The sequence below is a fragment of the Aulonocara stuartgranti genome (assembly GCF_965226115.1).
Source record: "Aulonocara stuartgranti genome assembly, chromosome: 3".
In the NCBI taxonomy this organism is placed as follows: domain Eukaryota; kingdom Metazoa; phylum Chordata; class Actinopteri; order Cichliformes; family Cichlidae; genus Aulonocara; species Aulonocara stuartgranti.
The window spans coordinates 55,037,507-55,109,595 of record NC_138941.1 but is presented as its reverse complement, the minus strand read 5'-3'; the positions used below and the strand labels follow the sequence as shown (position 1 = coordinate 55,109,595).

The following is a 72,089-nucleotide window of genomic DNA, read 5'->3' as shown; positions in this document are numbered from 1 at the left end:
CTCCTCTGATAATTTCAATGACAGATGACGAATTAAATGAGACATCAAACATCAATGTCCTTTAATAATTACCACTGTGATCCAACTTTCCTGTCACTGGTTTAAAGGATTTCTCAAACCAGTTAATGAAGGTTTATATACACAACAGGTTACAATTGCACAAGTGCTGCTGATTGGCTGAGGAAGAATAAAGTAGTCATGGTAAACTACTGACCAAGTTACTGTAAGATGACATAGCAACAAGATGCTACCCAAGACAACCCTGAGTGTCCAGACGATCTGATATCCTTGTGTTGGTGTTGTTCCCTCGTCATCATAAATAATGTTGTTCCAGGTTCAACATTGCAAGTGAACAATCACCTTCTCCTGACATCATCCGCGACCTCGAAAAAAACAAACGCCTTCAAAAAATCTACTTCACTTGCGAGAAGAGAAACCACCTCTGTAAGGACAATATGTATAATGCTTACCGTTTATTAAGAAAAAGTATCCTGAAATTCAAAGAATTCAAGTTCCTGGATCGGCGGACAGAAGAGGTTTCTCCATTTCTGTGTTAAAAGTGTGGACTTCAAACTACCAGTTTTTAAATTGTGTTGATAGGCCACATAAAACCAGAGTTATGATTAAAAATATGCACAATGTTTTTTTTCCTGAATACTAACGTTGTGTTTACAGCGGGAAGGGAAGCACTTGAAAGTATTCTCTGTTTGTGACAAAAAAAACCCAGAAAGAAAAAACCTTGGCTTTCTATTAGTGGAAAAAAATTATACTTTTTTATACTCGAGTTTTATGTTTTTTGTCTGATTTGAGATCAATTGTTTTAATATAGTATTTCAAAATGAAAAAATAGCTGTAAATTTTGACATGTTAAGGTGTGCTGAAAAGAATGATACCAAACAAGACAAGATAAACGGTTTTTAAAGGTGAAATGTAGAAGTAAAATCCAAAGCAGACAAAAATACCTATTATACCTAGCATTTAGTCACTTTTATAAAGGTTTTTATGAACCCATAAATTGAGGGAAAAAATACTGGGCCAAGAATGGACCCCTGAGTCATTCCACATAAGAGCAGGGTTTTTATGAGGAAATTTGTACCCCAGCCTAACTGTAAAGTTAACTACTGTGCCATTTCAGTTCTGTGCTGTGCTTTATAACTTTAAATAATTTGTGATATTTTTTCTAATACAAGTTTCAACAGGACTTAAGTAAAAGGGAGTTTAGAAATCTGTCTACAGTTGGATAAAACTTTAGGAACAATATTTATGGTTAGCAGGAACAGTGTGAAGCCTTCTATAAATAACAGTGCGTGAAATATCTTTCAATTTGCGAGAAGGAACAATGTCCTCGATTGATTGTGCATCGATCCATTGGTAATTCCTCAGGGCTCCACTAGAGGGATTCGCGCCTCTTGTCCTTCACTCTGTACAGACGAGTGAAAGCCAGCGCTTTGTGTCAGTATCATCATTCATCTCTCCTCGTTTCCCCTGTTTAAGGTAACTGCACGCACAGAACTCTGTGTATTACAGTTGACTATTAGCCCACCATCATTGTTTATTGTAAGGAAAGAGGTGACTTGTGGACAGTTTTTGCTGAGAAGTTTCAGGTGAACTCCGTTGCTGTTTAAGCTAGCTTTCACTGGTGTCCCGCCTTATTGAATGACAGTTTTTCTGCCACTATCTGTATTTAAGTTAACTACTGAAAGACATATACAGCGCATAAAGTATTATTTCATTACTGTTGAAAGTCAGCGAATGTGTCAGCTAACATATGTGAGTTAAAAAGATGTATTTACCTTATGTTACAGTTCAAGTTGTGCAGCGTCTAAATACTCTCATAAGTTAAAACAGGGCAACTTAGTTTGGAAACTGTGGTCCTGAGACTGAGTGTATCCATGCAGAGAGAATATGGTTTGGGTTGTGTTGTTTTTGTAACACTCAATACAGACGAGTGAAAACGAGATCTGCGTGTCACTATCATTCATTCAGCTCTCATCATTATTTCCACTTTTTAAGGGCACAAAAATACCAGCAATCTTTACATAATGTTTTGTAAATTCGCACAAATGGGAATAATGGCGTTAAATGTTTTTCAGTAACTAGTAATCTAACTAATTAGTATTTCTGTTGTTACAATGGTGTTGCTATTACTAACAAGAAAATGCAGTGCGGTCAACACACAGAGGGTTGAAGCTGTCTTTAGTTCACAAATATTTAAGAGAAACCGGCCAAATTATAAGCCTGAAGACAAGACGTTAATGAAGAACACAGATGTAAGAGCGGTCAGACTCAGGACAGATAACTGGCAAATTTTTATTATAACTCTGTATCTTGGAAGGACTGAAATAATGTTTCAGTATCTAACATTTGATCTGTGAGTTTATTCTCCCAAAACAATACTTTTATTGTTTTGACATTTACAAACTGAGGTTATTTTTTATTATGAATATGACCTTCTGAATTTACTGAACCTTCCTGCCTTCTTGGGGCCATTTGTTGCCACTTACATGTGTTAAATGGCTGCCATTTCCACTGTGTTCAGTGGAATATAACCAAACTTGTTAAAGGATAGTTTTTTTTCTGTCCGATTTAATATTTCAGTGTTAATTTCTTAAATCAGCCTAAAATGGCTGAGCAGCAAAAATCCCCACACCCATACCCCTAGTGGTCATTTTGTGCCCGTTGACTTCCATTATAAACGCTATTTTTCACGGCTAAAAAATTACGGTCAAAGGGATCGTCATGAATCCAGCTTAGGTTTCGTTTTGTACTAGAGGCCTTAGAGTTGTAATTTTTTTATTTGTCCACCAGGTGGCGCCCTTGTTTCACATTTGACGCCTGCTCGGAAATACCCCTTTCCAGCGGCCTGCTCGAGACACACTCGCGGGAAAAGGCACACTCATTCCCCGCATGCAGCGGGAGCTCGGCCCGCTGACCGGGCTGGACCATTTCCTTCCCTTAGGATCGTTTGATGGCGCTTTTTTTAAAAAAAATCAACAGGAAATGACGTATTTGTTTTCACGTGGTAGCGGAAGTGTGTGCTGCAGACACGGAAACCGAACCATATGCCCCGGCGCTGCGCGAGACACACCCGCGGCAGAGGCACTCCTCCCCGGGGAGCTGGAGCAGCAGCGCCGCCTGGAGACCATTTTTGGCTTCTGCAAAAAAAATTAAAAATGGATCGAAATGAATGTTGGTGTCAATCTTTTGTCCATCTAAAGGCCTAATTATAATAACAATAAAATTTTACTTCAAATGTTTTTTTTTTTTAAATGTTTAGTTTTTCTGTTTTTTGGGGCTGAAAAACAGGGCGCTCATGTAATACAACTGGGATTTAAAGGGTTAAAACAACGAAAATATAATTAAAACTTTATATGAATATTTCAGGGAGAAGTAGTTTTAAAAGACTGACCAATTTAAAGTGAAAAAAAAAATTATATTTAATATTTTTATTGCACTTTTTGGGGAATTGTCCTTAGGCATGCATTTTTTAATGTGCTCCTGCAAAAAAAAATAATGGCAGGTCAAAATGAATGTTGGTGCCAATCTTTGGTCCATCTGAAGGCCTAATTATAATAACAATCAAATATTACTTCAAATGGTTTTTTTGAAAATATTTAGTTTTTTTGTTTTTTGGGGCTAAAAAAACAGGGCGCTCATGTAATTAAACTACGATTAAAAATAAATAAATAATTAAAATATATTTAAAACTTTATATAAATATTTCAGGGGGAAGTAGTTTTAAAAGATTGGCTAATTTAAAGTGGAAAAAAATATGAATATATAATGTTTTTATAGCAGTTTTTGGGGCGTGGCACAAAATGGTCATTAGGGATAAGGGTGTGCGCTTTATTAAAAGAAAACAGGAAATAACTTTTTGGTGCCACTTTGACTTCTTTTTGATATATTTAACATTTAATTAGTACAAGAACAACATTTAAATGGCATATAAACGTAATGTTAGGAAAATATAGAAAACGGATAACAAAAGGTCAAAGGAACATCTATTCAGTGTGACTGACAGGTGATCTCCGTGCAAAGTAAAAACAGCACAACTGTGAGCTCTCAGCAACTCCCATCTCAACAATGATGTAGACAAAAAAAAGTGGAAAATAAAACACACATTTTAACCAATTGTCCATCAGTGGCTTCTGTCTATTTCAGTGTAATGAACTCTGCAGTATCTTCATGATCCAAAAAATCAAGTCCAGCATAGAGCGGCTGAGTGAATGTGGTCTGGACTCTGTGGAGGAGAGTCATGGTTTCAGAGACGCTGTAGAAAGACAGAATACCTGCTCTGTGATCCAGGTACACTCCTACTCTGGAGGACCGAGGGCCTGAGAGGACAGTTTGGATTTTGTTGTGCCAAAATTCATATTTGTTGATATAACACTTCAGTGACCACGATTTTTGATTGAATCCAAAAAAACACGTCTGATTTTCCTACTCTTCGGATATTCTTGTATGTGACTGCTACTTCAACTCCTTTTCCTCTCCACTCCACCTCCCAGTAATAACGTCTAGTCAGACTCTCTTTACTCAGGATCTGAAGCCATCCAGTAAATCTGTCTGGATGATCAGAATAGGATTGTTCTTCTTTGGTATACATAGCTTTTCTGTTCCCCTCAGATAATAACAGATGTGTGTTTGCTGTGTTTGGATCCAGTGTGATTTCACTTGAATATTTTAAGAATCCAGCTCTGGTCTTTGGCTCTGGTGGTGACAGTAAAACATCCTCTTCAGTGACTTTTATTTTTGCAAGTCAAATTCGGTACAAATATGACTTTTATTTTGTAGTACTTCACAATAAAGCCTATCAGATAAATGATTTAGCACCAACCTAAAAATAAACAAACCATATAGACTTTAACAAAATTAAGATTAAGAAACTGCCATGAAATCTTCTGTAAAGATGATCTAAATATTGCATAATCCATGAGCCCAAGTTCATCGAGCAAGAACAAGGATTTATATCTTCATACCCTGAAACACGTCTGCTAGAAGTAACCTGTGAAGCTCTTGTCTGACCTGAAACTGTTTCAATCCCCCTTAAACAACAAAATGACTGGATGTGCATCAGTGAGGGTGGTGTCTGCCCATCATTATGGGCAGCATTATTATTGAGATCTGATAATGCTGTTGCACACCATTATCAGATCTCAATGTTTCCTTCTTTGGAGTCAGAGTGGTATGATTTGGACCGATAATTGAACTGGGACGAGAAATGAAGGGTTTTGCTTCAGGAGCCAACGTGGTGTCTGCACCTCCATCAGGGGAATACAGGAAGGCGATGTTTATCTTTAATCTGTTAAAAACTAACAGAAACACTATAATGTGACATCCCTGCTCTACAGGATGTGAGGAGAGTGATGTGGAGTGCTTTTGTGTCTGACATAAACATGTGAAACCAGTTCAGACTAAAGAGTGAAACGCTCCTGCGAACGCCTTCAGACCGGTGAGCAAAGCACATGGAAGAGCTGCAGGTAGATGCAGGTGTGGCTGGTTGAGCGAAAGATGAATGAGTGAATCTTTTGTCCTGGGCAGGTATTTGTGTAGGAGGCTGTCATCAGGAGGAAGTGAGTTACCTGTAGATCAAGTTAGCAAGCGGGCGCTCATTCACATGTTTTCATACAGAGGAATGAGTAACTCCCTGGATTTGATCCAGAATGGCTGCTGAGTTGCTAGACTTGCTTCTAGAAGGACTTTCGAGTCCACAACAGGTGCTCGAGTTCATGGACAAATTTCACTTCAGCCTGGAAATGTGAACATCGGGGTGCGACGAGAGGAAACCGTCAGTCTGTGGGCTTAATTGTCTGGAAGTCAAACACATGTTTACCACATTTCAAGCTCTAATTTCAAAGAATCAGAGCTCAAATATGTTTGGGTTTAAATTTGAAGCTATCAAGTGTTTAATCAAGGTGACCTTGAGAATCGTCAGTAAAAGACATTATCATGAAATAATGGGACGCTCCTGCGTGCGAGCTGCACTCAGCTTCAGATTTGACCTGAATAAGATTTTAATATGTAGGCCAGCATGACCTAATAGGACAGTGAGAAGCTCAGAGTGGCTAAACGGACTAAACACAGGCGGAGCAGTCGTGTCAGTCGGGGTGTGTCGCTGGGAAGCTATTTGTGTACACACACAGACACACACAGACATACACCACCCGAGGCATCTCTGTTTGAATACTCACATTTGTGTTAAAGGTGTAGAGAAAGTGTCTGTTTCTGTTGGCGTGTCTGTTTCTGTTGGGAGGTCAAAGATGCTGTTAAACCAATGCAAATGTACCAAATCTTGGCAGCTGGAGAGACACGGGCAACTTTTAGAGGCAACGGCGATGAGTGATGTCACAGCATATAAACCAAACCTCACATTTAGTCAGTATTTTTTTTTTAAACCATCACATTGTTTCACATTTATTCTCAGCAGCTGAGCCAAATTCTTCATCTCTGTTGCCTCTAAACAGCGTGTTTTGATCCTGCGGCAGAGTTACATGCTTGGTGCTTGGGATTCGTTGGAAACGGTGAAATTCGGGAATTAAAGCTTCTTTTCCCATCATTAAAAAGAGGGAAGACTAAACCCTCGAAACATGTTGGCCACAGGCAGAGCCTCACATCTGCAATGGTTGTAACACTGGAAACTTTGTCAAGCTTTACAGAAACATTATTTTTAAAGAGAGAAAGGCGATTACTCTGGTTTACTGCACGCTAAATCACTCGCAGACGCACATGTCCAAATGATTTATGCCGCAGTTTTACTTGTAGTGCAACAACTTTCTGCCAAAAACCTAAACATTTTCAAAGGGGTGGCACCGGCTGCTGCTCAGCTCTGGCATTAGCCTGTTTCTGTTGAGACACTGAAGTATTAAAGTGGGGAAAGCACAGGAGTTAACAGTTCAAAAGGTGGCTGACTTCCATTTAGCGCCTTCAGTTTCAGGGTTGTGGTTATTTACTCGCCGTCAGGGCTGGAGGGGGTGGGGGCTGCACACACGAGCTTTTGTAAGTACGGAGTTATTGTTGCTGTTAAACTCATTCTGTGTGTGAGAGAGGCCTTTTTTCTGCTCAGTATTAATGAGAGAGTCTTGAATGTTTTAAAAGCTTAGGCTTCGGTCACGCAGGCTTAGAGAGCAGTTGTTGATACTATGGAAACCTCTGGTTGCTAGGGGAAATTGCATATTCCCCTGACTGGTTGCTAAGTGATTGCTGACTGCTGCTAGGTAGTATTTTATTATATGTATCATTTTTCTTCCTTCTGCACACCTGTCATTCATTCAGCTGTGCAGAGGTTATGAACCACTTACCTGTTGTGAAATTGATCACGAAGGCTGAGCTGCACCACCTTGTGACTGTGTTGCTAGCAAATTGTTGTGGTCACCCGTAGTTCGCTTGGAAGTTGCCAACTTGTCTGCAAACACTAGCCAACTGCTCCCCAACACAAAACAGAAAATTTGCTTCTTACTACGTACATTTCAAAAGGTTCAACTTTTATTTCGAAGGTGAACTATCTCTGTTTCCAGTTTGTGTTGTGCTTCTCAGTTTAACAGCTGCATAGTTGGTGATGTTTGCAGACAAGGCGACGCCTTCCTTGCAAACTACAGGCAGTTGCTAGAAACTACTCTCCAACGAGTCTGGGAATACACATTTTTCCATAGCGACCAGTAGTTGCCACGGAATCGCACACCACTCTCTAAGACCTGAATGACTGGGGCCTCTCCTGCCTTTACACATAGCTGCTAACATTAGCATTAACACAGTTTTTAAAATAAAGAAGAGAAAAGTGAAAACGACCCTTGAACACTTCACATGACCTCGGTGAACATTTTCTGCCTCCATGGATAAAATATTTTTATACCTAAGTAATTATGTGCTTTTACTTTAAGTCATATTACAGACATAAAATAAAACCTGTTTTGTTTCTCATTAGAGAACAAAGCAGGTTTTAAAGAGCCACATTTATGCTCTGAGTCTGCTCTCCACATTATGTTTTCCAGCCACCTTTTGATGTCTTTCTATGATTTATCAGATAATCAGCATTAAGTCTGATCAGTGGTTTGTGTATATTTTTTAGGACATTTTTCCACCCTGTATTTTGTATCATTTTTCCCTCTCACCTTCTTGTGCAGGACTAAGCTGATTGATGAGGAGATGTTTAGCAGCCTAGTGTTAGCTACAGTTTTTGTTGTTAAACTTTCCTCAGACTGTGTGTTTATGTAAAGTGCACAAAAACTCTTTGACGTGCATCGACTTTATTGTTATTAGTTTGTACTTTCGTCACGACTTCACATTAGAAACTTGCATTGCACTACATTATATGTTCCATTACTTTTTTAATTTGTGTTTTTCCCAACCCACTGCCGCAGCACATGGGGTCACTCCGCATGTTTTTCTAAGCTTGTGAAATATTTAGAAAAATAAGATAAATAATTAAAAACAATTCCTCTTTACCGATATTAATCCGATAAGCTGCTGTTGCCAGGCAACAACCCACGAGCAAGTTGCTCTATTGTTCATTTCCCCTGACAACAGGTGATACGTTTCAGGCAGGAGAGTTGACCTTTTTGCAGGTGTGAGGCTCTCTGACGATGTAATCATGTAAAATAATGTAAATACAAGAGGATGTACATATTCAGCTTTTTATAAGAACACAGCAGAGAAAATATTGTCGAGGATGGAGGGATGACTCTGAATCAATAAAGATGAGTTTTATAAAGTGCTGACTGCTTGTCTTTTGTGTTTTAAACATTGCTTTTGAAATGTGATGGGAGTTTTCTGCTGCTTTTCTTACAGCTCCTCTGACTTTTATTATGAAAAACTCAAACCAAAGTGACCCAGAAGAATTTGTAACTCAGTTTTATGGTAGTTGGATTTCACTCTTGATGCACACCTGTGTTGTATTAACACTGCAGGTTATGTGTCTGCAATTTACAGATGTCCTCTAAACGTTTCACCTGCAGCTGATCATAAAGAGGAGAGCACCAAATGTCCAAACATGAGTGAGCTGAAGGTGTCTGCCACTGAAACCAAATAATTAAAAACAAAACAAAAACAAAAACCACTTTAAATGAGGCTGTGGTCAGAGTTTTAGTTAAGCACTTAGTAGTACTTCCTAAATACACGGGGAAACCCACTGATGTTGATGAATGTCCTCACAAAGACGGCCAAATGCCGTGTACACAGAGCTGCTTTGAGGTAAACTCTGGTTTACCAAAGTAAAAGAATGGCTCATACGACCTCAATGAAGTCGTCACTTGAAATTTACAGGTGAGCTGAATGCTGACAAGCACACATCGTTCTCTTCCTTCCTTCCTTGGTCATTTTAATGTTTGTTTACTGCAAACGCTCATATTCAACAAGAGGAAAAGAAACAGGCTAGAAGGGGGACAAGGAGAGGAGGGAGAGAAGGAAAGGAGGAAGGAAAAGATGGGGGAGGAGGGATGGAGGAAGGTAGGAAGGGAAAAGATGGGAGAGGAGGAAGAAAGGAAGGAAAAGATGAAAGAAGAGAGTAAAAGGAAAAATATGAGAAAGGAAGGAGAAGAGACTGACAGATGGAAGTGAACGTAAAGCCACGTTGAACTTGGTAATGTAGCGAGCTCTAACGTCAGCTTGAGGTTTTTCGGACCAACTTCACTGGTACGAGACTGAATCTGATCTCCGTGGAGGAATGTAGAAACTGCGCTTCATTAAAGCAGCGGAAACCCAGACTTTAATGAGTCGAGTTTATTTTAGCAGCGTCTTGGAGTAGACTCTACTACACTCAGAATCCGTTTAAAGGAAGCTTATTTATTCTCAACCAGGATGAGACGAACTCTGACTTTGAATCTCTGTCTTCCCACACATCTCCTGTCTGAGCCTCGCACCGAGCTTTCTGCTTCAGTATGTGGGAGTTTGTAGGAGAGCAGATAATATTATGCAACCAGAACTGGCTGCAACACCCCGTACGAGGAAAACTGAAGCATGTAGGTGTTTTTTTCCTTTTCTCTGAGCTTCATTGATAAAATAATGAATTAAATCTAAGCTGTGCAGCAGGTCCGTGCTGCTGCTCATCAGTGCTCTGCACATGTGGATGGTTTTCTTCCTGCCTAATGCTCCGACATGAAAGAGTCAGATTTTATGGGCTTTCTATTTTTACAACCTGCTGGAAATGAAAGGTGCAGCGTGAAAGTGTGTGTAGAGTTTGATGTGTGTTTGTAGTAGCCTGATAACGTACCGCCAGCCGACACAACAACAGGCAGACGACTGCAAAATCCCAAACAAAGAGAGCAAAACCAGCTGAAGAGTGAAAAAAATGAACCAGAAAGACCAAAGATGGGAAAGAAGAAAAGACGAAGGAAATGAAGGGAAGAAAGTGGCAGAGGGGAAGAGGAAACAGAAGAGGCAGAAATGGAAGGAATGAAAACATTGATTAGGATACAAAAGAAAGATGAAGGAAAGAAAAACAATTCAAAGAGGAGAAACAAATGAAATATAGGGAAGGACAAGTGAGGAAGGAAATAAAGCAAAGAGAAAAACACATGAAGACAAGCTAAGTAAATGAAGGTGGAAGCAGGAATGATGGAAACACCGAAGACAAAGGAAAGTGGAATAAGATGAAGAAACAAAAGTACATTAATGTGAAGGATAAAAAGAAACAAAAGAGGAAAGAAGAAAAATAAAGTAAATAAGGACAAAGAGGTTATAAAACAGAATAGGATGCAAAGTAAGGAAAAGGTAAATAAAAGAAAGCAAATGAAAAGCCGTGGAGGCTTCAGCTGAGACTGAAGAAGTCATCTATCCATCTTCTGCTTATCCACTCTGGAGTCAAAACACCAGCCCAACATAGTGCTATAATTTGTATCCAGATAATTAAAGTAACTAATTAATCTCCTTAAGACTGAATTCTGTGATATTTACATGACAAATTAAAGTTGGAGATCTACTAAAAGACAGAGTTAAACTCAGACTCCATCCTATGATTTAATGATTTATATTACAGGGGCCTGTTTTTCTGTCCCCAAAGGGTGACGACATAGAAACGTCCCCACTAAAATAGTAATACGGCTAAATGCACACACATGTACCCCTAGGAAAAAGTTTGTGTGTGTGTACCATGTTTACATACCTGTGTGGGGACCAAGAATTGGAAGTTTACCATACTTGTGGGGACCAACAGCCCTTATGGGCACAGAAAATAGGTTAGACCAGTGTTTCCCAACCTTTTGGAGCCACGGCACATATTTCACATTAGAAAAATCAAACAGCGCACCACCAAACAAAAATGTCTCAAAAAGCATTTTGATCATTTATCTTAGTAAAATAGGCTCAGTTTGTCCCCAGTATACCTTTTTGCTTTCTTCTGACCATCACTCATGACGGCCTTCATGTGGGCTGGAATTTTCTCCAGGACCCAGACTGACTGCTTTTTCTCTTCAAATATTTATCTATTGCTATTATGTGCTGTGTTCTGACAGCATGACTATTATGTAATATCTTCTTCTGTTTGACAACCAACTTAATTAGAACAGGTGGTTGTACCGCCCTCTAGTGGAAGAGAATGTAATTGTTCTGCCTGTTACTCACTGCGGTCACTTGGAGTACTAATCAGGTGGAACCAGATAATCTTCTACGGCACACCTGTGTGCCACGGCACCGTTTTTGGGAAGCACTGGGTTAGTGTTAGGATAAGCATCTAGGGAAGGATATGAAAACATGACTGTGTGTGTGTGTGTGTGTGTGTGTGTGTGTGTGTGTGTGTGTGTGTGTGTGTGTGTGTGTGTGTCCCATATTTTATGTTTGTAGCTTGCACTGAGGGCTGATTGATTATGTATGTTCTGCCTGCAGCACTGCGGTGTGTTTGTTGACCTTCTTGTAAGCGACACACACAGGGAAGCACGAACTGTAGCACGTTATAGGTGAATAACACCAGCGCAGTCTCTAATGCAGCTCAGGCAGCTTTGCAACTCAGCGCCATCACTGTTGTGAGGTGTTCCTGTTATTTTGTCCACCCCATCCTCATATAAAAATAGAGAGAGAGAGGATGGCATTTGTGCTTTCAGTGAGATGAAACAATAATAGCTTACAGACATGAACACACACGTGCATCTATGCTTGTGGACCTTCTGTGACATGATGCGTAATCCACACAGCTGTGAAGGTAAGTCATACCTTAAGAAAACAGTGATTTGAGGTTAAGGGGATTCCTCTGAAGTGGTGCAAAAGTGTGAAACAAGTCAGAAAGAAGTTGTTTAATGTTTGTGTACATGGACATGTCTGGGGATAAATGTATGCTCACCACCTCAATGAACTCAAGCAACAAGGAGCAAAAGTCCTTACTGATGCGAGACCAGTGAAGTCATACAGGAAACAATTACTTCAACTTATTTGTGTGTTTGTTTGCTGTTGTGAAACTGTAAGTAAAGAGTGGAAGGTGGATCTAGCTGAGAATCTGCACGTTTTCTGAGCAATGTCTTGTGATTGACATGTCATTAGCTAAAAACTATGAACTAGTTACCACTCTTTCCTGATGCCTGAGTGTAATATACAAAGAGAACCTAATATTTTGTTCAATATGACAACAAACCATTGAGCGGTGAACACATCAGAAAAATGCTTGCTTGATCTTGTCACATGGTCATTGGTCATTTTACCATACACTCCTTTTTGACTTGACCAGTAGTCTTTTCACAATCACAAGGGTATTTAGCAATGACCCTGGTGAAGGCCACAGGGGGAAATGTGTTGGTCACGCATTAAAACTGGTTCCTAATACTTTAAGTTTCACTGGAGTCTTCATGTCATTAGATCTTTGTCTTCGCCATGAACCTTGAAAGTTGTTCCAGAAAGGTTTGTTGCTATTTTAATGTAAAGAACATGGTTATTTCTGTTGCAGCAGCTGTTATAAATGCAAAACTAAAATGCAAGATTCTTTTGAGTAATTAACTTTTTGCAGGAATATCTGTAATTATATGTGCAGACTCTGCTGACTGTTCAAAGCAATGCAGTGGCATTTATCTAGTTCTCATCCTGTTACAGCAACATTGATTACTGCCTATAAAAGCAATAAATAAATAAATAAAAGCAACCAGCATATGTTTGCTAACCTAACCCTGCTCTCCACATATGCTTTGATTAGGTCAGCAGCCTCTGCTGTTCTGACGGTTATTGTTACCTGAGACATTTCTGTCCAGTGTTCATTAAAGCTGGATTTTTAAAAATTATTTATATAGAAGAAGCAGTAAATAAAAAGGGTTAAACACACAGTTTCACTCTCTAACTGCTCCTCTTCCTGGAGTGAAGCACAGCCTGATAACCCTCCCTCTTCTTCCTGCTCTTAAACACAGCACCTCCTCTCTGTCCACGTGTTTCCTCGTTCCCTCCCCCTCAGATCTGCACTTTGAAGATGGGTGTAACCAACATGTGGTGACGTGTAAGAGCTGACAGGCTCCATTCACTGCAGAAACATGTTGTTGAGATCAGAGCTCAGACTGGTTTCAGTTATAAGGAAGTGAAACTCACACAGTCACTGACACTGAGAGGAGAAATGGCGCAGAAAGGAGTTCAGCTGGACCGAGAAACCTTCTCTTGTTCCATCTGTTTGGATCTACTGAAGGATCCGGTGACTACAACCTGTGGACACAGCTACTGCAGGAACTGTATTAAAAGTTTCTGGGATGAAGAGGACAGGAAGGGAATCCACAGCTGCCCTCAGTGCAGGAAGACGTTCACACCGAGGCCTGTCCTGGAGAAAAACACCATATTAGCAGCTTTAGTGGAGCAGCTGAAGAAGACTGGACTCCAAGCTGCTCCAGCTGATCACTGCTATGCTGGACCTGAAGATGTGGCCTGTGATGTCTGCACTGGGAGGAAGCTGAAAGCCATCAAGTCCTGTTTATCTTGTCCAGCCTCTTACTGTGAGAAACACCTCCAACCTCACTATGATGCAGCTCCATTAAAGAAACACAAGCTGGTGGCCCCCTCCAAGAAGCTCCAGGAGAACATCTGCTCTCATCATGATGAGGTGATGAAGATTTTCTGTCGTACTGATCAGCAGAGTATCTGTTATCTCTGCACGATGGATGAACATAAAGGCCATGAAACAGTCCCAGCTGCAGCAGAAAGGACTGAGAAGCAGAAGGAGCTCGAGGTGAGACGACTAAACATCCAGCAGAGAATCCAGGAGCGAGAGAAAGATGTGAAGCTGCTTCAACAGGAGGTGGAGGCCATCAATGGCTCTGCTGATAAAGCAGTGGAGGACAGTGAGAAGATGTTCACTGAGCTGATCCGTCTCCTCCAGAAAAGAAGCTCTGATGTGAAGCAGCAGGTCAGATCCCAGCAGGAAACTGAAGTGAGTCGAGTCAAAGAGCTTCAGGAGAAGCTGGAGCAGGAGATCGCTGAGCTGAAGAGGAAAGACGGCGAGCTGGAGCAGCTCTCACACACAGAGGATCACAACCAGTTTCTACACAACTACCCCTCACTGTCAGCACTCAGTGAGTCTACACACTCATCCAGCATCAATATTCGTCCTCTGAGCTACTTTGAGGATGTGACAGCAGCTGTGTCAGAGACCAGAGATAAACTACAGGACATCCTGAGAGAGGAATGGACAAACATCTCACTGACAGTCACTGAAGTGGATGTTTTACTGTCACCAGCAGAGCCAAAGACCAGAGCTGGATTCTTAAAATATTCACGTGAAATCACACTGGATCCAAACACAGCAAATATGCATCTGGTATTATCTGAGGGGAACAGAAAAGTAACATTTATGAAGCAACAACAGTCTTATTCTGATCATCCAGACAGATTCACTGAATGTTATCAGGTCCTGAGTAGAGAGAGTCTGACTGGACGTTGTTACTGGGAGGTGGAGTGGAGAGGGGGAGGAGTTCGTGTAGCAGTCGCATACAAGAATATCAGCAGAGCGGGGAGGGGCTATGAATGTGGATTTGGATTCAATAACAAATCTTGGGCATTAGATTGTGACACAAACAGTTATATATTTCTGCACAACAATGTCCAAACTCACCTCTCAGGTCCTCGGTCCTCCAGAGTAGGAGTGTACCTGGATCACAGAGCAGGTATTCTGTCTTTCTACAGCGTCTCTGAAACCATGACTCTCCTCCACAGAGTCCAGACCACATTCACTCAGCCGCTCTATGCTGGACTTTGGCTTGGACTTGGAGCCACTGCAGAGTTGATTAAAGTCAAATAGAGAAGACAGGTTCATGTTGAGCCCTGACCATTATATGTACTTGTGTAGTTTCTAAACGAGGCTTTACATTTTAGAAGCTGAGAAGTTCAGTGGTCCATTGATGTGTGAAAATAATGTAACGTGAGGGTTCACTAGATGGTTGGGAATCTCTCTGAATAATTAGGTACAGCAAGACGGAGACGGATAACTTTTTAGCAGCCTCTTTACTTTTTAGCACACTGCAACAATAACCCACACTTCCTGTGTGCCGCCCTCATGAGTACTTCACTGGCCTCTCAGAAGCCAGGAAATCTTATACTCAGATCAAAACAGGGAAAACAACCAGGTAGATATAACACATACTTATTACTGGTTTGAACATGCATGTCTAAACATTCAAACATGTAAACATGTAAATATCAAAACACGTAACCACCAAATACATAACTAGTTTTATAACCTTTGTAAACACCTCTTTGTATATCAAAGTAGATTTAAATTTACTTCTACACTTTACAATAATATTGCACTGATTCAAACTGTACTTACATTTATATACCTTACATCAATATAAATCTGAATGTGTTCTTATGGCTGATAATCATGTGAGTTTAAATGATACTACTCTTCATATTCAGCATGTTTGACTCTGTATGACTGAATCACAGGGGTTAGAAGTTGGTAGGTCACGATGCAGGTCTCACACTATACGGCCCGATGCTCTGATGCGACCTGAGTGCTCACACTGTGCGTCCATAACATGAAGCCTATAACACAAAATCTGTCTCAGCACAGTGCAGTCCATCACCAGTGTTCGGTCCTCCAGCACCAGCTGGACTGGTTAAAACAGCAGAACACAGGATCCATCAGACAAGCGACTCAGAATGAGTTGGACAATGCTGCGGTCGAGGTACTGCAACTACATGACTTGGATGTGTGTGAAAAAGTACTCTGGAAATCTTCAGAGATACCTGACTCTTGAATGATGGGGGATTATGAAAAGATTGTAGTGACTTAAATGTGCCTGATGGAGTTAGTAAGGGTGCCGCTGTGCCTCGAGCTGATGACAGCACCATAGAAACGGATGTGTTAGTGGAGGAGGTTTGGACACACGTCTGCTTTAATGTGTTTTGCTATTAAAAGATGACAGAATGTTTTATTCATACTAATAGTTGTTAATAAATAGGATTTGCTGAATCAAATTATGTTCTGATATTGTTTTTGTATCATCGTTACATAACATCAATTTCCACATTGTACACATGCAGTTATAGTGATGACAGACACATTAGTAACGATGATGTGAGACACTTACTGACATGTACAGATGGATTTTCTAAGTATGCATGCAGGTGTCTTCAAACCAAGGCAGGAACATCTGTTGCATCTGCTTTTGAGGACGAGTGAGGGACGTGTACCTGCTAATACGTACGGCTCTGATGTCACTAACATCTCCTTGAACTCTAAATCAGTGTTTCCAACCACTGTGCCGCAGCACATACAGGGAGTGCAGATTTATTAGGCAAGTTGTAACAAAATAAAAAGGAGAAAAGAAAAGAAAAGCCTTGTTAAGTCATGACATATGCTCTTCGTCCCAGGAGGGTAAATCATACCAAACCTAATTGTCAGGTTCAAATTTGTAACAAAAGACAAATCATCGGCCAGATTAATCTCAAGCATTCATCCATCAGCCACACACCTTGCGACACACAACATACAACATAACCCTGATGTCTTTTCACATAATAAGTTTCTTCTCATGTAATCAGATGTGTGCCATGTTAAAACTTCTTCACACACCTCAGAAACTCAACAACCTATTAGCTCGCCCAGCTCACTCTTTCAAGACCCCTCATCAGCATTCTGTTTTCCCCCAGCTTTGATGCAATCATCTGTCCTCCCATAATATTAGTCCACTAGTCTATGTATCACTTCTCATCTAAGTGACTTGGATAAGATGACAAACAGAATCACATGCTTAAGATGCTGTCTGGTCTTCATGAGTTTCATTGTATGTGTATGTAGGGTTAGTAGGATTAATACATTTTCCATTTGTGTTTTTTTTGTGTACCTTTTTCATTTTGTAGTGCTTCAGACTCCTCAAATGTTCCCACTTAAAGCAGTTATTTTCCTTTTTCACAGGTTTGCTAACCCAAATTTTGATTTCCCACACTAAACAACAGCATTCCTCTGTACACTCACCTGCTTCTTCCACTCTGTTCTCCTCTCCCACTCTGCAGTCCAATGGCAGTCAGTTCTCTTCAGCTTTGGCCTGTGTTTTCCACTGTCTCATCTTGGCATTTCACTCCAAAAGTGGCAAATGTCACACAGTGAAGTTGTAGCTTGCTGGAAACACATGTCCATCCAGTCAGGTGATGGGTTTTCTTTCTCTCTGATGCCGTTTGCCCAAAGCGCTGCTGGACCTCTCTGCTCAGGATACTGCTGTCTCTTGACCTGCTGTGAGCTCTTGATATCCATCTCATTGTTCTAGAACTGCACTCCTTGTCTTCAGGCAGAGGTTAGCTTCCGTGGAGCTTGCTTTCTCGGGGTGAGAAACACATAGGAGTTAACCTGTAAACACAATTCAGCCAAGACTCGGCCTGGGTGTTTCTAATGATGTTAACCTATAATTGTCGTCCAACTGCTGCATGTGGAAATTTGATCCTGGTCTGCTTTTCACCTGCAAGTCCCACCCTCTGCTAGGCCGGGTTAGCCTCGCAGAGGCAGTGGCGAGGCTAACCCTGTTTTCACAATAGAGAGACGCCTAAAACAACACACATCTCTCTCTCTGGTTTTTGAACTCTCCTTTCTTTAAAACAGAAAGTGAGATTGAAGTTGCCTTAGGCTGAGCTCTTCATTTATCACTTCCTTTTTTTTCATCAACAGCACAACTATTTTCTTTCTTTTCTGTCCACTGGGGTAGAAGCTGACCTGCAGAATCACCTCTTCCCCCGTTGGAGACTATTCTCACCCACACACTTTCACACCTCTCTGTGGTTCACACACACAGTGACTTCAGACACATTACACTGCTTTGCGCACAATTTCACTTCTTTTCTTCCTTCAATGATCTACATATTACGTGCTGCCTGGTGAATACTTTGCAATGTTTTCCATCCCCTTTCAAGGCATACTTACTACTTACTCAGTTTATTCCCCATCATGGCTCAAGAGTTGGGAGTTCGTCTTGTAATCGGAAGGTTGCCGGTTCGAGCCCCAGCTTGGACAGTCTCGGTTGTTGAGTCCTTGGACAAGACACTTCACCCGTTGCCTACTGGTGGTGGTCAGAGGGCCCGGTGGCGCCAGTGTCCAGCAGCCTCGCCTCTGTCAGTGCGCCCCAGCCATCACCAGTGTGTGAATGGGTGGATGACTAAATGTGTAAAGCGCTTTGGGGTCCTTAGCGTCCTTAGGGACTAGTAATGCATTTACACTTAACAAGACAACTTTCAGCCGCACACAGACCACGTCTGGCCCACACTTGTTCACACACAAAATAGGCCTATGATCTCCCTTAAAGCAGAGTCACCAGTGAGAGCTCTATCCTCCTTACATACAAAACCAAACACTTTACGTCCTCAGTGGCGGAGAAAAAAACCTCCTTTCGGTGGTGAAACCATCCTTAAACCTTCTTGAAAACTGGCGGACAAACCAGACCTCCTTAAAAAAAATTAAAAACTGGTGGGGAAATCAGGTAGCTTATCCACCTTAAAATAAAATAAATAAACAGCCTTTATTGCATGTGTGTGTGCATGTAAGTGCGAGTATCTGTGTGTGTGTGTGTGTGTGTGTGTTTGTGTGTGTGTGTGTGTGTGTAATAATAATAATCACAGGGAAAGAAACACACACAACTAATAGGTACTATCTAACACCAGTGCAGAAGATGCAAATTCGTAGAAAATATCAATATGACTCATGTAATGTTCAGTAGAAAACCAGCGTGTCTCATGGAGTAGCCCAGAGAAAACATTAGTGAATGTTGTATATCAGTCAAACAGGAGATCTTCTGTCACCATCAGGTGACACAGTTATTAAACAGTTAATTAAACGTCATCAAAGTTGTTACTTTATCATTTCTATTAGTGTTCCCTTACCAATGTCTTTTTTTTTTCTGTGTATTCTACTATGTCTACTTCTAGTTGTTATATGGCTGTCTATGATGGTACTGCATACTGTTTTTGGTGCACATATCTGTGTTTCTCAGGTCTGTTCCCTGGATGTTCACCTGGCTTTTATCCTGTATGTTTCAGTTGTTTGTATTAAATTACACTAGTTTTCTTTTCCCTCTTTAATAAACATGTGGAACTAATTTTTTTTAATAAGATAGCGCTGGAGTTTTCTTCCTTTTTGAATTTTTCAATGCATTTTTGTCATGTTACAATGGCGTTGATTTGTGTTATTGTCCGACGAAGATCACGAGTGCTGGAAACATTTGCAAAACAACTGGTAAAGTTGGAAACTTGTAGTGTGCGAGCTGTTGATTTTTTTTCATGGACATTGTTAACTATGTTTCAGATCAGTAACTGGCTCATTTGTTTGTTTTGCATAGATGTGCATGTATTTATTTTATTATTCTGTTTTGACGTTGCTAGTTTGAGATACTGTCATCTCTGAGACAACCATTTCTGTACCTGAACCCTGGGCAGAAACAATAAACTTGACTAAACTGATATTAAAAACACTGGTTTGTTCTAATCCAGATCTAGTAGCTTTATGATGGTTTCTGCAGGTTGAAGAACAGCTGGAATCATCATCTGAACATTTAACTCCTGTAAGAGCAGCACAAAGATGCAGAAACAGGCTCTCTCTCAGTGTCGTTTTACAAATGTTACAGCTGCAGTAAAAACAAGATGAAAATAATCAGGGTGAATTTAATTGTTACTGAAACAACATGTAAGGTCTTCACTAAATACCTCACCATCTACAATCCCTCTCTAATCAGTCGTGTTGATAGGCTGTAAAGCTGTAAAACCATAAAAGTCCACAAAAACACCACTGCAAGCATCACAGGGAAACATTAGTGCAGGCACACAGTGACTGTTTCACTTTCAGCTTCTGCAGCCAAGCAGAAAATATGCAAATGAAGAACAAAATCCAACAGATTTAACAGAAGTAATGACCTTTTCTTTCTGTCCTGCTAAAACACATCACCAATAGCAGAAACATTAGACGTGCTTGTTTAACTAAAGGAGAATCGCAGAAAGAATCTGGACACCAGCACTTAAGCAGCTAACACATAATAAAGGGAGCTGTAACGGAAAAACAGGGAGAATAAAAACACCATAAACAACATCCTGACTCATCTGCATGAATCACAGCAGGTTCATCTGGAGTGTGTTTGTTTTAATTGTTGCTCTGAGTTCACACTTGAGCACCTGTGCACACAGAAGCATCTCTGCCTTTTTGTACCTCTGGTCACATTAAGATGGGCAGCGGGAGACTTTGGAGAGGATTGCCCGCAAAAAATCAAATACAGTTGACATAATCTTCCAACAGCAGAATCTTTTTTCTGGATAAATCAAAATCAGAGACTTGAACACCTACACAGCATCTGAACATGTGCATACTGTCCTCACTACAGTACCAAAGCTCATCATCTTGTTATGACTTATGGTTCCATAACAGGGTGTCAGTTCTGGAGTTTCCCCAAAATTACTGTTAACAGTACATATTCAGTCATAACCACACAGGCACTGCCTCTAAATAAAACTCAGTATCTGTAAAAACACCCCATGATGTGAAGATGATAGTAATGAGTTACACAGACCATCAGAGGGGGCAAAAGTACAGACGTTCTTTACTTAAGTAGAAGTACAGATACCCGTGTTTTTAAAAAATATTCTCCAGTAAAAGCACTGAAACAACTTCTTTGAGTAAAAGTGAAAAGGTACAGTTTACAGGTTACAAGGTAACTAAAGCTTGTGCTATATTAATATAAGAATATAATCAGAAAATATTATTAGTGCACAAGAATACAAATATTATTCTAATCTAAATTCTAATTCTAATGAATGTGCTTATTTTGATTTGAAAGATTTCAAAACAATAACTGTTTCCTGTTGCCTACTTTGTAGAGGGTGACTTTGCCTCTAAACAGGAAAATGAGCAGTCAGGGGTTAAAGTGGTGGAGGAACTCTAAAATTAGTAATGGCGCTCAGTGTAGGGAAAAAATGATGGCCCACAATAATTTCTGATGTAAGCTTCATAAAGTTTTCTTAGTGTAAAGGCTGCAATCAGCTGACCTGCTGCTCTTTGTGGATTTACACAACTGAACTTAACAACATGTACACAGTTTCACCAGCTATCATATCTGATGTCCATCCCCTACACTCACACTATGGTAAATGGACTGGTTCTTATATAGCGCTTTTCTACTCTTCTGAGCACTCAACTTGTGCATTCACCCATTCACACCAGCACATTTTTTCTAGGTGCTTTCTAACTGACATTCACACACATTCATACTCCGATGGATGCATCGGAGAGCAATTTCGGGTTAGTATCTTGCCCAAGGATATTTGGCATGCAGACTAGGGGAAGCCAGGAATCGAACCACCAACCTTCCGATCAGTAGATGACCTGCTCTACCACCTGAGCTACAGCCACTATGCGGCTTCACACTAGACAGTATACAGCTCATACAAAGTTTCAATTCAGTTAAGTAATCTAAGCATCATTATCTTAAATGCACATTCATTTCTGCCACACTTGATGTAACCATAAGCTGTCCAACAGTGTTTTATAGTGAATTCACCACATGAATGCAAACTAACCTGTTTTCCCCGGACACAACAACACACTAGCTACTCTGAAGTACCACAACCATAACTCCAGCCCACTTTAATCCCTGAGTATAAACACTAGATGAACTTAAAGGAACAAGTCTGCTTTGGAAATGTAAGGAGGAACTATCCATCCATCCATTCGCTTCCGCTTATCCTTTTCAGGGTCGCGGGAGCCTATCCCAGCTGTCATAGGGCAAGAGGCAGGGTACACCCTGGAGAGGTCCCCAGTCTGTCGCAGGGCCAACACACAGGGACAGACAACCATTCACACTCACATTCATTCGCAGTGACAATTTGGATTATCCAATTAACCTATCCCCACAAGCTGCATGTCTTTGGACGGTGGGAGGAAGCCGGAGTACCCGGAGGGAACCCACGCAAACACGGGGAGAACATGCAAACTCCACACAGAAAGCCCCCGGCCTGATGGTGGAATTGAACTCAGGACCTTCTTGCTGTGCAGCAACAGTGCTAACCACCGTGCCACCGTGCTGACCGCATAATAATTGTTTATTTAATAATCATTAATCAATTTAATTCAATTTTTTAATAAGCAAATGAACACAACAACAGTTGCGTCATGGTGCTTTATGCAGGCCTGGGGATCTGAAGACCATTTAAAGGTTCCTGGATGAACACTTCTTGTTTTTTAGGAATTTAACTGAATTTTTAGGATTTTACTGTACTAATAAATTATGTTCGTGTGTTTTTGTAGATTTTTATTATTTTTATTAAAAAACTTGTGGTGAAAGCACCATGAGACTCATCGGTAGCAGAGTGTGAAATGCTTCCTGTTTCCCAGTTATTGATTGTAAATCTCTAAAATGGTCAGTAAATACAATCAGATGACACTGTGTTTAAAGAAGAGATTTAAGAAAGTTCAACAAATCAACCAAGTGAAAAATTCCACTTTAATTACCACAAGTCAAAGTGGACACAATTCTATCCCCAGAGACGAAACCAAGTGTTATACCAGGCAGTAAACATGTTTATTTAACCTTCAGACTGTATTATCATCAAACATTATATAGTGTTATTTACAGCGATTCATTTCCATGTACATTATTTTCCAGTCCCCTTCAGCCTCACCACTGTTGTTATGGAGGAGCAGTGGTGATGAGCTACTGGGTCTGCTGAGCTCTAAAACTAAAACTGGTACTCGGAACCTGAAGTTTGAACAGTGGGGCAGCCACACAGCTTGTTATGTCCAGGCTAACAGTCCTCACAGCTGCAGAAAAAACAGCGAACATGTTCCCCTTGTGTGAATCTGTTGGACTGTTTCTTGTAAGTGAATTCAGTGCCTGAAGATGAACACTAACAGCTAAGTGTGATTTAATTAAGACAAACACTTACTGACTTTTGTAGATTCAGTTACTACGGCAACAGTCCCTCCTCCTCCCCCTCTGCCTGTTAGTGTTGAATTCAAAACAGCTTATCTGGCTCCCTCTGCTGGTTAAACTGTTGAACTACCACATTAACTTGTTACCAAAAAGTTGATTCTGTGACCTGTGAGGTCAGTTCCTTCATCATTAATATGCAATAATACTAATAATACCAATAATAACAACTTTTTCTAATGATTTTTCTTATCTCTATATTTAAAATATAGATATAATATGCATAATACAATATATATTACAAGTAAATAAAATAAATAAAATAAAATCATTTAAAGTAATTAAATATTTAGAATAATGATCATCTGAACCTTTGCATTAAGAAGTAAGAAGTCTTTTCATTTTTGTTGAATACCCCCGATTTAAAGCAACACTTACTGTTGGCTTCATCAGAAATTCCAGAGCATTCCTAATATTTTGGCCAGTCTATCACCATACATGAAGGGGAAATCATGTTAGTAACTCATTTCAACAAGAACCGGGCGCAGGGGCATGTTTATCACCTCTTTCTTTAGCAGTTGCTGTCGTTTTGAAAGCATGATTGGAGTGCTCCATATCATTTATTTCATTTAAGGTACGAGTTTCTGTTGGCCAGCAAGGTGTTGGTGGAAACTGTGCTACTGTAGGCCAAAGATGAAGCGAGATGAGAGGGGGAAGGTTTGTTAGGAGGCAGAGAGAGGTGTTAAGGGAGCCTCCAGGCAGGCGGAAAGGAAGATGAGTCAATCAACATGCTTAAGTTATCAGTTTTAAAACAACAATCAGTGATTGTTCTTTTTAAAAGCATTTGACAATAATTAAATGCTACACTTTAAAAATTAGCAGTGGCTCATGGTGAAAGCAGCCAATCATTTGACCTTAATCCTTGATTTGCTGTGTGACTGTAAGGTCTGGCTAATAGTTGTAGTTTCTGTTTATTGTTTTCGCTCAGCTTTTCAGCTCAATCTTTTCACCACTTCTTCCACACTGAACTTTTCCTACAAGCTGGGGATGGGCTGGTCAAGTTAAGAGATTTGATTGGGCAATCCAGTGTCATGGTATCCAGTAATGAAAATGAATGAATGGGCTGCTGTGAGTGGTTGTACAGCTAGTGTGAGCCTTTCAGGCCTCCTCTGATAATTTCAATGACAGATGACGAATGAAATGAGACATCAAACATCAATGTCCTTTAATAATTACCACTGTGATCCAACTTTCCTGTCACTGGTTTAAAGGATTTCTCAAACCAGTTAATGAAGGTTTATATACACAACAGGTTACAATTGCACAAGTGCTGCTGATTGGCTGAGGAAGAATAAAGTAGTCATGGTAAACTACTGACCAAGTTACTGTAAGATGACATAGCAACAAGATGCTACCCAAGACAACCCTGAGTGTCCAGACGATCTGATATCCTTGTGTTGGTGTTGTTCCCTCGTCATCATAAATAATGTTGTTCCAGGTTCAACATTGCAAGTGACCAATCACCTTCTCCTGACATCATCCGCGACCTCGAAAAAAGCAAACGCCTTCAAAAAATCTACTTCACTTGCGAGAAGAGAAACCACCTCTGTAAGGACAATATGTATAATGCTTACCGTTTATTAAGAAAAAGTATCCTGAAATTCAAAGAATTCAAGTTCCTGGATCGGCGGACAGAAGAGGTTTCTCCATTTCTGTGTTAAAAGTGTGGACTTCAAACTACCAGTTTTTAAATTGTGTTGATAGGCCACATAAAACCAGAGTTATGATTAAAAATATGCGCAATGTTTTTTTTCCTGAATACTAACGTTGTGTTTACAGCGGGAAGGGAAGCACTTGAAAGTATTCTCTGTTTGTGACAAAAAAAAAAGACAGAAAGCAAAAACCTTGGTTTTCTATTAGTGGAAAAAAACAAATTCTACTTTTTTATACTCGAGTTTTATGTTTTTTGTCTGATTTGAGATCAATTGTTTTAATATAGTATTTCAAAATGAAAAAATAGCTGCAAATTTTGACATGTTAAGGTGTGCTGAAAAGAATGATACCAAACAAGACAAGATAAACGGTTTTTAAAGGTGAAATGTAGAAGTAAAATCCAAAGCAGACAAAATACCTATTATACCTAGCATTTAGTCACTTTTATAAAGGTTTTTATGAACCCATAAATTGAGGGAAAAAATACTGGGCCAAGAATGGACCCCTGAGTCATTCCACATAAGAGCAGGGTTTTTATGAGGAAATTTGTACCCCAGCCTAACTGTAAAGTTAACTACTGTGCCATTTCAGTTCTGTGCTGTGCTTTATAACTTTAAATAATTTCTAATATTTTTTCTAATACAAGTTTCAACAGGACTTAAGTAAAAGGGAGTTTAGAAATCTGTCTACAGTTGGATAAAACTTTAGGAACAATATTTATGGTTAGCAGGAACAGTGTGAAGCCTTCTATAAATAACAGTGCGTGAAATATCTTTCAATTTTCGAGAAGGAACAATGTCCTCGATTGATTGTGCATCGATCCATTGGTAATTCCTCAGGGCTCCACTAGAGGGATTCGCGCCTCTTGTCCTTCACTCTGTACAGACGAGTGAAAGCCAGCGCTTTGTGTCAGTATCATCATTCATCTCTCCTCGTTTCCCCTGTTTAAGGTAACTGCACGCACAGAACTCTGTGTATTACAGTTGACTATTAGCCCACCATCATTGTTTATTGTAAGGAAAGAGGTGACTTGTGGACAGTTTTTGCTGAGAAGTTTCAGGTGAACTCCGTTGCTGTTTAAGCTAGCTTTCACTGGTGTCCCGCCTTATTGAATGACAGTTTTTCTGCCACTATCTGTATTTAAGTTAACTACTGAAAGACATATACAGCGCATAAAGTATTATTTCATTACTGTTGAAAGTCAGAGAATGTGTCAGCTAACATATGTGAGTTAAAAAGATGTATTTACCTTATGTTACAGTTCAAGTTGTGCAGCGTCTAAATACTCTCATAAGTTAAAACAGGGCAACTTAGTTTGGAAACTGTGGTCCTGAGACTGAGTGTATCCATGCAGAGAGAATATGGTTTGGGTTGTGTTGTTTTTGTAACACTCAATACAGACGAGTGAAAACGAGATCTGCGTGTCACTATCATTCATTCAGCTCTCATCATTATTTCCACTTTTTAAGGGCACAAAAATACCAGCAATCTTTACATAATGTTTTGTAAATTCGCACAAATGGGAATAATGGCGTTAAATGTTTTTCAGTAACTAGTAATCTAACTAATTAGTATTTCTGTTGTTACAATGGTGTTGCTATTACTAACAAGAAAATGCAGTGCGGTCAACACACAGAGGGTTGAAGCTGTCTTTAGTTCACAAATATTTAAGAGAAACCAGCCAAATTATAAGCCTGAAGACAAGACGTTAATGAAGAACACAGATGTAAGAGCGGTCAGACTCAGGACAGATAACTGGCAAACTTTTATTATAACTCTGTATCTTGGAAGGACTGAAATAATGTTTCAGTATCTAACATTTGATCTGTGAGTTTATTCTCCCAAAACAATACTTTTATTGTTTTGACATTTACAAACTGAGGTTATTTTTTATTATGAATATGACCTTCTGAATTTACTGAACCTTCCTGCCTTCTTGGGGCCATTTGTTGCCACTTACATGTGTTAAATGGCTGCCATTTCCACTGTGTTCAGTGGAATATAACCAAACTTGTTAAAGGATAGTTTTTTTTCTGTCCGATTTAATATTTCAGTGTTAATTTCTTAAATCAGCCTAAAATGGCTGAGCAGCAAAAATCCCCACACCCATACCCCTAGTGGTCATTTTGTGCCCGTTGACTTCCATTATAAACGCTATTTTTCACGGCTAAAAAATTACGGTCAAAGGGATCGTCATGAATCCAGCTTAGGTTTCGTTTTGTACTAGAGGCCTTAGAGTTGTAATTTTTTTATTTGTCCACCAGGTGGCGCCCTTGTTTCACATTTGACGCCTGCTCGGAAATACCCCTTTCCAGCGGCCTGCTCGAGACACACTCGCGGGAAAAGGCACACTCATTCCCCGCATGCAGCGGGAGCTTGGCCCGCTGACCGGGCTGGACCATTTCCTTCCCTTAGGATCGTTTGATGGCGCTTTTTTTTTTTAAATCAACAGGAAATGACGTATTTGTTTTCACGTGGTAGCGGAAGTGTGTGCTGCAGACACGGAAACCGAACCATATGCCCCGGCGCTGCGCGAGACACACCCGCGGCACTCCTCCCCGGGGAGCTGGAGCAGCAGCGCCGCCTGGAGACCATTTTTGGCTTCTGCAAAAAAAATTAAAAATGGATCGAAATGAATGTTGGTGTCAATCTTTTGTCCATCTAAAGGCCTAATTATAATAACAATAAAATTTTACTTCAAATGTTTGTTTTTTTTTTATATTTAGTTTTTCTGTTTTTTGGGGCTGAAAAACAGGGCGCTCATGTAATACAACTGGGATTTAAAGGGTTAAAACAACGAAAATATAATTAAAACTTTATATGAATATTTCAGGGAGAAGTAGTTTTAAAAGACTGACCAATTTAAAGTGAAAAAAAATTTATATTTAATATTTTTATTGCACTTTTTGGGGAATTGTCCTTAGGCATGCATTTTTTAATGTGCTCCTGCAAAAAAAAATAATGGCAGGTCAAAATGAATGTTGGTGCCAATCTTTGGTCCATCTGAAGGCCTAATTATAATAACAATCAAATATTACTTCAAATGGGTTTTTTTGAAAATATTTAGTTTTTTTTGTTTTTTGGGGCTAAAAAAACAGGGCGCTCATGTAATTAAACTACGATTAAAAATAAATAAATAATTAAAATATATTTAAAACTTTATATAAATATTTCAGGGGGAAGTAGTTTTAAAAGATTGGCTAATTTAAAGTGGAAAAAAATATGAATATATAATGTTTTTATAGCAGTTTTTGGGGCGTGGCACAAAATGGTCATTAGGGATGAGGGTGTGCGCTTTATTAAAAGAAAACAGGAAATAACTTTTTGGTGCCACTTTGACTTCTTTTTGATATATTTAACATTTAATTAGTACAAGAACAACATTTAAATGGCATATAAACGTAATGTTAGGAAAATATAGAAAACGGATAACAAAAGGTCAAAGGAACAGCTATTCAGTGTGACTGACAGGTGATCTCCGTGCAAAGTAAAAACAGCACAACTGTGAGCTCTCAGCAACTCCCATCTCAACAATGATGTAGACAAAAAAAAGTGGAAAATAAAACACACATTTTAACCAATTGTCCATCAGTGGCTTCTGTCTATTTCAGTGTAATGAACTCTGCAGTATCTTCATGATCCAAAAAATCAAGTCCAGCATAGAGCGGCTGAGTGAATGTGGTCTGGACTCTGTGGAGGAGAGTCATGGTTTCAGAGACGCTGTAGAAAGACAGAATACCTGCTCTGTGATCCAGGTACACTCCTACTCTGGAGGACCGAGGACCTGAGAGGACAGTTTGGATTTTGTTGTGCCAAAATTCATATTTGTTGATATAACACTTCAGTGACCACGATTTTTGATTGAATCCAAAAAAACACGTCTGATTTTCCTACTCTTCGGATATTCTTGTATGTGACTGCTACTTCAACTCCTTTTCCTCTCCACTCCACCTCCCAGTAATAACGTCCAGTCAGACTCTCTTTACTCAGGATCTGAAGCCATCCAGTAAATCTGTCTGGATGATCAGAATAGGATTGTTCTTCTTTGGTATACATAGCTTTTCTGTTCCCCTCAGATAATAACAGATGTGTGTTTGCTGTGTTTGGATCCAGTGTGATTTCACTTGAATATTTTAAGAATCCAGCTCTGGTCTTTGGCTCTGGTGGTGACAGTAAAACATCCTCTTCAGTGACTTTTATTTTTGCAAGTCAAATTCGGTACAAATATGACTTTTATTTTGTAGTACTTCACAATAAAGCCTATCAGATAAATGATTTAGCACCAACCTAAAAATAAACAAACCATATAGACTTTAACAAAATTAAGATTAAGAAACTGCCATGAAATCTTCTGTAAAGATGATCTAAATATTGCATAATCCATGAGCCCAAGTTCATCGAGCAAGAACAAGGATTTATATCTTCATACCCTGAAACACGTCTGCTAGAAGTAACCTGTGAAGCTCTTGTCTGACCTGAAACTGTTTCAATCCCCCTTAAACAACAAAATGACTGGATGTGCATCAGTGAGGGTGGTGTCTGCCCATCATTATGGGCAGCATTATTATTGAGATCTGATAATGCTGTTGCACACCATTATCAGATCTCAATGTTTCCTTCTTTGGAGTCAGAGTGGTATGATTTGGACCGATAATTGAACTGGGACGAGAAATGAAGGGTTTTGCTTCAGGAGCCAACGTGGTGTCTGCACCTCCATCAGGGGAATACAGGAAGGCGATGTTTATCTTTAATCTGTTAAAAACTAACAGAAACACTATAATGTGACATCCCTGCTCTACAGGATGTGAGGAGAGTGATGTGGAGTGCTTTTGTGTCTGACATAAACATGTGAAACCAGTTCAGACTAAAGAGTGAAACGCTCCTACGAGCGCCTTCAGACTGGTGAGCAAAGCACATGGAAGAGCTGCAGGTAGATGCAGGTGTGGCTGGTTGAGCGAAAGATGAATGAGTGAATCTTTTGTCCTGGGCAGGTACTTGTGTAGGAGGCTGTCATCAGGAGGAAGTGAGTTACCTGTAGATCAAGTTAGCAACCGGGCGCTCATTCACATGTTTTCATACAGAGGAATGAGTAACTCCCTGGATTTGATCCAGAATGGCTGCTGAGTTGCTAGACTTGCTTCTAGAAGGACTTTCGAGTCCACAACAGGTGCTCGAGTTCATGGACAAATTTCACTTCAGCCTGGAAATGTGAACATCGGGGTGCGACGAGAGGAAACTGTCAGTCTGTGGGCTTAATCGTCTGGAAGTCAAACATATGTTTACCACATTTCAAGCTCCGATTTCAAAGAATCAGAGCTCAAATATGTTTGGGTTTAAATTTGAAGCTATCGAGTGTTTAATCAAGGTGACCTTGAGAATCGTCAGTAAAAGACATTATCATGAAATAATGGGACTCTCCTGCGTGCGAGCTGCACTCAGCTTCAGATTTGACCTGAATAAGATTTTAATATGTAGGCCAGCGTGACCTAATAGGACAGTGAGAAGCTCAGAGTGGCTAAACGGACTAAACACAGGCGGAGCAGTCGTGTCAGTCGGGGTGTGTCGCTGGGAAGCTATTTGTGTACACACACACAGACACAGACATACACCACCCGAGGCATCTCTGTTTGAATACTCACTTTTGTGTTAAAGGTGTAGAGAAAGTGTCTGTTTCTGTTGGCGTGTTTTTGTAAACCTTCCGGTCAAATATGCTGTTTAACCAATGCAAATGTACCAAATCTTGGCAGCTGGAGAGACACGGGCAACTTTTAGAGGCAACGGCGATGAGTGATGTCACAGCATATAAACCAAACCTCACATTTAGTCAGTATTTTTTTTTTAAACCATCACATTGTTTCACATTTATTCTCAGCAGCTGAGCCAAATTCTTCATCTCTGTTGCCTCTAAACAGCGTGTTTTGATCCTGCGGCAGAGTTACATGCTTGGTGCTTGGGATTCGTTGGAAACGGTGAAATTCGGGAATTAAAGCTTCTTTTCCCATCATTAAAAAGAGGGAAGACTAAACCCTCGAAACATGTTGGCCACAGGCAGAGCCTCACATCTGCAGTGGTTGTAACACTGGAAACTTTGTCAAGCTCTACAGAAACATTATTTTAAAGAGAGAAAGGCGATTACTCTGGTTTACTGCACGCTAAATCACTCGCAGACGCACATGTCCAAATGATTTATGCCGCAGTTTTACTTGTAGTGCAACAACTTTCTGCCAAAAACCTAAACATTTTCAAAGGGGTGGCACCGGCTGCTGCTCAGCTCTGGCATTAGCCTGTTTCTGTTGAGACACTGAAGTATTAAAGTGGGGAAAGCACAGGAGTTAACAGTTCAAAAGGTGGCTGACTTCCATTTAGCGCCTTCAGTTTCAGGGTTGTGGTTATTTACTCTTCGTCAGGGCTGGAGGGGGTGGGGGCTGCACACACGAGCTTTTGTAAGTACGGAGTTATTGTTGCTGTTAAACTCATTCTGTGTGTGAGAGAGGCCTTTTTTCTGCTCAGTATTAATGAGAGAGTCTTGAATGTTTTAAAAGCTTAGGCTTCGGTCACGCAGGCTTAGAGAGCAGTTGTTGATACTATGGAAACCTCTGGTTGCTAGGGGAAATTGCATATTCCCCTGACTGGTTGCTAAGTGATTGCTGACTGCTGCTAGGTACTATTTTATTATATGTATCATTTTTCTTCCTTCTGCACACCTGTCATTCATTCAGCTGTGCAGAGGTTATGAACCACTTACCTGTTGTGAAATTGATCACGAAGGCTGAGCTGCACCACCTTGTGACTGTGTTGCTAGCAAATTGTTGTGGTCACCCGTAGTTCGCTTGGAAGTTGCCAACTTGTCTGCAAACACTAGCCAACTGCTCCCCAACACAAAACAGAAAATTTGCTTCTTACTACGTACATTTCAAAAGGTTCAACTTTTATTTCGAAGGTGAACTATCTCTGTTTCCAGTTTGTGTTGTGCTTCTCAGTTTAACAGCTGCATAGTTGGTGATGTTTGCAGACAAGGCGACGCCTTCCTTGCAAACTACAGGCAGTTGCTAGAAACTACTCTCCAACGAGTCTGGGAATACACATTTTTCCATAGCGACCAGTAGTTGCCACGGAATCGCACACCACTCTCTAAGACCTGAATGACTGGGGCCTCTCCTGCCTTTACACATAGCTGCTAACATTAGCATTAACACAGTTTTTAAAATAAAGAAGAGAAAAGTGAAAACGACCCTTGAACACTTCACATGACCTCGGTGAACATTTTCTGCCTCCATGGATAAAATATTTTTATACCTAAGTAATTATGTGCTTTTACTTTAAGTCATATTACAGACATAAAATAAAACCTGTTTTGTTTCTCATTAGAGAACAAAGCAGGTTTTAAAGAGCCACATTTATGCTCTGAGTCTGCTCTCCACATTATGTTTTCCAGCCACCTTTTGATGTCTTTCTATGATTTATCAGATAATCAGCATTAAGTCTGATCAGTGGTTTGTGTATATTTTTTAGGACATTTTTCCACCCTGTATTTTGTATCATTTTTCCCTCTCACCTTCTTGTGCAGGACTAAGCTGATTGATGAGGAGATGTTTAGCAGCCTAGTGTTAGCTACAGTTTTTGTTGTTAAACTTTCCTCAGACTGTGTGTTTATGTAAAGTGCACAAAAACTCTTTCACGTGCATCGACTTTATTGTTATTAGTTTGTACTTTCGTCACGACTTCACATTAGAAACTTGCATTGCACTACATTATATGTTCCATTACTTTTTTAATTTGTGTTTTTCCCAACCCCCTGCCGCAGCACATGGGGTCACTCCGCATGTTTTTCTAAGCTTGTGAAATATTTAGAAAAATAAGATAAATAATTAAAAACAATTCCTCTTTACCGATATTAATCCGATAAGCTGCTGTTGCCAGGCAACAACCCACAAGCAAGTTGCTCTATTGTTCATTTCCCCTGACAACAGGTGATACGTTTCAGGCAGGAGAGTTGACCTTTTTGCAGGTGTGAGGCTCTCTGACGATGTAATCATGTAAAATAATGTAAATACAAGAGGATGTACATATTCAGCTTTTTATAAGAACACAGCAGAGAAAATATTGTCGTGGATGGAGGGATGACTCTGAATCAATAAAGATGAGTTTTATAAAGTGCTGACTGCTTGTCTTTTGTGTTTTAAACATTGCTTTTGAAATGTGATGGGAGTTTTCTGCTGCTTTTCTTACAGCTCCTTTGACTTTTATTATGAAAAACTCAAACCAAAGTGACCCAGAAGAATTTGTAACTCAGTTTTATGGTAGTTGGATTTCACTCTTGATGCACACCTGTGTTGTATTAACACTGCAGGTTATGTGTCTGCAATTTACAGATGTCCTCTAAACGTTTCACCTGCAGCTGATCATAAAGAGGAGAGCACCAAATGTCCAAACATGAGTGAGCTGAAGGTGTCTGCCACTGAAACCAAATAATTTAAAAAACAAAAAACAAAAACCACTTTAAATGAGGCTGTGGTCAGAGTTTTAGTTAAGCACTTAGTAGTACTTCCTAAATACACGGGGAAACCCACTGATGTTGATGAATGTCCTCACAAAGACGGCCAAATGCCGTGTACACAGAGCTGCTTTGAGGTAAACTCTGGTTTACCAAAGTAAAAGAATGGCTCATACGACCTCAATGAAGTCGTCACTTGAAATTTACAGGTGAGCTGAATGCTGACAAGCACACATCGTTCTCTTCCTTCCTTCCTTGGTCATTTTAATGTTTGTTTACTGCAAACGCTCATATTCAACAAGAGGAAAAGAAACTGGCTAGAAGGGGGACAAGGAGAGGAGGGAGAGAAGGAAAGGAGGAAGGAAAAGATGGGGGAGGAGGGATGGAGGAAGGTAGGAAGGGAAAAGATGGGAGAGGAGGAAGAAAGGAAGGAAAAGATGAAAGAAGAGAGTAAAAGGAAAAATATGAGAAAGGAAGGAGAAGAGACTGACAGATGGAAGTGAACGTAAAGCCACGTTGAACTTGGTAATGTAGCGAGCTCTAACGTCAGCTTGAGGTTTTTCGGACCAACTTCACTGGTACGAGACTGAATCTGATCTCCGTGGAGGAATGTAGAAACTGCGCTTCATTAAAGCAGCGGAAACCCAGACTTTAATGAGTCGAGTTTATTTTAGCAGCGTCTTGGAGTAGACTCTACTACACTCAGAATCCGTTTAAAGGAAGCTTATTTATTCTCAACCAGGATGAGACGAACTCTGACTTTGAATCTCTGTCTTCCCACACATCTCCTGTCTGAGCCTCGCACCGAGCTTTCTGCTTCAGTATGTGGGAGTTTGTAGGAGAGCAGATAATATTATGCAACCAGAACTGGCTGCAACACCCCGTACGAGGAAAACTGAAGCATGTAGGTGTTTTTTTCCTTTTCTCTGAGCTTCATTGATAAAACTAATGAATTAAATCTAAGCTGTGCAGCAGGTCCGTGCTGCTGCTCATCAGTGCTCTGCACATGTGGATGGTTTTCTTCCTGCCTGATGCTCCGACATGAAAGAGTCAGATTTTATGGGCTTTCTATTTTTACAACCTGCTGGAAATGAAAGGTGCAGCGTGAAAGTGTGTGTAGAGTTTGATGTGTGTTTGTAGTAGCCTGATAACGTACCGCCAGCTGACACAACAACAGGCAGACGACTGCAAAATCCCAAACAAAGAGAGCAAAAACAGCTGAAGAGTGAAAAAAATGAACCAGAAAGACCAAAGATGGGAAAGAAGAAAAGACGAAGGGAGGAAAGTGGCAGAGGGGAAGAGGAAACAGAAGAGGCAGAAATGGAAGGAAGGAAAACATTGATTAGGATACAAAAGAAAGATGAAGGAAAGAAAAACAATTCAAAGAGGAGAAACAAATGAAATATAGGGAAGGACAAGTGAGGAAGGAAATAAAGCAAAGAGAAAAACACATGAAGACAAGCTAAGTAAATGAAGGTGGAAGCAGGAATGATGGAAACACCGAAGACAAAGGAAAGTGGAATAAGATGAAGAAACAAAAGTACATTAATGTGAAGGATAAAAAGAAACAAAAGAGGAAAGAAGAAAAATAAAGTAAATAAGGACAAAGAGGTTATAAAACAGAATAGGATGCAAAGTAAGGAAAAGGTAAATAAAAGAAAGCAAATGAAAAGCCGTGGAGGCTTCAGCTGAGACTGAAGAAGTCATCTATCCATCTTCTGCTTATCCACTCTGGAGTCAGAACACCAGCCCAACATAGTGCTATAATTTGTATCCAGATAATTAAAGCAACTAATTAGTCGCCTTAAGACTGAATTCTGTGATATTTACATGACAAATTAAAGTTGGAGATCTACTAAAAGACAGAGTTAAACTCAGGCTCCATCCTATGATTTAATGATTTATATTACAGGGGCCTGTTTTTCTGTCCCCAAAGGGTGACGACATAGAAACGTCCCCACTAAAATAGTAATACGGCTAAATGCACACACATGTACCCCTAGGAAAAAGTGTGTGTGTGTGTGTACCATGTTTACATACCTGTGTGGGGACCAAGAATTGGAAGTTTACCATACTTGTGGGGACCAACAGCCCTTATGGGCACAGAAAATAGGTTAGACCAGTGTTTCCCAACCTTTTGGAGCCACAGCACATATTTCACATTAGAAAAATCAAACAGCGCACCACCAAACAAAAATGTCTCAAAAAGCATTTTGATCATTTATCTTAGTAAAATAGGCTCAGTTTGTCCCCAGTATACCTTTTTTGCTTTCTTCTGACCATCACTCATGACGGCCTTCATGTGGGCTGGAATTTTCTCCAGGACCCAGACTGACTGCTTTTTCTCTTCAAATATTTATCTATTGCTATTATGTGCTGTGTTCTGACAGCATGACTATTATGTAATATCTTCTTCTGTTTGACAACCAACTTAATTAGAACAGGTGGTTGTACCGCCCTCTAGTGGAAGAGAATGTAATTGTTCTGCCTGTTACTCACTGCGGTCACTTGGAGTACTAATCAGGTGGAACCAGATAATCTTCTACGGCACACCTGTGTGCCACGGCACCGTTTTTGGGAAGCACTGGGTTAGTGTTAGGATAAACATCTAGGGAAGGATATGAAAACATGACTCTGTGTGTGTGTGTGTGTGTGTGTGTGTGCGCGCGCTGCATCTCCTACAAACCCTCACAGTTTAATGAGTCCCAGCCGGATGTTTTGATGTTGAATTTTACCGTCTGCGAGTCTGAGAGCTTTTCCCTGACTTTATTAGGTGTTTTAATCCCTCACACACACACACACACACACACACACACACACACACACACAGCAGCCTGCTCTGATATCTGTAGCTTCCTATTAAAAGAGAATGTGTGTGTGTGTGTGTGTGTGTGTGTGTGTGTGTGTGTGTGTGTGTGTGTGTGTGTGTCCCATATTTTATTTTTGTAGCTTGCACTGAGGGCTGATTGATTATGTATGTTCTGCCTGCAGCACTGCGGTGTGTTTGTTGACCTTCTTGTAAGCGACACACACAGGGAAGCACGAACTGTAGCACGTTATAGGTGAATAACACCAGCGCAGTCTCTAATGCAGCTCAGGCAGCTTTGCAACTCAGCTCCATCACTGTTGTGAGGTGTTCCTGTTATTTTGTCCACCCCATCCTCATATAAAAATAGAGAGAGAGAGGATGGCATTTGTGCTTTCAGTGAGATGAAACAATAATAGCTTACAGACATGAACACACACGTGCATCTATGCTTGTGGACCTTCTGTGACATGATGCGTAATCCACACAGCTGTGAAGGTAAGTCATACCTTAAGAAAACAGTGATTTGAGGTTAAGGGGATTCCTCTGAAGTGGTGCAAAAGTGTGAAACAAGTCAGAAAGAAGTTGTTTAATGTTTGTGTACATGGACATGTCTGGGGATAAATGTATGCTCACCACCTCAATGAACTCAAGCAACAAGGAGCAAAAGTCCTTACTGATGCGAGACCAGTGAAGTCATACAGGAAACAATTACTTCAACTTATTTGTGTGTTTGTTTGCTGTTGTGAAACTGTAAGTAAAGAGTGGAAGGTGGATCTAGCTGAGAATCTGCACGTTTTCTGAGCAATGTCTTGTGATTGACATGTCATTAGCTAAAAACTATGAACTAGTTACCACTCTTTCCTGATGCCTGAGTGTAATATACAAAGAGAACCTAATATTTTGTTCAATATGACAACAAACCATTGAGCGGTGAACACATCAGAAAAATGCTTGCTTGATCTTGTCACATGGTCATTGGTCATTTTACCATACACTCCTTTTTGACTTGACCAGTAGTCTTTTCACAATCACAAGGGTATTTTGCAATGACCCTGGTGAAGGCCACAGGGGGAAATGTGTTGGTCACGCATTAAAACTGGTTCCTAATACTTTAAGTTTCACTGGAGTCTTCATGTCATTAGATCTTTGTCTTCACCATGAACCTTGAAAGTTGTTCCAGAAAGGTTTGTTGCTATTTTAATGTAAAGAACATGGTTATTTCTGTTGCAGCAGCTGTTATAAATGCAAAACTAAAATGCAAGATTCTTTTGAGTAATTAACTTTTTGCAGGAATATCTGTAATTATATGTGCAGACTCTGCTGACTGTTCAAAGCAATGCAGTGGCATTTATCTAGTTCTCATCCTGTTACAGCAACATCGATTACTGCCTATAAAAGCAATAAATAAATAAATAAAAGCAACCAGCATATGTCTGCTAACCTAACCCTGCTCTCCACATATGCTTTGATTAGGTCAGCAGCCTCTGCTGTTCTGACAGTTATTGTTACCTGAGACGTTTCTGTCCAGTGTTCATTAAAGCTGGATTTTTAAAAATTATTTATATAGAAGAAGCAGTAAATAAAAATGGTTAAACACACAGTTTCACTCTCTAACTGCTCCTCTTCCTGGAGTGAAGCACAGCCTGATAACCTCCCTCTTCTTCCTGCTCTTAAACACAGCACCTCCTCTCTGTCCACGTGTTTCCTCGTTCCCTCCCCTTCAGATCTGCACTTTGAAGATGGGTGTAACCAACATGTGGTGACGTGTAAGAGCTGACAGGCTCCATTCACTGCAGAAACATGTTGTTGAGATCAGAGCTCAGACTAGTTTCAGTTATAAGGAAGTGAAACTCACACAGTCACTGACACTGAGAGGAGAAATGGCGCAGAAAGGAGTTCAGCTGGACCGAGAAACCTTCTCTTGTTCCATCTGTTTGGATCTACTGAAGGATCCGGTGACTACAACCTGTGGACACAGCTACTGCAGGAACTGTATTAAAAGTTTCTGGGATGAAGAGGACAGGAAGGGAATCCACAGCTGCCCTCAGTGCAGGAAGACTTTCACACCGAGGCCTGTCCTGGAGAAAAACACCATATTAGCAGCTTTAGTGGAGCAGCTGAAGAAGACTGGACTCCAAGCTGCTCCAGCTGATCACTGCTATGCTGGACCTGAAGATGTGGCCTGTGATGTCTGCACTGGGAGGAAGCTGAAAGCCATCAAGTCCTGTTTATCTTGTCCAGCCTCTTACTGTGAGAAACACCTCCAACCTCACTATGATGCAGCTCCATTAAAGAAACACAAGCTGGTGGCCCCCTCCAAGAAGCTCCAGGAGAACATCTGCTCTCGCCATGATGAGGTGATGAAGATTTTCTGTCGTACTGATCAGCAGAGTATCTGTTATCTCTGCACGATGGATGAACATAAAGGCCATGAAACAGTCCCAGCTGCAGCAGAAAGGACTGAGAAGCAGAAGGAGCTCGAGGTGAGACGACTAAACATCCAGCAGAGAATCCAGGAGCGAGAGAAAGATGTGAAGCTGCTTCAACAGGAGGTGGAGGCCATCAATGGCTCTGCTGATAAAGCAGTGGAGGACAGTGAGAAGATGTTCACTGAGCTGATCCGTCTCCTCCAGAAAAGAAGCTCTGATGTGAAGCAGCAGGTCAGATCCCAGCAGGAAACTGAAGTGAGTCGAGTCAAAGAGCTTCAGGAGAAGCTGGAGCAGGAGATCGCTGAGCTGAAGAGGAAAGACGGCGAGCTGGAGCAGCTCTCACACACAGAGGATCACAACCAGTTTCTACACAACTACCCCTCACTGTCAGCACTCAGTGAGTCTACACACTCATCCAGCATCAATATTCGTCCTCTGAGCTACTTTGAGGATGTGACAGCAGCTGTGTCAGAGACCAGAGATAAACTACAGGACATCCTGAGAGAGGAATGGACAAACATCTCACTGACAGTCACTGAAGTGGATGTTTTACTGTCACCAGCAGAGCCAAAGACCAGAGCTGGATTCTTAAAATATTCACGTGAAATCACACTGGATCCAAACACAGCAAATATGCATCTGGTATTATCTGAGGGGAACAGAAAAGTAACATTTATGAAGCAACAACAGTCTTATTCTGATCATCCAGACAGATTCACTGAATGTTATCAGGTCCTGAGTAGAGAGAGTCTGACTGGACGTTGTTACTGGGAGGTGGAGTGGAGAGGGGGAGGAGTTCGTGTAGCAGTCGCATACAAGAATATCAGCAGAGCGGGGAGGGGCTATGAATGTGGATTTGGATTCAATAACAAATCTTGGGCATTAGATTGTGACACAAACAGTTATATATTTCTGCACAACAATGTCCAAACTCACCTCTCAGGTCCTCGGTCCTCCAGAGTAGGAGTGTACCTGGATCACAGAGCAGGTATTCTGTCTTTCTACAGCGTCTCTGAAACCATGACTCTCCTCCACAGAGTCCAGACCACATTCACTCAGCCGCTCTATGCTGGACTTTGGCTTGGACTTGGAGCCACTGCAGAGTTGATTAAAGTCAAATAGAGAAGACAGGTTCATGTTGAGCCCTGACCATTATATGTACTTGTGTAGTTTCTAAACGAGGCTTTACATTTTAGAAGCTGAGAAGTTCAGTGGTCCATTGATGTGTGAAAATAATGTAACGTGAGGGTTCACTAGATGGTTGGGAATCTCTCTGAATAATTAGGTACAGCAAGACGGAGACGGATAACTTTTTAGCAGCCTCTTTACTTTTTAGCACACTGCAACAATAACCCACACTTCCTGTGTGCCGCCCTCATGAGTACTTCACTGGCCTCTCAGAAGCCAGGAAATCTTATACTCAGATCAAAACAGGGAAAACAACCAGGTAGATATAACACATACTTATTACTGGTTTGAACATGCATGTCTAAACATTCAAACATGTAAACATGTAAATATCAAAACACGTAACCACCAAATACATAACTAGTTTTATAACCTTTGTAAACACCTCTTTGTATATCAAAGTAGATTTAAATTTACTTCTACACTTTACAATAATATTGCACTGATTCAAACTGTACTTACATTTATATACCTTACATCAATATAAATCTGAATGTGTTCTTATGGCTGATAATCATGTGAGTTTAAATGATACTACTCTTCATATTCAGCATGTTTGACTCTGTATGACTGAATCACAGGGGTTAGAAGTTGGTAGGTCACGATGCAGGTCTCACACTATACGGCCCGATGCTCTGATGCGACCTGAGTGCTCACACTGTGCGTCCATAACATGAAGCCTATAACACAAAATCTGTCTCAGCACAGTGCAGTCCATCACCAGTGTTCGGTCCTCCAGCACCAGCTGGACTGGTTAAAACAGCAGAACACAGGATCCATCAGACAAGCGACTCAGAATGAGTTGGACAATGCTGCGGTCGAGGTACTGCAACTACATGACTTGGATGTGTGTGAAAAAGTACTCTGGAAATCTTCAGAGATACCTGACTCTTGAACGATGGGGGATTATGAAAAGATTGTAGTGACTTAAATGTGCCTGATGGAGTTAGTAAGGGTGCCGCTGTGCCTCGAGCTGATGACAGCACCATAGAAACGGATGTGTTAGTGGAGGAGGTTTGGACACACGTCTGCTTTAATGTGTTTTGCTATTAAAAGATGACAGAATGTTTTATTCATACTAATAGTTGTTAATAAATAGGATTTGCTGAATCAAATTATGTTCTGATATTGTTTTTGTATCATCGTTACATAACATCAATTTCCACATTGTACACATGCAGTTATAGTGATGACAGACACATTAGTAATGATGATGTGAGACACTTACTGACATGTACAGATGGATTTTCTAAGTATGCATGCAGGTGTCTTCAAACCAAGGCAGGAACATCTGTTGCATCTGCTTTTGAGGACGAGTGAGGGACGTGTACCTGCTAATACGTACGGCTCTGATGTCACTAACATCTCCTTGAACTCTAAATCAGTGTTTCCAACCACTGTGCCGCAGCACATACAGGGAGTGCAGAATTATTAGGCAAGTTGTAACAAAATAAAAAGGAGAAAAGAAAAGAAAAGCCTTGTTAAGTCATGACATATGCTCTTCGTCCCAGGAGGGTAAATCATACCAAACCTAATTGTCAGGTTCAAATTTGTAACAAAAGACAAATCATCGGCCAGATTAATCTCAAGCATTCATCCATCAGCCACACACCTTGCGACACACAACATACAACATAACCCTGATGTCTTTTCACATAATAAGTTTCTTCTCATGTAATCAGATGTGTGCCATGTTAAAACTTCTTCACACACCTCAGAAACTCAACAACCTATTAGCTCGCCCAGCTCACTCTTTCAAGACCCCTCATCAGCATTCTGTTTTCCCCCAGCTTTGATGCAATCATCTGTCCTCCCATAATATTAGTCCACTAGTCTATGTATCACTTCTCATCTAAGTGACTTGGATAAGATGACAAACAGAATCACATGCTTAAGATGCTGTCTGGTCTTCATGAGTTTCATTGTATGTGTATGTAGGGTTAGTAGGATTAATACATTTTCCGTTTGTGTTTTTTTTGTGTACCTTTTTCATTTTGTAGTGCTTCAGACTCCTCAAATGTTCCCACTTAAAGCAGTTATTTTCCTTTTTCACAGGTTTGCTAACCCAAATTTTGATTTCCCACACTAAACAACAGCATTCCTCTGTACACTCACCTGCTTCTTCCACTCTGTTCTCCTCTCCCACTCTGCAGTCCAATGGCAGTCAGTTCTCTTCAGCTTTGGCCTGTGTTTTCCACTGTCTCATCTTGGCATTTCACTCCAAAAGTGGCAAATGTCACACAGTGAAGTTGTAGCTTGCTGGAAACACATGTCCATCCAGTCAGGTGATGGGTTTTCTTTCTCTCTGATGCCGTTTGCCCAAAGCGCTGCTGGACCTCTCTGCTCAGGATACTGCTGTCTCTTGACCTGCTGTGAGCTCTTGATATCCATCTCATTGTTCTAGAACTGCACTCCTTGTCTTCAGGCAGAGGTTAGCTTCCGTGGAGCTTGCTTTCTCGGGGTGAGAAACACATAGGAGTTAACCTGTAAACACAATTCAGCCAAGACTCGGCCTGGGTGTTTCTAATGATGTTAACCTATAATTGTCGTCCAACTGCTGCATGTGGAAATTTGATCCTGGTCTGCTTTTCACCTGCAAGTCCCACCCTCTGCTAGGCCGGGTTAGCCTCGCAGAGGCAGTGGCGAGGCTAACCCGGCACCCTCGCCTCTGCTAACCCTGTTTTCACAATAGAGAGACCCCTAAAACAACACACATCTCTCTCTCTGGTTTTTGAACTCTCCTTTCTTTAAAACAGAAAGTGAGATTGAAGTTGCCTTAGGCTGAGCTCTTCATTTATCACTTCCTTTTTTTTCATCAACAGCACAACTATTTTCTTTCTTTTCTGTCCACTGGGGTAGAAGCTGACCTGCAGAATCACCTCTTCCCCCGTTGGAGACTATTCTCACCCACACACTTTCACACCTCTCTGTGGTTCACACACACAGTGACTTCAGACACATTACACTGCTTTGCGCACAATTTCACTTCTTTTCTTCCTTCAATGATCTACATATTACGTGCTGCCTGGTGAATACTTTGCAATGTTTTCCATCCCCTTTCAAGGCATACTTACTACTTACTCAGTTTATTCCCCATCATGGCTCAAGAGTTGGGAGTTCGTCTTGTAATCGGAAGGTTGCCGGTTCGAGCCCCAGCTTGGACAGTCTCGGTTGTTGAGTCCTTGGACAAGACACTTCACCCGTTGCCTACTGGTGGTGGTCAGAGGGCCCGGTGGCGCCAGTGTCCAGCAGCCTCGCCTCTGTCAGTGCGCCCCAGCCATCACCAGTGTGTGAATGGGTGGATGACTAAATGTGTAAAGCGCTTTGGGGTCCTTAGCGTCCTTAGGGACTAGTAATGCATTTACACTTAACAAGACAACTTTCAGCCGCACACAGACCACGTCTGGCCCACACTTGTTCACACACAAAATAGGCCTATGATCTCCCTTAAAGCAGAGTCACCAGTGAGAGCTCTATCCTCCTTACATACAAAACCAAACACTTTACGTCCTCAGTGGCGGAGAAAAAAACCTCCTTTCGGTGGTGAAACCATCCTTAAACCTTCTTGAAAACTGGCGGACAAACCAGACCTCCTTAAAAAAAATTAAAAACTGGTGGGGAAATCAGGTAGCTTATCCACCTTAAAATAAAATAAATAAACAGCCTTTATTGCATGTGTGTGTGCATGTAAGTGCGAGTATCTGTGTGTGTGTGTGTGTGTGTGTGTTTGTGTGTGTGTGTGTGTGTGTAATAATAATAATCACAGGGAAAGAAACACACACAACTAATAGGTACTATCTAACACCAGTGCAGAAGATGCAAATTCATAGAAAATATCAATATGACTCATGTAATGTTCAGTAGAAAACCAGCGTGTCTCATGGAGTAGCCCAGAGAAAACATTAGTGAATGTTGTATATCAGTCAAACAGGAGATCTTCTGTCACCATCAGGTGACACAGTTATTAAACAGTTAATTAAACGTCATCAAAGTTGTTACTTTATCATTTCTATTAGTGTTCCCTTACCAATGTCTTTTTTTCTGTGTATTCTACTATGTCTACTTCTAGTTGTTATATGGCTGTCTATGATGGTACTGCATACTGTTTTTGGTGCACATATCTGTGTTTCTCAGGTCTGTTCCCTGGATGTTCACCTGGCTTTTATCCTGTATGTTTCAGTTGTTTGTATTAAATTACACTAGTTTTCTTTTCCCTCTTTAATAAACATGTGGAACTAATTTTTTTTAATAAGATAGCGCTGGAGTTTTCTTCCTTTTTGAATTTTTCAATGCATTTTTGTCATGTTACAATGGCGTTGATTTGTGTTATTGTCCGACGAAGATCACGAGTGCTGGAAACATTTGCAAAACAACTGGTAAAGTTGGAAACTTGTAGTGTGCGAGCTGTTGATTTTTTTTCATGGACATTGTTAACTATGTTTCAGATCAGTAACTGGCTCATTTGTTTGTTTTGCATAGATGTGCATGTATTTATTTTATTATTCTGTTTTGACGTTGCTAGTTTGAGATACTGTCATCTCTGAGACGACCATTTCTGTACCTGAACCCTGGGCAGAAACAATAAACTTGACTAAACTGATATTAAAAACACTGGTTTGTTCTAATCCAGATCTAGTAGCTTTATGATGGTTTCTGCAGGTTGAAGAACAGCTGGAATCATCATCTGAACATTTAACTCCTGTAAGAGCAGCACAAAGATGCAGAAACAGGCTCTCTCTCAGTGTCGTTTTACAAATGTTACAGCTGCAGTAAAAACAAGATGAAAATAATCAGGGTGAATTTAATTGTTACTGAAACAACATGTAAGGTCTTCACTAAATACCTCACCATCTACAATCCCTCTCTAATCAGTCGTGTTGATAGGCTGTAAAGCTGTAAAACCATAAAAGTCCACAAAAACACCACTGCAAGCATCACAGGGAAACATTAGTGCAGGCACACAGTGACTGTTTCGCTTTCAGCTTCTGCAGCCAAGCAGAAAATATGCAAATGAAGAACAAAATCCAACAGATTTAACAGAAGTAATGACCTTTTCTTTCTGTCCTGCTAAAACACATCACCAATAGCAGAAACATTAGACGTGCTTGTTTAACTAAAGGAGAATCGCAGAAAGAATCTGGACACCAGCACTTAAGCAGCTAACACATAATAAAGGGAGCTGTAACGGAAAAACAGGGAGAATAAAAACACCATAAACAACATCCTGACTCATCTGCATGAATCACAGCAGGTTCGTCTGGAGTGTGTTTGTTTTAATTGTTGCTCTGAGTTCACACTTGAGCACCTGTGCACACAGAAGCATCTCTGTTGTTTTGTACCTCTGGTCACATTAAGATGGGCAGCGGGAGACTTTGGAGAGGATTGCCCGCAAAAAATCAAATACAGTTGACATAATCTTCCAACAGCAGAATCTTTTTTCTGGATAAATCAAAATCAGAGACTTGAACACCTACACAGCATCTGAACATGTGCATACTGTCCTCACTACAGTACCAAAGCTCATCATCTTGATATGACTTATGGTTCCATAACAGGGTGTCAGTTCTGGAGTTTCCCCAAAATTACTGTTAACAGTACATATTCAGTCATAACCACACAGGCACTGCCTCTAAATAAAACTCAGTATCTGTAAAAACACCCCATGATGTGAAGATGATAGTAATGAGTTACACAGACCATCAGAGGGGGCAAAAGTACAGACGTTCTTTACTTAAGTAGAAGTACAGATACCCGTGTTTTTAAAAAATATTCTCCAGTAAAAGCACTGAAACAACTTCTTTGAGTAAAAGTGAAAAGGTACAGTTTGCAGGTTACAAGGTAACTAAAGCTTGTGCTATATTAATATAAGAATATAATCAGAAAATATTATCAGTGCACAAGAATACAAATATTATTCTAATCTAAATTCTAATTCTAATGAATGTGCTTATTTTGATTTGAAAGATTTCAAAACAATAACTGTTTCCTGTTGCCTACTTTGTAGAGGGTGACTTTGCCTCTAAACAGGAAAATGAGCAGTCAGGGGTTAAAGTGGTGGAGGAACTCTAAAATTAGTAATGGCGCTCAGTGTAGGGAAAAAATGATGGCCCACAATAATTTCTGATGTAAGCTTCATAAAGTTTTCTTAGTGTAAAGGCTGCAATCAGCTGACCTGCTGCTCTTTGTGGATTTACACAACTGAACTTAACAACATGTACGCAGTTTCACCAGCTATCATATCTGATGTCCATCCCCTACACTCACACTATGGTAAATGGTAAATGGACTGGTTCTTATATAGCGCTTTTCTACTCTTCTGAGCACTCAAAGCACTTTACACAACTTGTGCATTCACCCATTCACACCAGCACATTTTTTCTAGGTGCTTTCTAACTGACATTCACACACATTCATACTCCGATGGATGCATCGGAGAGCAATTTCGGGTTAGTATCTTGCCCAAGGATATTTGGCATGCAGACTAGGGGAAGCCAGGAATCGAACCACCAACCTTCCGATCAGTAGATGACCTGCTCTACCACCTGAGCTACAGCCACTATGCGGCTTCACACTAGACAGTATACAGCTCATACAAAGTTTCAATTCAGTTAAATAATCTAAGCATCATTATCTTAAATGCACATTCATTTCTGCCACACTTGATGTAACCATAAGCAGTCCAACAGTGTTTTATAGTGAATTCACCACATGAATGCAAACTAACCTTTTTTCCCCAGACACAACAACACACTAGCTACTCTGAAGTACCACAACCATAACTCCAGCCCACTTTAATCCCTGAGTATAAACACTAGATGAACTTAAAGGAACAAGTCTGCTTTGGAAATGTAAGGAGGAACTATCCATCCATCCATTCGCTTCCGCTTATCCTTTTCAGGGTCGCGGGAGCCTATCCCAGCTGTCATAGGGCAAGAGGCAGGGTACACCCTGGAGAGTTCCCCAGTCTGTCGCAGGGCCAACACACAGGGACAGACAACCATTCACACTCACATTCATTCGCACATTCACACGTAGTGACAATTTGGATTATCCAATTAACCTATCCCCACAAGCTGCATGTCTTTGGACTGTGGGAGGAAGCCGGAGTATCCGGGGAGAACATGCAAACTCCACACAGAAAGACCCCGGCCTGATGGTGGAATTGAACTCAGGACCTTCTTGCTGTGCAGCAACAGTGCTAACCACCGTGCCACCATGCTGACCGCATAATAATTGTTTATTTAATAATCATTAATCAATTTAATTCAATTTTTTTAATAAGCAAATGAACACAACAGCAGTTGCGTCATGGTGCTTTATGCAGGCCTGGGGATCTGAAGACCATTTAAAGGTTCCTGGATGAACACTTCTTGTTTTTTAGAAATTTAACTGAATTTTTAGGATTTTACTGTACTAATAAATTATGTTCGTGTTTTTGTAGATTTTTATTATTTTTATTAAAAAACTTGTGGTGAAAGCACCATGAGACTCATCGGTAGCAGAGTGTGAAATGCTTCCTGTTTCCCAGTTATTGATTGTAAATCTCTAAAATGGTCAGTAAATACAATCAGATGACACTGTGTTTAAAGAAGAGATTTAAGAAAGTTCAACAAATCAACCAAGTGAAAAATTCCACTTTAATTACCACAAGTCAAAGTGGACACAATACTATCCCCAGAGACGAAACCAAGTGTTATACCAGGCAGTAAACATGTTTATTTAACCTTCAGACTGTGTTATCATCAAACATTATATAGTGTTATTTACAGTGATTCATTTCCATGTACATTATTTTCCAGTCCCCTTCAGCCTCACCACTGTTGTTATGGAGGAGCAGTGGTGATGAGCTACTGGGTCTGCTGAGCTCTAAAACTAAAACTGGTACTCGGAACCTGAAGTTTGAACAGTGACGCAGCCACACAGCTTGTTATGTCCAGGCTAACAGTCCTCACAGCTGCAGAAAAAACAGCGAACATGTTCCCCTTGTGTGAATCTGTTGGACTGTTTCTTGTAAGTGAATTCAGTGCCTGAAGATGAACACTAACAGCTAAGTGTGATTTAATTAAGACAAACACTTACTGACTTTTGTAGATTCAGTTACTACGGCAACAGTCCCTCCTCCTCCCCCTCTGCCTGTTAGTGTTGAATTCAAAACAGCTTATCTGGCTCCCTCTGCTGGTTAAACTGTTGAACTACCACATTAACTTGTTACCAAAAAGTTGATTCTGTGACCTGTGAGGTCAGTTCCTTCATCATTAATATGCAATAATACTAATAATACCAATAATAACAACTTTTTCTAATGATTTTTCTTATCTCTATATTTAAAATATAGATATAATATGTATAATACAATATATATTACAAGTAAATAAAATAAATAAAATAAAATCATTTAAAGTAATTAAATATTTAGAATAATGATCATCTGAACCTTTGCATTAAGAAGTAAGAAGTCTTTTCATTTTTGTTGAATACCCCCGATTTAAAGCAACACTTACTGTTGGCTTCATCAGAAATTCCAGAGCATTCCTAATATTTTGGCCAGTCTATCACCATACATGAAGGGGAAATCATGTTAGTAACTCATTTCAACAAGAACCGGGCGCAGGGGCATGTTTATCACCTCTTTCTTTAGCAGTTGCTGTAGTTTTGAAAGCATGATTGGAGTGCTCCATATCATTTATTTCATTTAAGGTACGAGTTTCTGTTGGCCAGCAAGGTGTTGGTGGAAACTGTGCTACTGTAGGCCAAAGATGAAGCGAGATGAGAGGGGGAAGGTTTGTTAGGAGGCAGAGAGAGGTGTTAAGGGAGCCTCCAGGCAGGCGGAAAGGAAGATGAGTCAATCAACATGCTTAAGTTATCAGTTTTAAAACAACAAGCAGTGATTGTTCTTTTTAAAAGCATTTGACAATAATTAAATGCTACACTTTAAAAATTAGCAGTGGCTCATGGTGAAAGCAGCCAATCATTTGACCTTAATCCTTGATTTGCTGTGTGACTGTAAGGTCTGGCTAATAGTTGTAGTTTCTGTTTATTGTTTTCGCTCAGCTTTTCAGCTCAATCTTTTCACCACTTCTTCCACACTGAACTTTTCCTACAAGCTGGGGATGGGCTGGTCAAGTTAAGAGATTTGATTGGGCAATCCAGTGTCAGTAATGAAAATGAATGAATGGGCTGCTGTGAGTGGTTGTACAGCTAGTGCGAGCCTTTCAGGCCTCCTCTGATAATTTCAATGACAGATGACGAATGAAATGAGACATCAAACATCAATGTCCTTTAATAATTACCACTGTGATCCAACTTTCCTGTCACTGGTTTAAAGGATTTCTCAAACCAGTTAATGAAGGTTTATATACACAACAGGTTACAATTGCACAAGTGCTGCTGATTGGCTGAGGAAGAATAAAGTAGTCATGGTAAACTACTGACCAAGTTACTGTACACTGTAAACCCGAATAAGTTACCAGAACTCAAAAAAATTGAGGCAATCGATTGCCTCAATTTTTTTGAGTTGATCAACTCAAAAGTCAAATTTTTCCAGAACATAAAAGTTTGGATTACATGGTACTTGTATCTTTTGAGAACGGTCAACTCAAATATTTGCAGTTAATATGACTTAAAGTTTCAAGTTTACAAATTCAAAGAAATAAGTTCACAGAACTTATAAAAAATAAGTACACAACCACAACATTTTTATGTTAACAAAACTCAAATGTTTATTAGTTTGTGTTGTCATTATTTTAAGTACACGTTAGTCAAATATGTTGACTACTTGATACTTAAAAACATGTGACCCAAAACTTAAAATTTTTGAGGCAATTGATTGCCTCAATTACACTGAGTATCAGTAACTTAATATGCAAAAGTCATAAACATCTGCCATTGAACAGTATTTTGCCTGCTCCCTTTTAGCACTATGTTGAAATTAAATACATTAAAAAAAAAAAAAAATTAAATTAATTAAAAATAATTAACAAAAACATTTATAAATTAAAATAAGTAGACCAAAAATTGTTTAGTCAGGAAAACTGTCAGAGTAATGAAAAATAATGCCAAATAATAATTAATAATATCAAAATGTGCTTTTGGCTCTCTGGCTAATATCTGAATAAGACAACAAGGCAGCAATTTGAGTGAATTACAATGCTATTTGTTTTACATTAACTAGTATCAAACAGTGAAATTTAGGTCATCTTGCGCAGCCCACAATGTTTTGGAAATAGTATTACGAAAAACATTAAAACATACAAAACATTAGTGTTGCTTTGCATTATGTTAATGAGAACAAAGGCACGTTGTATAGTTTGGACCTATTGGCTGAACACCTGTAGAGTAATGCAATAATGTTTTGAGGCATTATTTAGATGAAAGGAGAGAACTTTGAACTAGCCTTTTATAATGCTTCACCCTGCATCCTTCTTTCAGATGAGTTCCTACATAACCAAGTCATTCTTGAGGGTCTGTAACCTGGGTGACAGTTTACCACTTTCTAGACCAAATAAAATCTTTTGAGTAAATTCTAAAGTGTTGGTCAGGCCTTTGGGGTAGCTGAGGTGAAGTGCATAGATCAGTCCAAACATTACCAGGAAGGCTTCACCAAATCTGGGGAGACTGAACACGGCATCACTTACAATGACGACAGAGATTTTCACAGGTTGGTAGTGAACTGGACTTGTTGTGTCATGGTCACTGATGACAGTGAAGAGGGCCACTTCAACACCATCAAGCTCCAACTCATCAGATTCGTCCTGAATTAATGAAAAAGAGATACTAATCACAATCTAACCCAAGAAATACAACAGACGACATATAATTTCTCATTTTACCAACTCCCACTGAGATCCAATACCTCTTTTACAAGGGAGACCTGAGTCTCACTGTAAGAGGTGAAAAACAGAAGATCCATGTTCTGCACACATAAATCAGCTAATTCACCAGAGAATCAAGTGGTGTGAGATAGACTGAAACTAAGCTAAAGGAAATACACAGGAAAATGTTTTACTAAACATCTTATCACTTTCAACAAAACACCAATTCAGTTCATTCGTAGTGAGGAGACAGAAAAGACCATACATGGAAACCTTATGGGTAGACTAAACAAAGATAAGTCCAAACAGTGCATCAAAATACATGTTTGTACTTTGATGCACTGTTTATATACACAGTAGTATCTGTTAGATACTTAAGGACACTCACAGTGCAGGTTCTGAAAAATCCAGAGACATCCTCACGCAGATAGACAGGAAGGGCGTGGAGAACGGTAGTGCGCTTGGTGTGGATATCATGGATTTCCTATTTCCAGATAAAAACAGAATTGTATATACTGGTGAGTTTACTGAACAACAACAAAAACAACAGTCAAATCAGAACATATGTCCACAAATAACCTGTTCACATCTTTAATACAGTCAGACAAATAGCAAACACAAAGTGGAGTAATAGCAAAATTCAAAAAGCTCATTTAAATCATTGAACCTGTCCAATGTTCCACTGGTTCAACCTATGAAATGTGTAACAATCTATTATTACCTGTTCATTGTGAATTCTTAGAATTTCAGCCAGGGCATCTGCTGTCTTCCCAGTTTTTGATGCCCTGGCTGAATAAGGTCATCAGTCGAGGAAGATGGCGGTCAAGTTCAGCGTAGAATGTATTGGGCAGGTTCTGATTTGTAATCCGCTGAAACTCTGCATACAACTACAGCAGAAGAACAATACAGTTCAATTTGAAGAATCTCGCACATCTTTATAAAGCAGCAAAAAGCTGCCACATGAGTAAGAATTACAATTTTCATTTTAAAGAGAGCTGATCCATATTACCTCAGACTCCATTTTTAGAGCAGGCCAGAGGTCCAAGAGCTCCTTCACAACCCTAACCCTGAACATATAGTTTAAAATATAGCGTTTCTAACAAGAAAACTGCTTGAAAGCACTCTCACTGCAGACAGGCATCTCCGTTGTGTAACTGCAGGGACAACGGGCTTGTTTGGACCCAACTATTCTGAGTCATGAGAGGGGGTTTAAAAATTTAGAGAGATTAAAATACTTTGTTTTATACTAGGCGACCAGGCGCCACCTCTAGAACAAGTAGTATCTAACTTTTTAAACAGCCTGCGACCGTCATTACAACAACTTAATGCTAGCTCTGCAAGCGCAAAGTTTCCTTCGGGGAGAGCAGCAAAGCACATAAAAAACACGGACCGACATTTCTGCTATTCTTTTCGACACGCACCCAAAATACAACTAAATATTCGTATTTTAACAATAAACTAATATCAACATTGAAAACTTACTGTAAGTCCAGTGATGCTAGTTGCTGCCGTTAGGTCCAACTTTCTCCAGTCGTCCGTGTTGCCTCTTTGGTGCTGTTCCCGCCCATATACCTTCACTTCTTCTGTGTTTCGTATTAATGCTCATTAGCACCGCCTTCCGCTTCGGAGGGTGAATCAGAGATTAACTCGGAATAAAAATTGATTCCTGCAGCTGCTCAACACTTACGGAAAAAATTAAAAATATATATGTAGGACACATTGATAAAACAATGAATATTAAAATAAATACATTTTGTCTTCCACTAATGCATTTAAGACAATTTGATTTTACTTATTTGGTGAAACACTTTGAGATTTTATTGTATTTTAGCATGTGCTACATAAATTAAGTTTATTATTAAATCCTACTTGAAACAACAAAAATAACAGGACTTTACCATTCTTATATGTCCTAACTTAACTGTGTTACGTTGTGCTTAAGTTATGATTTTAAGTGATGCTTACTTAATATAGAAATAGTTCAATTCAATCAAATATTATTAGTTTCATTTACTCAAAAAGAAGAACATGTTATACGAACTTGACATATTTAAGTTAACAGAACTTTTTAAAAACTTTGAGTATACACTACTTAATCTGTTTAATTACTTTGAACATTCGGGTTTACAGTGTAAGATGACATAGCATCAAGATGCTACCCAAGACAACCCTGAGTGTCCAGACGATCTGATATCCTTGTGTTGGTGTTGTTCCCTCGTCATCATAAATAATGTTGTTCCAGGTTCAACATTGCAAGTGAACAATCACCTTCTCCTGACGTCATCCGCGACCTCGAAAAAAGCAAACGCCTTCAAAAAATCTACTTCACTTGCGAGAAGAGAAACCACCTCTGTAAGGACAATATGTATAATGCTTACCGTTTATTAAGAAAAAGTATCCTGAAATTCAAAGAATTCAAGTTCCTGGATCGGCGGACAGAAGAGGTTTCTCCATTTCTGTGTTAAAAGTGTGGACTTCAAACTACCAGTTTTTAAATTGTGTTGATAGGCCACATAAAACCAGAGTTATGATTAAAAAATATGCGCAATGTTTTTTTTCCTGAATACTAACGTTGTGTTTACAGCGGGAAGGGAAGCACTTGAAAGTATTCTCTGTTTGTGACAAAAAAAAAAAGACAGAAAGCAAAAACCTTGGTTTTCTATTAGTGGAAAAAAATTCTACTTTTTTATACTCGAGTTTTATGTTTTTTGTCTGATTTGAGATCAATTGTTTTAATATAGTATTTCAAAATGAAAAAATAGCTGTAAATTTTGACATGTTAAGGTGTGCTGAAAAGAATGATACCAAACAAGACAAGATAAACGGTTTTTAAAGGTGAAATGTAGAAGTAAAATCCAAAGCAGACAAAAATACCTATTATACCTAGCATTTAGTCACTTTTATAAAGGTTTTATGAACCCATAAATTGAGGGAAAAAATACTGGGCCAAGAATGGACCCCTGAGTCATTCCACATAAGAGCAGGGTTTTTATGAGGAAATTTGTACCCCAGCCTAACTGTAAAGTTAACTACTGTGCCATTTCAGTTCTGTGCTGTGCTTTATAACTTTAAATAATTTGTGATATTTTTTCTAATACAAGTTTCAACAGGACTTAAGTAAAAGGGAGTTTAGAAATCTGTCTACAGTTGGATAAAACTTTTGGAACAATATTTATGGTTAGCAGGAACAGTGTGAAGCCTTCTATAAATAACAGTGCATGAAATATCTTTCAATTTGCGAGAAGGAACAATGTCCTGGATTGATTGTGCATCGATCCATTGGTAATTCCTCAGGGCTCCACTAGAGGGATTCGCGCCTCTTGTCCTTCACTCTGTACAGACGAGTGAAAGCCAGCGCTTTGTGTCAGTATCATCATTCATCTCTCCTCGTTTCCCCTGTTTAAGGTAACTGCACGCACAGAACTCTGTGTATTACAGTTGACTATTAGCCCACCATCATTGTTTATTGTAAGGAAAGAGGTGACTTGTGGACAGTTTTTGCTGAGAAGTTTCAGCTGAACTCCGTTGCTGTTTAAGCTAGCTTTCACTGGTGTCCCGCCTTATTGAATGACAGTTTTTCTGCCACTATCTGTATTTAAGTTAACTACTGAAAGACATATACAGTGCATAAAGTATTATTTCATTACTGTTGAAAGTCAGCGAATGTGTCAGCTAACATATGTGAGTTAAAAAGATGTATTTACCTTATGTTACAGTTCAAGTTGTGCACCGTCTAAATACTCTCATAAGTTAAAACAGGGCAACTTAGTTTGGAAACTGTGGTCCTGAGACTGAGTGTATCCATGCAGAGAGAATATGGTTTGGGTTGTGTTGTTTTTGTAACACTCAATACAGACGAGTGAAAACGAGATCTGCGTGTCACTATCATTCATTCAGCTCTCATCATTATTTCCACTTTTTAAGGGCACAAAAATACCAGCAATCTTTACATAATGTTTTGTAAATTCGCACAAATGGGAATAATGGCGTTAAATGTTTTTCAGTAACTAGTAATCTAACTAATTAGTATTTCTGTTGTTACAATGGTGTTGCTATTACTAACAAGAAAATGCAGTGCGGTCAACACACAGAGGGTTGAAGCTGTCTTTAGTTCACAAATATTTAAGAGAAACCGGCCAAATTATAAGCCTGAAGACAAGACGTTAATGAAGAACACAGATGTAAGAGCGGTCAGACTCAGGACAGATAACTGGCAAATTTTTATTATAACTCTGTATCTTGGAAGGACTGAAATAATGTTTCAGTATCTAACATTTGATCTGTGAGTTTATTCTCCCAAAACAATACTTTTATTGTTTTGACATTTACAAACTGAGGTTATTTTGTATTATGAATATGACCTTCTGAATTTACTGAACCTTCCTGCCTTCTTGGGGCCATTTGTTGCCACTTACATGTGTTAAATGGCTGCCATTTCCACTGTGTTCAGTGGAATATAACCAAACTTGTTAAAGGATAGTTTTTTTCTGTCCGATTTAATATTTCAGTGTTAATTTCTTAAATCAGCCTAAAATGGCTGAGCAGCAAAAATCCCCACACCCATACCCCTAGTGGTCATTTTGTGCCCGTTGACTTCCATTATAAACGCTATTTTTCACGGCTAAAAAATTACGGTCAAAGGGATCGTCATGAATCCAGCTTAGGTTTCGTTTTGTACTAGAGGCCTTAGAGTTGTAATTTTTTTATTTGTCCACCAGGTGGCGCCCTTGTTTCACATTTGACGCCTGCTCGGAAATACCCCTTTCCAGCGGCCTGCTCGAGACACACTCGCGGGAAAAGGCACACTCATTCCCCGCATGCAGCGGGAGCTCGGCCCGCTGACCGGGCTGGACCATTTCCTTCCCTTAGGATCGTTTGATGGCGCTTTTTTTTAAAAAAATCAACAGGAAATGACGTATTTGTTTTCACGTGGTAGCGGAAGTGTGTGCTGCAGACACGGAAACCGAACCATATGCCCCGGCGCTGCGCGAGACACACCCGCGGCAGAGGCACTCCTCCCCGGGGAGCTGGAGCAGCAGCGCCGCCTGGAGACCATTTTTGGCTTCTGCAAAAAAAATTAAAAATGGATCGAAATGAATGTTGGTGTCAATCTTTTGTCCATCTAAAGGCCTAATTATAATAACAATAAAATTTTACTTCAAATGGTTTTTTTAAAAAAAATATTTAGTTTTTCTGTTTTTTGGGGCTGAAAAACAGGGCGCTCATGTAATACAACTGGGATTTAAAGGGTTAAAACAACGAAAATATAATTAAAACTTTATATGAATATTTCAGGGAGAAGTAGTTTTAAAAGACTGACCAATTTAAAGTGAAAAAAAAATTATATTTAATATTTTTATTGCACTTTTTGGGGAATTGTCCTTAGGCATGCATTTTTTAATGTGCTCCTGCAAAAAAAAATAATGGCAGGTCAAAATGAATGTTGGTGCCAATCTTTGGTCCATCTGAAGGCCTAATTATAATAACAATCAAATATTACTTCAAATGGTTTTTTTTGAAAATATTTAGTTTTTTTGTTTTTTGGGGCTAAAAAAACAGGGCGCTCATGTAATTAAACTACGATTAAAAATAAATAAATAATTAAAATATATTTAAAACTTTATATAAATATTTCAGGGAGAAGTAGTTTTAAAAGATTGGCTAATTTAAAGTGGAAAAAAATATGAATATATAATGTTTTTATAGCAGTTTTTGGGGCGTGGCACAAAATGGTCATTAGGGATAAGGGTGTGCGCTTTATTAAAAGAAAACAGGAAATAACTTTTTGGTGCCACTTTGACTTCTTTTTGATATATTTAACATTTAATTAGTACAAGAACAACATTTAAATGGCATATAAACGTAATGTTAGGAAAATATAGAAAACGGATAACAAAAGGTCAAAGGAACAGCTATTCAGTGTGACTGACAGGTGATCTCCGTGCAAAGTAAAAACAGCACAACTGTGAGCTCTCAGCAACTCCCATCTCAACAATGATGTAGACAAAAAAAAGTGGAAAATAAAACACACATTTTAACCAATTGTCCATCAGTGGCTTCTGTCTATTTCAGTGTAATGAACTCTGCAGTATCTTCATGATCCAAAAAATCAAGTCCAGCATAGAGCGGCTGAGTGAATGTGGTCTGGACTCTGTGGAGGAGAGTCATGGTTTCAGAGACGCTGTAGAAAGACAGAATACCTGCTCTGTGATCCAGGTACACTCCTACTCTGGAGGACCGAGGGCCTGAGAGGACAGTTTGGATTTTGTTGTGCCAAAATTCATATTTGTTGATATAACACTTCAGTGACCACGATTTTTGATTGAATCCAAAAAAACACGTCTGATTTTCCTACTCTTCGGATATTATTGTATGTGACTGCTACTTCAACTCCTTTTCCTCTCCACTCCACCTCCCAGTAATAACGTCTAGTCAGACTCTCTTTACTCAGGATCTGAAGCCATCCAGTAAATCTGTCTGGATGATCAGAATAGGATTGTTCTTCTTTGGTATACATAGCTTTTCTGTTCCCCTCAGATAATAACAGATGTGTGTTTGCTGTGTTTGGATCCAGTGTGATTTCACTTGAATATTTTAAGAATCCAGCTCTGGTCTTTGGCTCTGGTGGTGACAGTAAAACATCCTCTTCAGTGACTTTTATTTTTGCAAGTCAAATTCGGTACAAATATGACTTTTATTTTGTAGTACTTCACAATAAAGCCTATCAGATAAATGATTTAGCACCAACCTAAAAATAAACAAACCATATAGACTTTAACAAAATTAAGATTAAGAAACTGCCATGAAATCTTCTGTAAAGATGATCTAAATATTGCATAATCCATGAGCCCAAGTTCATCGAGCAAGAACAAGGATTTATATCTTCATACCCTGAAACACGTCTGCTAGAAGTAACCTGTGAAGCTCTTGTCTGACCTGAAACTGTTTCAATCCCCCTTAAACAACAAAATGACTGGATGTGCATCAGTGAGGGTGGTGTCTGCCCATCATTATGGGCAGCATTATTATTGAGATCTGATAATGCTGTTGCACACCATTATCAGATCTCAATGTTTCCTTCTTTGGAGTCAGAGTGGTATGATTTGGACCGATAATTGAACTGGGACGAGAAATGAAGGGTTTTGCTTCAGGAGCCAACGTGGTGTCTGCACCTCCCTCAGGGGAATACAGGAAGGCGATGTTTATCTTTAATCTGTTAAAAACTAACAGAAACACTATAATGTGACATCCCTGCTCTACAGGATGTGAGGAGAGTGATGTGGAGTGCTTTTGTGTCTGACATAAACATGTGAAACCAGTTCAGACTAAAGAGTGAAACGCTCCTACGAGCGCCTTCAGACTGGTGAGCAAAGCACATGGAAGAGCTGCAGGTAGATGCAGGTGTGGCTGGTTGAGCGAAAGATGAATGAGTGAATCTTTTGTCCTGGGCAGGTATTTGTGTAGGAGGCTGTCATCAGGAGGAAGTGAGTTACCTGTAGATCAAGTTAGCAAGCGGGCGCTCATTCACATGTTTTCATACAGAGGAATGAGTAACTCCCTGGATTTGATCCAGAATGGCTGCTGAGTTGCTAGACTTGCTTCTAGAAGGACTTTCGAGTCCACAGCAGGTGCTCGAGTTCATGGACAAATTTCACTTCAGCCTGGAAATGTGAACATCGGGGTGCGACGAGAGGAAACTGTCAGTCTGTGGGCTTAATCGTCTGGAAGTCAAACATATGTTTACCACATTTCAAGCTCCGATTTCAAAGAATCAGAGCTCAAATATGTTTGGGTTTAAATTTGAAGCTATCAAGTGTTTAATCAAGGTGACCTTGAGAATCGTCAGTAAAAGACATTATCATGAAATAATGGGACTCCTGCGTGCGAGCTGCACTAACTTCAGATTTGACCTGAATAAGATTTTAATATGTAGGCCAGCGTGACCTAATAGGACAATGAGAAGCTCAGAGTGGCTAAACGGACTAAACACAGGCGGAGCAGTCGTGTCAGTCGGGGTGTGTCGCTGGGAAGCTATTTGTGTACAGACACAGACACACACAGACATACACCACCCGAGGCATCTCTGTTTGAATACTCACATTTGTGTTAAAGGTGTAGAGAAAGTGTCTGTTTCTGTTGGCGTGTTTTTGTAAACCTTCCTGTTTAACACCCGCAGACTGTTAAACACACAATATGCAATCAGAGTGCATTCAGAAAGGTGACAGGCTCTCGTTTACCTTATTTCAGACCATGAAAAGCTCCTTAAATAAACAGGGAACATTGCTGGAATATAAATCCCTCCTTTGTCCTCAGAGAAAAGATGCCCGGACTCATCTTAAGCCAGCTAAGCTTTCGCCATTGTTGCAGATTCTCGGTCTACCCGCTGCACCAAGACGAGGATAATGTAATGTTGACATAAAGTGCAGCCCTCTCTGCAGAAGCCAAGAAGCTGTCTGATTGCAAGTGCACGTCCGTGCTGCAACTGATCATCTTAATTTAACTCTGCAAAATGTTCTGCAAGAGGAGGTTGTTTTACACCAAATAACAGTTTTATGGGTCCCTGCAGGTCCTTTTAAAGTAGTTTAAAACCCTCCAAAAGTAACCATGAGCAGGATGCCAAAGACATCTTTGATTGTGCTGAAGAGATTTCAGCTGAAGTTAAACTAAGGCCGGGCTCATGTAATACCAGTTTGCTTCAATCTTGTGCTCTTGATTTCCTGGTTTCAGTGTTTTTACTGTTTGCTCATCTTGTTTTATAAGGAAAGTCCACTTTAAGAAAAGGAGAGTAATACCAGAAGAACAATCCTGAACATGTTTCGGGCTTAAAACACTAGCAGACTGTTGTGATTCCTTCACCTTCACCTCCTCCGTCCTCTTTGCTCTGGTGACGCTGTGTTCCCAAGCCAGCTGAGAGCTTGTGTCCTCCTAACGAGGTGCCCAGGAGGCATCCACACCCCATCCTGAACCACCTCAGGGTTCCTGTCAGTGTGGAGGACGCCCCTGAGTAACCGAGCTCCTCAACTCTTTTCCCCTTAAGATGGTATTAGACCAACTCCCTTGTACCCTTAATGATGAGTTCTGTCACCTGTACATGAATTTGAAAAACTTACAGAAGTCCTGTCGCCTTCTTTTTAAGCTCGTTAGACTACTGTGACCTTATGACCAAGAATCTACACGGACGAACAGGTTCTGTTTTTTTTTCCGAGGACAGCTGTGTAGGCAGCGACCACGCTCATCTGTTGTTATGAAGTATGACAGAAACTACTCGGTTCAGAAAATAGAAACAAAGCTAAATCCTTGTAAGCATCAAAGGTGAAAAGAGTTAAGCCTCAGCAAACCCGCTGCGTGGGACACTGCATGGCACGGTGACGTCACACGGTCACATCCATTTATCACTGCTGTTAGCCGCAGCAGCATTCTGCAGACCGACGGGCGTCGCCACTCAGACAAACCTCCACATCATGAGAATTTGAGCATTTTCCACAAAGTTTCATCTTTTTCACACTGTTGCCGCATGTCCGTCTGTGTAATGTGTGAGCTCCTGGTGCATTGTTAAGACTGCAGTTAAACCCACACGATGGTACACTCACGTCTCTAACCGAGCTGCAGCATCAAAACACACAAAGTTGTAAAATGTGAGACATGCAGGACTGCGGCGGCTCACGACAGCACATGTGACGTCATTTTGGAAAATGATAAATGGTCTGGCTCTTATGCAGCACTCAAAGCTCTCCATGCAACAGGCGTTTTTCTCTACGCCAGAGTGCTGTGTCTGACATTCACACATGAGCTGCTCTACATGTGGCTCAGGCGGTAGAGCCACAGTTTGACATTAACTCTGTCGTGAGGTGCCGTTTACCATGTCTCGTTTCAAGAGTCTCTACCCCGCCTCTTAGGGAGAGACCGGTCACCCTTCAGAGGAAGCTCATCTCTGCTGACCCGTGTCATAACAGGAACACAATCACACACTCTGATGAAGCTCCAGTGTGTGTTTGCGTTCAGGGTTTGAAGAATTCCTGTCATTCATGAAATTCTGTCCTGTAAACCAACCAGCGCCTCTTACTCCAGCAACAATGCATGATGGGATACAATGCGAGGATAGTGACCCTTGGTTGTACATTACTCGCAGTGAGGCATTGTGGGATACTTTGAGTGTACTATATACAGTGGGGCAAAAAAGTATTTAGTCAGCCACCGATTGTGCAAGTTCCCCCACTTAACCTTCCTGCCTTCTTGGGACCTTTTTGTGCCACTGCTATGTGTTAAATGGCTGCCATTTCCACTGTGTTCAGTGGAATATAACCAAACTTGCCACAGGATAGTTTTTACCTGTCAATGTTAATATTCCAGTGTGAATTCCTTAAATCAGCCTAAAATGGCTGAGCAGCAGAAATCCCCACACCCATCACCCTGGGGACCATTTTCTGCCCATTGACTTCCATTATAAACGCTATTTTTCATCCCCAAATTATCATCATATGATTTTATTTTTTCTTCTTTTCTTGGATGTCAATGAAGACTCAGGGCCTTGAAGTTTGAATTTTTAAATTGCAAAAAAAATGCAAAAAAATAATGGCAGGTCAAAATGTATGTTGGTGCCAATCTTTGGTCCATCTAAAGGCCTACTTATAATGACAATCACATATTACTTCAACTGGTTTTTTGTGGAAATATTTAGTTTTGTTTTTTGTTTTTTGGGGCTTATAACACAGGGCACTCATGTAATAACACTGGGATTTGAAGGGTTAAAACAACAAAAATATAATTAAAACTGTACATGAATATTTCAGGGAGAAGTAGTTTTACAAGGTTGGCTAATTTAAAGTGTGTTAGGTGAGGCTGTGTGCAGACAGGAATAGGACCCAAGGTGCAGACTCCGGAGACAGAACTTAAACCAAAACAGCTTTAATGCTGAACGCAAACATGACATAACGGGAAAAAACTCAAACTAAACTTACACCGGTGGACAGGCAAAACACACAGCAAAATAAACGGTAGATCACGACACAGACACTAAGAAACACAGGGCTTAAATACACAGAGGGAACCATCAGGGAATGGGTAACAGGAGGGAAACACAGCTGGGGCAAATCAGGCCTAACGAGACAAGGGGAAGCAAAACCAGACACATTAACATCAGACATGGACTTTCAAAGTAAAACAGGAAACATAACACAGACTCACGGGCAGGCACTATAACAAAGGGAACAGAGACGTGGGAACAGGGCAGACACAAACACTGACTGAACACGGGGAAATAGGAACTTAGGATACACATAGACGCGAACTAGACAAGGGGATGCAGGTGATAGGGGAGACAGAGCAACTAAAGAAGACAGAGACATAAGCCATAAGACAGAACTCAAAGAAACCAAAAACTAGAAAGTATAAATAATATCATAAACTCCAAAAACCCTGGGTCGACGACCCAGGCATCCTAACAAAGTGGAATAAAATATGGATATATGGTCTTTTTATAGCGTTTTTGGGCGTGGCTGAGAATGGTCCCTAGGGTAATGGGTGTGAGTTTTTTAAAGGATGGCAGGAGGGTTAAAATGATGACAGAGGTCAGTAATTTGCACCAGAGGTACACTTCAACTGTGAGAGACAGAATGTGAAAAAACAATCCATGAATTCACATGGTAGGATTTGTAAAGAATTTATTCGTAAATTAGGGTGGAAAATAAGTATTTGGTCACCTCAAACAAGGAAAATCTCTGGCTCTCACAGACCTGTAACGTCCTCTGTAAGAAGCTTTTCTGTCCCCCACTCGTTACCTGTATGAATGGCACCTGTTTGAACTCATCATCTGTATAAAAGACACCTGTCCACAGCCTCAAACAGTCAGACTCCAAACTCCGCCATGGCCAAGACCAAAGAGCTTTCGAAGGACACCAGGAAAAGTATTGTAGACCTGCACCAGACTGGGAAGAGTGAATCTACAATAGGCAAGCAGCTTGGTGTGAAAAAATCAACTGTGGGAGCAATCATCAGAAAATGGAAGACATACAAGACCACTGATAATCTCCCACGATCTGGGGCTCCACACAAGATCTCATCCCGTGGGGTCAAAATGATCATGAGAACGGTGAGCAAAGATCCCAGAACCACACGGGGGGACCTGGTGAATGACCTGCAGAGAGCTGGGACCAAAGTAACAAAGGTCACCATCAGTAACACACTACAACGGCAGGGAATCAAATCCCGCAGTGCCAGACGTGTTCCGCTGCTGAAGCCAGTGCATGTCCAGGCCCGTCTGAAGTTTGCCAGAGAGCACGTGGATGATACAGCAGAGGATTGGGAGAATGTCATGTGGTCAGATGAAACCAAAGTAGAACTTTTTGGTATAAACTCAACTCGTCGTGTTTGGAGGACGAAGAATGCTGAGTTGCATCCCAAGAACACCATACCTACTGTGAAGCATGGGGGTGGAAACATCATGCTATGGGGCTGTTTTTCTACCAAGGGGACAGGACGACTGATCCGTGTTAAGGACAGAATGAATGGGGCCATGTATCGTGAGATTTTGAGCCAAAACCTCCTTCCATCAGTGCGAACTTTGAAGATGAAACGAGGCTGGGTCTTCCAACATGACAATGATCCAAAACACACCGCCCGGGCAACAAAGGAGTGGCTCCGTAAGAAGCATTTGAAAGTCCTGGAGTGGCCTAGCCAGTCTCCAGACCTCAACCCCATAGAAAATCTGTGGCGGGAGTTGAAAGTCCGTGTCCCCAAAACATCACTGCTCTCTAGAAGATCTGCATGGAGGAATGGGCCAAAATACCAGCTACTGTGTGTGCAAACCTGGTAAAGACCTATAGTAAACGTTTGACCTCTGTTATTGCCAACAAAGGTTATGTTACAAAGTATTGTGTTGTATTTTTGTTATTGACCAAATACTTATTTTCCACCCTGATTTACGAATAAATTCTTTACAAATCCTACCATGTGAATTCATGGATTTTTTTTTTCACATTCTGTCTCTCACAGTTGAAGTGTACCTCTGGTGCAAATTACTGACCTCTGTCATCATTTTAGGTGGGGGAACTTGCACAATCGGTGGCTGACTAAATACTTTTTTGCCGCACTGTAAACCACAGTAACAGTCGCAGACTCAGGTCGTTCATCTGGTTTCGGTTAAACATTCTTTAATCCGCCACACCTGCTCGCTCATCCGCCTAGACCTGCCTGTGTGTGTGTGTGTGTGTGTGTGTGTGTGTGTGTGTGTGTGTGTGTGAAGTCATTTTGTTCCCTGCAGAAAGAAAAACACACACACCCTCACGATGCTTTAGTCTGCGGGGGTGATGAGGCGTGTGCGCCGCCGCGTACGAGCCGCTGACAGTCGTGTAGTAACAGCGAGCGCTCGTGTCGACGCCCGCAGTGTCTTCCTCCGTGTCCGCAACAGTAGCCAAGGCAAAGTTTTGCCACTGTTACCATGGCAACTATCGCTACAACACCCTCAAGGTGAAACTGCGTTTGTCTCTCAAGGCTGTCCATGAAAGTGGAATAAACATTGACTCACACGCGTTCGCAAACAATGAGAGAGACGTTTAATGTTCGCTGTGTTTGTGCAAACTGCAGGCTTTGATTGCGTTTAATTAATTTGATCCAAGCAGGAAAAACCCAGAATAACAGCTTTCATTGGCCCAGATAAGAGCAGCAGATTATTTCTTTATTCCTTTATCTTAAGTGAATGAGGAAGAACGTGTTGGCTTTTCTTCGACCTCGACTGTTCCAAATGCAAACTCTAATATTTGATCTTAAAGTGCAGTAAAAATGCAACTTTATCTGTAATCACTGGTCTTCATGTCGCATTCATGTCTGAATGTTTTCATGCGTTTTATCATTTAAATTAAAAGCAAAGTTTAAATTCAATCATAACACTGTTTAGGGAGGGAGGGGAAACAGGAGGACAAAGGAGGGAACAACTAAGCTGTAGTGCCTCTTCACCTCACTGTGCAATACCTTTGTAAATAGTCAACGGTGCAATAGACTCAATACTTGAAATGTGCAATTCACTTGTATTTTTATTTTTATTCCTATTTATTCTATTTATCCCCTTCGTATATTTTATTTATATCGTCTCTGTATTTATATATATGTGTGTGTGTATAACTCTGTAACTTCTGTCGGTGCTGTGCTTTTTTGGAAATCGAATTTCCCAGAGGAACCCACCCGAGGGATTAATAAAGTTCTATCTTATCTTATCTTATCTTATCTTATCTTATCTTATCTTATCTTAATCATCATGTATCCCTCTTTTGTTCTCCCTCAGTGTCTGCGGACGTTGACGGGTCACACCGGTGGGGTGTGGTGCAGTCAGATGGCGGCTACCACGGTGATCAGCGGCTCCACAGACCGGACGCTGCGCGTGTGGGACGCTGAAAGCGGCGAGTGCGTGCACACGCTTTACGGACACACGTCCACCGTGCGCTGCATGCATCTCAACGGCAACCGGTAACAGACTCACACACACACACACACACACACACACACACACAAATTAATGTTACACATGAACTCATAGAACTGGGTCAGCGCAGCTTTAACAGAGACACAAACACACACCTCTGGTTCACCTTGACCTGATTGGCTGTCACTGCAGCGATGTAATGCCTCTCTCTCTCTCTCTTTTTCTCAGGGTGGTGTCGGGCTCTCGGGACACCACGCTGCGCGTGTGGGACGTGTCGACTGGCCGCTGTGAGCACGTCCTGACTGGCCACTTGGCGGCGGTGCGCTGCGTTCAGTACGACGGGCGCCGCGTGGTGTCGGGCGGCTACGACTACATGGTGAAGGTGTGGGACCCCGAGACAGAGGTGTGCCTGCACACGCTGCAGGGACACACCAACAGAGTGTACTCGCTGCAGGTAAACACAGCGCAGGAGTCTTTAAACTGAGCTCTACATGAGGCGGTTTAGCATCTTTGAGCTCCTTGTTTTGGTTTTGACTCCACCTCTCCCACCCCTCTCTGCAGTTTGACGGCGTGTTCGTGGTGAGCGGCTCGTTGGACACTTCAATCAAAGTGTGGGACCCAGAGACAGGTAGACCTCACGGACTCTGTTTTCTCACTGTGAACCTGGAGTTATTTAATGAGTTTATTTCTGTATTCAGACACTAGGGGGCAGTAACTCTGGATGACGGGCTGTGTTTATCATTATTACTATAGATTTATTTTGCTTTACATATAACGCACAGGAACATAACTGAAACACGGCCGCCTCTTTCTCTGTGATAAATGAAGAAAAAAAACAAATATGGTTGATTTTTAATGGTTTGTGGCAAATAATGCAGAAAGCTGCTGCAATCGCCTCTTTTCACTTTTATCTAATTTAAACAGAATAAATACAGTGATGCTCAGAGCGCCCCCTGTTGGTGGTAACCTGCTGTAATCATATAAAAATGAAACGCATGGGTGCCAGTCTAAGCTAAACGAGTGTCTCTTGTTCAGGTGGGTGTGTCCACACGCTGACTGGCCACCAATCGCTGACCAGCGGCATGGAGCTTCGAGACAACATCCTGGTTTCCGGGAATGCCGACTCCACGGTGCGAGTGTGGGACATCCGGACAGGACAGTGTCTCCACACGCTGCAAGGTGAGAAGCTGGTAACGTCCCTTAGAGGGAATCTGTCCGATTAAACAATGAGAGCAGCTTGAAGGTGAGGGTCGCCGTGGAACTTCTGCGCCAGATCGCTGACTCGGCAATAAAACAGGCTGACTCAAAAGTCCGCAACCCGCTGGGAGGAAGTGAGGAAACAGGGGGCATTGTAAAGGCTCTGAGATGACGTGAATAATCATGTTAAGGTCTGAGGCAGAAAGTGAACCTGAGCTGTGGTCAGACTCGTGAGAAATAAAACAAACCACAGGGTGTTTGTTGGTGTTCTGAGGATACTTTCATGCAAAGTCTGTGACGGCCTGTTTAGTCTTTTATGGTTGTGGATTTCACAACGTTTGCTTTTCATCTGTTCAGCTCACATGTGCGGGAAATTCGAGCCACATGGATTTAGCCAGAAAGTACAGCTAAAGGGAATGTGAGTGGTTTCAAGGGTTTTTGGTGACTGGATGAAAAATTGGACTCGCTGCCAGTGGTATTGAACTTTATTTTCTGGGACTGTAAATGTCCATGTAATTTCTCTCTTTTTTTCTTTTTGGAAATCTGTCCAGCAGTAAATATTTTAAGCAGCAAATATTTTAGAGCCAAAGAAGGAGGAAATGATTCAATATGAGAATTTACAACTCAGTGAAATCAGGTTATATCAAGATGCACATGCTGACGCTCATATAAGAAAGGATGCATAAAGTGATACCGCTGAGAAGAAAGGCTGCTCATGTAAAGACAACTGGTTGAGGTCAAGGGTCACGGTGTAATGATGCGTACTTTTCAGGTCCCAACAAGCACCAGTCGGCGGTGACGTGCCTGCAGTTCTGTCGTGGCTTGGTCCTGTCCAGCTCTGACGATGGGACGGTCAAACTGTGGGACCTGCGGACCGGAGCTTGGCTGCGGGACGTGGTGGCGCTGCAGAGCCGAGGATCAGGTGAGGGGTTCGCGCCACCTTAGGTCGCTAGGGAAAAATGTATTTTTCTGGCTGTTACTGAGTCAATTCATTTGCAAAGAGGTATGTGGTGCTTGCTTTTCTGTTTGTTTGTTTTTTGCTAGAAGGCTGCTGTGATTGCCATTCACTGAATTGTAGTGAAAGTTTGAAAATGCACAAAGTGGAAACACAGGGGTTTCTTTCACTTTGAAGGCAGTCAGTCACTTTTTCCATCCTGCACAGCTGGAAACGTGCATGACAGCACAACGTTTAATTTGTAAGCAAGCAGCCTGTATCCCATTCGCACTGCACTTTTCACAATTTCACTCGTGATTGGTGAGTGGTTTGCCTTCCATGCAGATTACAGGTTACCGTGGCGGTCTGCTAGCAACTAAATCAGTCACAGTGTGGTGTTCGGTGTAGCTCATATACCTCTTTGGAACCAGTTTCACCCAATCTTGTCAGAAAGTACACGTTTCTATAGCAACCCGTGTTTCCCAGTCCAACAAATACACAAATTAAAAATGAATAAATTCTCAACTTCATCATCATATAAAATGATACAAAGAAGATATTTTTAGTAACTGACTCAATTATATATTATGTGGTTTTTTGTAATGTCAACATTTTAATGTAGAACTAACAAACAGATTAAATACATTCACATTTCAGTAGAAAAGACGCTAAATGAACTGTAATGGTGCAGGTAGATGCAGTATTCACTCTGTTATTAAATATTAAGAAAAGATATACGTACCTGAACTTTATTTATGTCCTCACCTGTTATCACATATCTGTGGCTAAACCAATCACGTCTTTGATCCAGGTGGAGTCGTGTGGCGAATCAGAGCGTCCGACACTCGCCTGGTGTGCGCCGCCGGCAGCAGAAACGGCACTGAGGAGACCAAACTTCTCGTGCTGGACTTTGACCTGGACGAAAAGAAGAAAGAGACGGACTGAGGAGGAAGTGACATCATCAAACGCGGTTAAAGCCCAGATTTTGTTGTTTTTTTAAAGGATTTGGGGGTCGGCTATTTTATTTCATTTTTTTTAAAGAAAAGTAACAGAAACTCATCACACTTTGACTTTTTTGACCAAAGTCCTGACTGGATCCGACTCTTCTCGTCAGTCAAACTGATAGATGTGAATGTTACAGCTCGTCTCTGATTGGCTGGCAGAGGCGGGTGGATGAACCCAGTGTGGATAATTCAAACAGTGTGACTGATAAATCCACAAGGACAAAAAACATGGATGTAAATGGACAAACAAGTGCATTTATTTCAATCAAAATGGCCCAGAGAGGACGGCTTGTAAGAGAAGTGTTGGATTTCTTGAATGTATCCAATGAGAGGAAGAACGAGGGCAAACAATTTGTTTTTGTTTGTTTGTTTGTTTTGCTGCTGAACCAACAAGGAGGTCAAAGATGCTGTTTAACCAATGCAAATGTACCAAATCTTGGCAGCTGGAGAGACACGGGCAACTTTTAGAGGCAACAGCGATGAGCGATGTCACAGCATATAAACCAAACCTCACATTTAGTCAGTATTTTTTTTAAACCATCACATTGTTTCACATTTATTCTCAGCAGCTGAGCCAAATTCTTCATCTCTGTTGCCTCTAAACAGCGTGTTTTGATCCTGCGGCAGAGTTACATGCTTGGTGCTTGGGATTCGTTGGAAACGGTGAAATTCGGGAATTAAAGCTTCTTTTCCCATCATTAAAAAGAGGGAAGACTAAACCCTCGAAACATGTTGGCCACAGGCAGAGCCTCACATCTGCAATGGTTGTAACACTGGAAACTTTGTCAAGCTTTACAGAAACATTATTTTTAAAGAGAGAAAGGCGATTACTCTGGTTTACTGCACGCTAAATCACTCGCAGACGCACATGTCCAAATGATTTATGCCGCAGTTTTACTTGTAGTGCAACAACTTTCTGCCAAAAACCTAAACATTTTCAAAGGGGTGGCACCGGCTGCTGCTCAGCTCTGGCATTAGCCTGTTTCTGTTGAGACACTGAAGTATTAAAGTGGGGAAAGCACAGGAGTTAACAGTTCAAAAGGTGGCTGACTTCCATTTAGCGCCTTCAGTTTCAGGGTTGTGGTTATTTACTCGCCGTCAGGGCTGGAGGGGGTGGGGGCTGCACACACGAGCTTTTGTAAGTACGGAGTTATTGTTGCTGTTAAACTCATTCTGTGTGTGAGAGAGGCCTTTTTTCTGCTCAGTATTAATGAGAGAGTCTTGAATGTTTTAAAAGCTTAGGCTTCGGTCACGCAGGCTTAGAGAGCAGTTGTTGATACTATGGAAACCTCTGGTTGCTAGGGGAAATTGCATATTCCCCTGACTGGTTGCTAAGTGATTGCTGACTGCTGCTAGGTACTATTTTATTATATGTATCATTTTTCTTCCTTCTGCACACCTGTCATTCATTCAGCTGTGCAGAGGTTATGAACCACTTACCTGTTGTGAAATTGATCACGAAGGCTGAGCTGCACCACCTTGTGACTGTGTTGCTAGCAAATTGTTGTGGTCACCCGTAGTTCGCTTGGAAGTTGCCAACTTGTCTGCAAACACTAGCCAACTGCTCCCCAACACAAAACAGAAAATTTGCTTCTTACTACGTACATTTCAAAAGGTTCAACTTTTATTTCGAAGGTGAACTATCTCTGTTTCCAGTTTGTGTTGTGCTTCTCAGTTTAACAGCTGCATAGTTGGTGATGTTTGCAGACAAGGCGACGCCTTCCTTGCAAACTACAGGCAGTTGCTAGAAACTACTCTCCAACGAGTCTGGGAATACACATTTTTCCATAGCGACCAGTAGTTGCCACGGAATCGCACACCACTCTCTAAGACCTGAATGACTGGGGCCTCTCCTGCCTTTACACATAGCTGCTAACATTAGCATTAACACAGTTTTTAAAATAAAGAAGAGAAAAGTGAAAACGACCCTTGAACACTTCACATGACCTCGGTGAACATTTTCTGCCTCCATGGATAAAATATTTTTATACCTAAGTAATTATGTGCTTTTACTTTAAGTCATATTACAGACATAAAATAAAACCTGTTTTGTTTCTCATTAGAGAACAAAGCAGGTTTTAAAGAGCCACATTTATGCTCTGAGTCTGCTCTCCACATTATGTTTTCCAGCCACCTTTTGATGTCTTTCTATGATTTATCAGATAATCAGCATTAAGTCTGATCAGTGGTTTGTGTATATTTTTTAGGACATTTTTCCACCCTGTATTTTGTATCATTTTTCCCTCTCACCTTCTTGTGCAGGACTAAGCTGATTGATGAGGAGATGTTTAGCGGCCTAGTGTTAGCTACAGTTTTTGTTGTTAAGCTTTCCTCAGACTGTGTGTTTATGTAAAGTGCACAAAAACTCTTTGACGTGCATCGACTTTATTGTTATTAGTTTGTACTTTCGTCACGACTTCACATTAGAAACTTGCATTGCACTACATTATATGTTCCATTACTTTTTTAAGTTGTGTTTTTCCCAACCCACTGCCGCAGCACATGGGGTCACTCCGCATGTTTTTCTAAGCTTGTGAAATATTTAGAAAAATAAGATAAATAATTAAAAACAATTCCTCTTTACCGATATTAATCCGATAAGCTGCTGTTGCCAGGCAACAACCCACGAGCAAGTTGCTCTATTGTTCATTTCCCCTGACAACAGGTGATACGTTTCAGGCAGGAGAGTTGACCTTTTTGCAGGTGTGAGGCTCTCTGACGATGTAATCATGTAAAATAATGTAAATACAAGAGGATGTACATATTCAGCTTTTTATAAGAACACAGCAGAGAAAATATTGTCGTGGATGGAGGGATGACTCTGAATCAATAAAGATGAGTTTTATAAAGTGCTGACTGCTTGTCTTTTGTGTTTTAAACATTGCTTTTGAAATGTGATGGGAGTTTTCTGCTGCTTTTCTTACAGCTCCTTTGACTTTTATTATGAAAAACTCAAACCAAAGTGACCCAGAAGAATTTGTAACTCAGTTTTATGGTAGTTGGATTTCACTCTTGATGCACACCTGTGTTGTATTAACACTGCAGGTTATGTGTCTGCAATTTACAGATGTCCTCTAAACGTTTCACCTGCAGCTGATCATAAAGAGGAGAGCACCAAATGTCCAAACATGAGTGAGCTGAAGGTGTCTGCCACTGAAACCAAATAATTAAAAACAAAACAAAAACCACTTTAAATGAGGCTGTGGTCAGAGTTTTAGTTAAGCACTTAGTAGTACTTCCTAAATACACGGGGAAACCCACTGATGTTGATGAATGTCCTCACAAAGACGGCCAAATGCCGTGTACACAGAGCTGCTTTGAGGTAAACTCTGGTTTACCAAAGTAAAAGAATGGCTCATACGACCTCAATGAAGTCGTCACTTGAAATTTACAGGTGAGCTGAATGCTGACAAGCACACATCGTTCTCTTCCTTCCTTCCTTGGTCATTTTAATGTTTGTTTACTGCAAACGCTCATATTCAACAAGAGGAAAAGAAACTGGCTAGAAGGGGGACAAGGAGAGGAGGGAGAGAAGGAAAGGAGGAAGGAAAAGATGGGGGAGGAGGGATGGAGGAAGGTAGGAAGGGAAAAAATGGGAGAGGGAAAAGGAAGGAAAAATGGAAGAGGAGGGAAAAAGGAGGAAGGAAAAGATGAAAGAAGAGAGTAAAAGGAAAAATATGAGAAAGGAAGGAGAAGAGACTGACAGATGGAAGTGAACGTAAAGCCACGTTGAACTTGGAAATGTAGCAAGCTCTAACGTCAGCTTGAGGTTTTTCGGACCAACTTCACTGGTACGAGACTGAATCTGATCTCCG

The 72,089-nt window shown here is 40.6% G+C and overlaps 3 protein-coding genes and 1 long non-coding RNA gene across 6 annotated transcripts; 3 read left to right on the top strand and 1 right to left on the bottom strand.

Moving 5' to 3' along the window:
* The first annotated feature begins 13,462 nt into the window (after positions 1–13,462).
* On the top strand, positions 13,463–16,389 carry LOC309699522 (tripartite motif-containing protein 16-like). Its single transcript, XM_082522589.1, has one exon. The coding sequence runs from the start codon at positions 13,514–13,516 to the stop codon at positions 15,182–15,184; it is 1,671 nt and encodes a 556-aa protein (XP_082378715.1). The 5' UTR covers positions 13,463–13,513; the 3' UTR covers positions 15,185–16,389.
* A 21,617-nt stretch (positions 16,390–38,006) lies between these two features.
* LOC309699330 (tripartite motif-containing protein 16-like) lies at positions 38,007–41,125 on the top strand. The gene has a single exon (XM_082522311.1). It carries the CDS (start codon positions 38,179–38,181, stop codon positions 39,847–39,849), a length of 1,671 nt encoding a protein of 556 aa, XP_082378437.1. The 5' UTR covers positions 38,007–38,178; the 3' UTR covers positions 39,850–41,125.
* An 8,235-nt stretch (positions 41,126–49,360) lies between these two features.
* LOC309699762 lies at positions 49,361–52,859 on the bottom strand. 3 transcript variants are annotated; one of them, XR_014274461.1, is made up of 3 exons: positions 51,448–52,859; positions 51,115–51,210; positions 49,361–50,666 (listed from the first exon to the last, which is right to left on the bottom strand). It is a non-coding gene; the product is annotated as an uncharacterized lncRNA (long non-coding RNA). The 3 variants fall into 3 exon arrangements; XR_014274462.1 differs by having other exon boundaries at positions 49,361–51,210; positions 51,448–51,613; positions 51,736–52,859; XR_014274463.1 differs by having other exon boundaries at positions 49,361–51,210; positions 51,448–51,613; positions 52,209–52,859.
* Positions 52,860–54,034: 1,175 nt separating this feature from the next.
* On the top strand, positions 54,035–71,130 carry LOC309699695 (uncharacterized protein). Its single transcript, XM_082522825.1, has 7 exons — positions 54,035–54,131; positions 65,002–65,183; positions 65,368–65,593; positions 65,701–65,767; positions 66,175–66,318; positions 67,109–67,258; positions 68,082–71,130. The coding sequence occupies exons 2-7, from the start codon at positions 65,050–65,052 to the stop codon at positions 68,213–68,215; spliced, it is 855 nt and encodes a 284-aa protein (XP_082378951.1). The 5' UTR covers positions 54,035–54,131; positions 65,002–65,049; the 3' UTR covers positions 68,216–71,130.
* The last annotated feature ends 959 nt before the right edge of the window (positions 71,131–72,089 follow it).

Excerpts from the sequence above, each read along its gene's own strand:
- LOC309699522 (XM_082522589.1), top strand. The coding sequence starts at position 13,514 with ATGGCGCAGAAAGGAGTTCAGCTGGACCGAGAAACCTTCTCTTGTTCC.
- LOC309699330 (XM_082522311.1), top strand. The coding sequence starts at position 38,179 with ATGGCGCAGAAAGGAGTTCAGCTGGACCGAGAAACCTTCTCTTGTTCC.
- LOC309699695 (XM_082522825.1), top strand. The coding sequence starts at position 65,050 with ATGGCGGCTACCACGGTGATCAGCGGCTCCACAGACCGGACGCTGCGC. Across the intron at positions 65,768-66,174 it reads AGTGTGGGACCCAGAGACAG|GTGGGTGTGTCCACACGCTG; the intron begins GTAGACCTCACG and ends TCTCTTGTTCAG. Across the intron at positions 66,319-67,108 it reads GTGTCTCCACACGCTGCAAG|GTCCCAACAAGCACCAGTCG; the intron begins GTGAGAAGCTGG and ends CGTACTTTTCAG.